Below are 70539 nucleotides of genomic sequence, written 5' to 3'. Positions count from 1 at the left end.
AAGAAACAGGGTTACCAGAACACAGCAGCTGGGATATGGAAATCGAACTCAAAGAAGGAACGCAACCCGGGTTCTATCCAATATACCCTATGAATCAAGAAGAACAAGACTATCTCGACGAGTACATCGACGAGAAGCTCGAAAAGGACATATTCGACCTTCGAAATCCCCGCAGGATTCCCTTATTCTTCGTACCAAAGAAAGGAGGAAAATCGAGACCAGTTATCGACTACAGGAAACTCAACGAAATCACGAAGAAGAATTGCTATCCTTACCCTCATCACTGAGCTCAGAGACCTACTTCACGGAGCCAACTGGTTCACCGCGATAGATCTCAAGGAAGCATTCAACCAGATTCGAATCAAGGAAGGAGACGAGTGGAAGACGGCATTTCGGACTCGCAGAGGACTCTTCGAGTACCTCGTCATGCCCTTCGGACTTACCAATGCTCCGGCAACCTTTCAAACGATGGTCAACCACGTACTCCGGGAGTTCGTTGACATCTTTGTTGTTGTCTACATTGATGATGTTCTCATCTTCTCTCCCGACCTCGAAACACACAAGGAGCATGTCCACATGGTATTTCAGAAACTCCAGGATGCCAAACTGTACGCCGAACCTCCAAGTGCGAGTTTCACGTACAGAAGGTAGACTTCCTCGGATACACCATCACGCCAGGACAAATCCACATGCAAGCATCAAAGGTGGAAGCAGTCAGGGACTGGCCTACACCGCAGAACGTCAAGGACGTACAAGGATTCTTGGGATTCGTCAACTTCTATCGACGATTTCTCAAGGACTATGCCAACATCGTCAGACCTCTCAACAACTTGACACGAAAGGATGCCCCATTCATTTGGGATCCCAAGTGCGAAGAAGCATTCACCAAGGTCAAAAATATGGTCGTCTCGGAACCAGTTACCAGAATTCCAGACCCCCGGAAGCCCTTTGAAGTCGAGACTGACGCCTCAGACTTCGCCATGGGAGCGGTCTTGGGACAACGAGACGAACAAGGAAAGCTTCACCCATGTTGTTTCTACTCCAAAGCATTTCACGGAGCAGAATTGAATTGGCAATCCACGACAAAGAACTGATGGCCATCATCGAAGCATTTCGAGAATGGAGACCACAGTTATCCGGAACCAAGCATGAAGTCACAGTCTACACAGACCACAAGAATCTCGCGAACTTCACGACAAACAAGAACCTGAACAAACGACAAGTCAGATGGAGCGAGTTCCTATCTGAATACAACTTCCGAATCATTTATCGGAAAGGTTCAGAAAACAGCAGAGCAGACGCTCTCAGCAGAAGACCCGACCACGAAGTCACGGTCCCCGAGGAGACACAGGTTATCCTCAAACAAGAAGAAGACGGTAGCCTTGTACCAACTACGAAGCTTCTTATGATAGCCAGAAGGATCAGTACCAGCCCGACTGGAAGGATGACCCCTGAGCTCATCATGGAAATTCACAGTGCACCTGCACACGGTCACCAAGGAGTTACCAAAACGTGGAAACGGATTCGCCAGCACTACGACAAATCCGCCACACGCGCAGAAATTGCGGAAGCAATTAAGGACTGTGCGACCTGCAAGAAAAGCAAGAACAGCCCGCACAAGCCCTATGGCGAGCTGCAACCATTGCAACCACCAACGGAAGCATGGCAATCAATCTCATGGGACTTTATCGTCAAACTACCAAAGTCCAAAGAACCACTCACGAACGTATGGTACGACAGCATCTTGGTTATAGTCGATCGACTCACCAAGTTCGCCCACTTTATACCTTACAAAGAGGCCAGCAGCGCAGAGGAGCGTACACGTTCCTCAAAATCGTTGTTGCCAACCACGGTACGCCGAAGGAAATTATCTCTGACAGAGGCTCTCTGTTTACTTCAAAGTTTGGAGATCCCTGATCTCGCAACTTGGTACAGATCACAAACTGTCAACCTCTTTCCACCCGCAGACCGATGGACAGACAGAAAGAATCAACCAGATTCTCGAGACATACCTCCGTTGTTATGTGAACTACGATCAGAACAACTGGGTAACATTACCAATGGCCCAATTCGCATACAACAGTGCAGTTGGCGAAAGCACAAGAGAATCCCCGTTCTACTTGAACTACGGATATCAGCCAACAGTGTACGGAGAAGCACGACAAGGACCACAAGCTGTTAAAGCAGTGGCCAGCGTGGCAAAACTCAAAGAAATCCAGAAGAAAGCATCTTTGGATCTCGAGCTTGTACGTCAACGCATGAAGAAAAACGCGAATAGATCAAGGATTGGAGGACCAACCTTGAAGAGGGAGATAGCGCCTACCTCCTTCGCCGCAACATCAAAACAAAACGACCAAGCGACAAACTGGACTACAAAAAGCTCGGACCTTTCGAAATCATTCAGAAAGTCTCAAACAACTACAAGTTGAGACTACCAGACACGATGAAGTGTCATCCAGTCTTTCACATTTCACTTCTCGAACCAGCACCTAAGGGCTCACACACAGAAGATTGCATCATCGTGGAACCCAATGAACCAGAATACGAAGTCGAAAAATCATCGACCATAGAGTCAGGAACGAAACAAAAGAATTCTTAATCAAATGGAAAACTACGGACACGAGGAAAACACATGGGAACCCGTCACGAACCTCCAGAACTCTCGACAGCTTCTCGAGGATTACCAGAAGACGACACCAACGGCCCCAGGGACGCGAACTCGTCGCCAATCCCGAAAGAAGGCCAGTCGGCATCATTAGAAACGCCAGCAGCCTGGAGATCGCTCACGACCCACCGCTCGTGAGCATCCAGCGCAGGAAGAACACCATCCTCTTCTTCCAACTCCTGCATACCACGAGCAAAAGTTTCCACATGCCTCTCCTTCACTTTCTTTCGGATCGCCCGGATACGAGCAAGACGGCCCGCTGCCTCAGCAACCTCTGACTGTATCCGAGCCAGTTTTTCATGAAGATCGAGCAAGGCGTCGCTAGCCTGCTCCTCCTTCTCTTCCCATTCTTGACGCTGGTCACTCAGCCGTTGCACTACGAAATAGTCAGCCTAAGAAACCGGAACAACGGCGGAAGCACGAACGACTCGATGCCACAACGAGACCATCGCAAGAACGCTTCAGGTTTTGCAGCCTTGGCACGTTTTGGCGCCATCAGCCATCCGACATGGACGTTTGGCGCGAAAACACCGAGTGCAGGGCATAACGTCGCTAGAACCAAACGATCAAACACGTCGTCACAAGCCGACCGAAGTTTCGAGATAGTGTTTTTCAAAGAACGTTTTTCAACACGACCTGACATCGTGTCAGCACATTGCGCTAGAAAGGCAAGCTTGATGATTCCCCAACCTGGGAACAAGGGACCTACTTATAGGCCTAGAGGACTAGACCTTTGAGGAGCTGATGTTACGACCCAACACGCATGACAAGGCCAGGGCCTGCCCCACAGGACCTACGGCGGCTACCACACCATATATGCGGGAACACGAACTCAGGGCGACTCTCGGGACGGAAGAACTATGGGACAAGTCACGTGACGATAAGAGATAAGGAACCCGTACGTTCGAGATACGGGGTCCGTCCTTTCACGATACGGAACCCGTATGTTCAGAACACGGGAACCGTTGGGTAAACATACGGACAAAGAATATGTTCAGGAACGAGACTTGTATATAGTGTGGACTTGAGCCGGGCACAAGGACAGACTTCCATAGCTTCTTCAGCAATCAACTTAGTATCAGATCTTACGATCGCTTTCAGCTATCTTCACTGAGAACCCCTTCTGACAAGACTACGATTGATCACCGAAGCCTTACCCACCTTACGATTTACAGACATAGCTTCAGGGAAGCTATCCACGACTACGACACTGTTTACTTAGTTATCGCAGCCTCAACTTCTGCTAACATACTCACTACGACTAGCTGGCCGTAACATTATATTACCCCTCGTTTATTTAATATAATATATCTTTTAATAATTAATAAAATAAAAAAGGAATAGTTAAGATTATTAAATTCGTTATTATTAATTTCTTTTATATATAGGGTTAAATTCTTATTATTTTTTTAATATTTTTTAAAATAACTTATTTTAGTAGTACTATTTGCTCCTTTTACTTATTACCCTTATAAATAACGAGGAAGTAGTTAAATTAACTACTATTTATTTTATTTTATGTTTTTTTATTTTTTATATTATTTATATAATTTAATATACTCTTTTTAATATAATTATTTAATTAATAGCTATCTTTTATATATAAAATACCTCCCTTTATTATTTTTATTTTAAATTAAATTAATAACTAATTAAAGAGTTTACCTCTAGCTTAGTAATTATTATATTTAGCTTCATTTTTTACTTTAATATATATAATTAACTTAATATTATTAATAAAGGCTATTATAAAATTAGAAATATACTTAGTAAAGTATTTAGACCTTAATGATCTTAATTTTAAATAAAGTATTTTATATTTTTTAATAATTAGTATAGAATTATCCTCGTTTCTAGGATTCTTTATATTATAATATAAAAATATCTAATTTTTATTTATTTATTTCCTTATTTAGTTATATTTTTATTAACTTATTAATATAGTTAATAAGCTTTTTAAAAATCTTAAGCTTTAATTTTTTTATCGTTTTAATTATAAATCTAAATAATAATACCCTTAGCTTAGATAAGAGTTTTAAATTTTTATTATAAATCTTAAAATAGTCTCGGATTATATTAATAATACTAAAAAGTTAGTTCGATTATATATATATATTATTTTATAATAATATTCTATAGCCTTATTAATTAATATAATATTAATTATTAAATAATACTATTACTTTTTAATATTAACTTTTTATAATAATTAAAAATATTATAAGGGTTTTTATAAAACCTTATACTTCCTCCCTAAGTATATTTCTTTTTAAAGAATATTTTTATAAGGTTTATAAATTATTATATACTTATAATTATTAAATTATCCTCTTAATAAACCTCTTATATATTAAAATAATTATATTAACTTTATATAATTAATTTTATACTTCGTTAGTTAATTAATAATAAGCTACGTATTAATAATATTACTAAGTTAGTTATAAAAATTAATAAGATTATTATTAATTACTTATTAAAAATAATTCCTTAACCTGTATTACGGCTAATATTAATATATTATTATTAATAATTTGTAATAAAAAGTTTAGTTAATTTACTTTTTATTAAACTTATCGTATTTTAATATTACTTTATTAACTTAGTACTAATCTTATAATATAAATTTATTAATAATAATTATTATAATAAGTATTTTATAAGATAAGCTTTTATATTACCCTTATATTAATAAAACGCTTTAATAATAAGGGAATTAATTAACCCTCTTTATAACGTTTAAATTAATATTAATAAACTACTTTTTTTAATTATTTAGGTTATTAATAATTTTATAAAATAGGGCTACCCCTTAAGACTTTTTAAATATAGATTTTTATAATATAAATTAGTATTATATTAATTTATTTACTATTAGGATTATTAAAACTTCTATATATTTACTTTTTAATACTCTAGGTTAATTTTTATTTAATTATATAAAATAAAGATCTTTTTTAAAATTATAAACTAACTCACCCTTATTATATTTTAACTTGTATTTTAATTTATTAACGCTAGTATATTTAATTTTAACGGGGTTATATTAAAACTACTTACTAATTATAATATTAATATATTATTATTACTTATTAAATTTATTAAAGTTTAAGAGCTTTTATTTTTTTATTTTTTTATACCTTATTTCGTTAATATTAGTTTTAATTAATATAATTATTTATTATTTCTTTTATAATTCTTTTTACCCTTAATTAATTAGTATTAAAAATAAATTTATAAGTAGCTTAATAATGTTTTAATTATATAGTATCTTTTTAAATTAAAATCTAAAAGCGTATATATACGTTAAATAAATTATTATTAATTAATAATTTATTTCTTATTTTAAAATTAGTAATTTTATATTATAAAATAGTAATATAAAAAAGCTTTTTAAAAACCCTTTAAAGAATTTTTTTTAATAACTATTATAGCTTTTTTAACTTTATTAAGAATTAAAAATGTTTAAAATATTAATATTAAAAGTTAATTAATTTATTTAAGTTTTATAATTAATAGGTTTTATAATTATTATAATTTTTAAATCCCCTTTTTTATTATAATATCTTTTATATAATATTTTATAATAATGCTTTAAGGGTAGTTAAGGGGTTATAAAGAGATTATTCAAATTATAAACCTTGAGGTTATATTTATAAAATTTTTACTATTTTATAATTTTTATATAAAGTTAAATATTAATAAAAATAAAAATAGATTTTAATTACTTTTTATATTTTAAAGATTTTTTTATTATTTATATAGTATTTTTTATATTATATAATAAGGCTTATTTATTACGTAAATTAATTAAATAATTAATTATTATATAAGTAATTTTTTTATTATAAGGGTTATTTTTTTAATTATGGGCTAGTTATAATAAAATTAAGTAATAAAAAGGTATATAAAATTAATAATAGTAATTTAGTTATTTTAATATTTCTATTACTTAATAAGAGTTATTTTAATATAATAAACATCGACTTTTATAAATAATTAAGGTTATAATCCCTTTATTTTATTTTATTATAAAGATTCGTATTTTATTATTTATTTTTATAAAACTAAATAATATAATTCTCTTATTATATTCTATTTAAAAGGTCGTCTTATTTATATATAAAATACTTTATTAATTTATAATAATAGAAATTAATTATTAATTAGTGTTAATATTTTTATTATAAGGATATTAATTAATTAATTCGAACTATAGGTTAACGTAATAATAAGTTAATTAACTATATAATTTTATTATATATATATAAAAAGGAGATTTTAATTATAAGTTAGATAGGTTGTAGTAATTAACTATATAATCGATAAGTGGCCCCTGCGCTGCCGCGAGGTCGAATTGGACTTCTAATCCGACAGGTAAAACAAAAAGGGGTTTATATTTCGCATGGCCGGCATGCGGTTGGACTACCGCCTACGCCGCTATTCAACGGACCTGGAGACTGCCTGCTTTGCTTCCCCCATCACTATAACGCCGTCACTCAAGCGTATGTTGGCAAAGAAGATTCTCCTTTTCCCCGGTTATACCCTGCCCTTTCCCTTCTCTCAAAGACGTTTATTAGATGTTTGTGTCACACGCCGCCTGTGAGTATCATGGTAATCAAACAGCGACCAGTCTGATTGAAGGGCTTCTACCACCATTCAGGCTATGGTTTCATTGCAAATTGTCCATCCGACATCAAGGAGTCTGAGGGTGGTAAGTACTTTAATTGCCTGGGGTGGTCTAAGTGGAACTGGTGATTCGGAGGTCAATTAAAACGCAATTCGGCAATTGGCCAAAAAAAGAAAAGGTGGACCCTGAAGTTTGGAGCAAGGTACCGACTTCTTCATCTCCTTTCTCGTTCTTGGGGCTTTGTATTGCGAACCTCACTTTTCAAGAATCCCATCGCCGACTTGAAAAGACATTCACTCTCATGGGCAAGCGCATTATCTTCACGGGCGGTTCCGGCATCGCTGGCCGCTGGGTCATCCAAGAGCTTCTACGCGAAGGCCACGAGGTGATGAATCTCGACATTGCCCCTCTCGACAACCCCGCAGTTCATACGATGAGGTGCGACGTCAGCGATGCCGGCCAAGTGTACAGCGCGCTTCACTCCCAATTACGGCTCAGCCAGCCTCTTGAGAAGTCTTCAGTTCCTGATGCTGTCATCCACTTTGCTGGATACGCCCGACCTCTGCTCGCCCCAGACAGCGAAGTCTTCAAGACAAACGTGAACAGCATCCACAATGTAATCGAAGCTGCATGCAAGTTAGGCGTCAAGAAAATAATCTTGGCGAGTAGTGTCTGCGTCTACGGAGTCACGTTCGCAGAAGAGCGTCGGAAATTCATCTCGTTCCCGATCGACGAGGAGGTCGACTGCAATCCCACCGACCCTTACGCACTTTCCAAGGTCGTTGGAGAAACTATTGCGAGGAGCTTTGCAAATCGGTTCGGGGTTGACATCTACTGCTTCCGTATCGGAGCTGTCATTGAGCCTGAGAAGTATGCTGAAAACTTTTCTGGTTACATCAACCAGCCAGAGTCTTGGGATGTCCACGGATGGTCCTACATAGATGCCAGAGATCTTGGCCAGATGTGCCATCTTGGTATTGAGAGAGACGGCCTGGGCTGGCAGGTCTTCAATGCGACGAATAACAACATCACAAACACCGAGGTCACAACAGCATTCTTGAGTCGCATTAGTCCATCAACGCCTTTCACTCGGGAGATGGGTGAGCGCGAGGCCCCGATGTCGAACAAGAAAATTCAAGCCTTGTTGGGATTTAGGGAGGAACACCCGTGGACGAGATACATTCCCATCATCAAAAAGACTGTGTGAGACAAGCAAAGGGGATCGTGAAAACGACGTTCATTAGCCAGCGGCGATCATGTTACACGTTGCGCTGATTTCTATTTCGCTTCTCTTAGGTAAAAGACATCTTTTGACCGTCTATAACAAGATACCATCCGAGTTACTTCGCGACGTCGCTACCGTATTATCCCGTAGGCGTCCGTTTCTCGGAATCAAGAACCCGCAAAATGTGCCGGACTTATGCCCGAGTTGGTGCGGGGTTCGCCCCAACACTTATCAGCGTGGCTTGCTCCACTGCACCGCCTTCTGAAGTTCCAACAAATCGAATTCGACCTATTTCAATTAGTCGTTACTTTTCTGTGGAGAGGCTCCATCAAAAACCCAGCTTTCTCTTCGTAAACCAACACTGCGTTCATATTCTTTGATTAGGGGCACACTGATATCGTGAGGAAATCGGTCGGGTTCTACCCAGACTACCCCGCACCCCACGTTGTGTGGATGTTTGTCTGTAGCCGGACCGACCAGGAAATCTTGAAACTACTGGTCATACCTGAGTAACTTCTCTTTTTTGAGATTCTGGCCATTCTTCATCTGTAAAATAACTTTTGAGTTGAATGCCCTGACCTCTCATCCTCGTCGAGTCGTTACAAATCATTCAAGATGAATTCAAATTTCGATGCGGTTCATCCGGCTGCCGGAGAGGATCAAGGACACCACGACCCTCGATATGTCGAGTTCCCCATTGCGCCTAATGATGCCACCTGGGAAGATGGACAACCGGTCCTTAACAAGTACTCCACATTTCTCACTCGCGAACATGACTTCCCTGGTGCTAAGGAAAGCCATCGCCCCGACTAGGATCTTCTGTGCATTCAGACTAACATCGTTGACTCTTGCAGGCCATGCTGTATGCTGCAGGAGTTCCTAACGAGGAGATGATGCAGAGGAGTCCTCAGGTTGGTGTTGCTTCAGTATGGTGGGAAGGTAACCCTTGCAATATGCACCTCCTCGACTTGGGAAAGACCATCAAAGATGCCATCAAGAAGAAGGGGTACATTGCCTGGCAATACAGCACTTTGGGCGTATCAGATGGTATTGCCCAAGGCAATGAAGGCATGAGGTTCTCTCTGCAGTCACGCGAGCTCATTGCAGACAACATCGAAACCATAACCTGCGCGCAGGCACACGACGCCACTATAGCCATACCCGGGTGCGATAAAAACATGCCAGGCTGCGTCATGGCAGTTGCAAGGCACAATCGTCCATCTGTCATTGTCTATGGAGGCACTGTTGCTGGTGGGTACTGCGAGGTGTTGAAGAAGCCCATTGACATTGTGACTTGCTACGAAGCTCAGGGGGCCTACCTGTTCGGCACGCTGGGCTCTTGGTCCGACGACAAGTCTGTCACGCCAGAGGAAATTCTGACATCCATCGAAAAGGGGGCTGTTCCAGGTCCAGGTGCGTGCGGTGGCATGTACACTGCGAATAGCTTGGCTACAATCATTGAAACTCTGGGTCTATCGGTCACTGGCTCATCGAGTACTCCGGCAGCTTCTCCAATCAAGATGAGAGAAGCAGTCAAGGTTGCTGATGCTATTGAAGTTTGCTTGCGTCGCAACATCCGGCCGAGGGACATACTCACCAAAGAGTCATTTGAAAATGCCCTCGTCATTACGATGGCACTAGGAGGATCCACCAACTCCGTTCTACATACTCTCGCAATGGCCAGAGCAGCTGAGGTGCCCCTCAGTCTTGAGGACTTCCAACGAGTCTCTCGCAAGACACCCTTCATCGCTAATCTGAAACCGAGCGGTAAATACGTCATTGAAGACCTCTTTCTTATCGGTGGAGTACCGTCGGTCACCAAGCTTCTCATTGCAGGGGGTCTCCTCAACGGAAAGACGCTCACGGTCACTGGGAAGACTCTTGAGGAGAATGTTGCCTCGTGGCCATCTTTGCCACTTGAACAGGACATTATTCGGCCGCTCTCCGACCCCATAAAACCAGCTGGGCACCTCGTCGTGCTCCATGGAAATATCGCTCCCGGCGGTGCAGTGGCCAAGATCACAGGCAAGGAGGGACTTCGCTTCGAGGGCGAGGCACGCTGCTTCAACAAGGAGTCCGAGCTTGTCACGGAGCTCAACGCCGGCAACATTCCGAGGGACAGGAACATTGTCCTTGTCGTCCGCTACGAAGGGCCGAAGGGCGGTCCCGGCATGCCTGAACAGCTCAAGGCATCCGCGACTCTGATTGGAGCCAACCTCAAAAACGTGGCGCTCATCACCGACGGCAGATATTCTGGCGCCAGTCACGGTTTCATCGTGGGCCATATTGTCCCTGAGGCAGCTGTCGGCGGGCCCATCGCCGCTATCGAGGACGGGGATATAATCTCAATCGATGCTGAGACGTGTACAATCAGTATGAATGTAGCTGACGCTGACGTCAAGGAGAGACTGCGTCACTGGAAGGCTCCCAGGCCTCCCGTGACAAGAGGCACTCTGGCCAAGTATGCTCATTTAGTATCCAGCGCCTCAGATGGGGCCGTGACCGACTTGTTCTAGACTAGGTGGTCTGTAATGCACAAGCTATCGTATGCATTGAGCTTTTGTCGGCTTTCTGTCTGACCGTGGTTATTGTTTCTCTTCCCAGACCGTAAGCGAAACCGTCTTCAGCTTTCCCACCTCGGGCAACTTGACGCGGATTACAGCGCGATCACGGGCTTCCCGCCGACTTGACCCCCACGATCGCCTCCACGTAGCAGGGTAATGTCACGACGCGGGGTTGGACATCCACTGGGAGATTTACCCCATCCAGCAGCATATTCTTCGGAGTCGACATTGGTTCAGCTCAGTGAATACTATCTAGGTAGTCGGTAAGATTGAGTCAAGTATATATGGCTTGAGTGACATTAATGTCCCATTCTGAAGTCGCGAGATTATGTGAACGCGGGTTGAAAAAGTTTCTGATCACGGAAAAGTGCCGCCTCAAGTCGTAAAGGTAGCTGGTCCATGTTCTGAACGTAAAGCCAGCCCTTTCCCGCCTAGAGCTCTTCTTTTAGAATTTTCCACTCCGTACCTATCGCCCGAATAATTTCAACTCCAAATAACGAGCAGGCAGATATGCCACAGCGGTAACAACAAGTGTCATTTCGTTGGCAATATCACCCCCAGATTCGCCAATCAAGCCGCCAAGGGGTCCCACAAACCAAGTCTCGACCATGCCCATGCACCATGCGACCACCCCGACCAAAAAGGCGACACTAGCTCCAATGCCAAGAGGCAAGCGGCTCGGGTCGTTCCAGCCATCGAGATCGTAATTGGCAAAGTCTCCACGTCGAAAGATGGAATGCTCTATAAGCAAGATGACAAAGTAGCTCGTGCACCAATAGCCTAGCAAGCTGAGGAAGTTCTGCAAATAGGTGTTTAGCTGGCTGCGACCACCGAGAGCCAGACCAATCACAATGGCAAAGCAGAGGAAAGTCCAAAGAAACCGAGGTATTTGGGCGAAAGGACGAGCCATTTGCTGGAATGAGATGGCCGCAGAGTAGAGGGAGATGATGTTGGTGTTGATGCCACTGAAGGAGAAGATGGCGAGTAGAAACTTGGCGAATCCGCGCGGGTGTAGCATGTCTCGGATCAGGAATCCAAGACCCTGGTTCTCATATGCGTCTTTCCAGGCCGTCTGGTTGTTCAGGGAGCTGGCCACCACGGCGCCAGCAGTCATGCCAATAGAGGTAGGAATGGCAATGCCGAGTGTCGTGAGTGCAAAGACTTTGAACCTGGATACATTGGTCGGGTACTGGACGTAGTAGTCGGACACCATGGTGGCCCATGAGGCAGAACTTCCATAAACGACGGCAAGAAGTGAGAGGGCGCTGGCAGAAAGGTCGGCGCCCGTGACCTGGGCCGGCGTGACGTCGTCAGCATACGGGCCAACCATGCCAAAGATGATCATGAAGATGATGAAGTAGATGAGCCACGCGTACCGCTCATAGATCAAGATGTAGCGCAGACCGAGAAAGCTGACCAAAAGAGATACGACGGCGATGATGATGACACCGACGACTAGCGAAATGCGACCATCAGCCACGGCGGTCAGAGCTAATCCGCCACTGATGGAGCCGACCGATGCCCATCCAAGCTGTTCCAGGCCATTTAGGAAGGCAATGAGTTTGTTTGGCCACCAGCCAAAGCTGAATCGTGAGACGGAGATTTGACGCAGACCAGTTGCTGCACCGAACGTGGCACAGTATCCAGACACGGCGCCGCCGAGGATGGAACCAAAGATGTAGATAGGAATGGCACGCTGCAAATCAAGACCAAACTCCCAGCCGAGAAATCCAGTGGCAAAACAGCTGATGCCCATCGTACCACTTGCCCACAGGAGAGCCATGGTCAGCTCCTCGTGCCACTTGACGGGCTTCTTGTCTGCGTCCGTCTTGCGGTCAATGGCATGCGACTCGACCCCTAGAGCTTTATCCATTCTGCCCTCAAAGCGTCGCAAAGCGGCCAAGATGCCACCCTCCCTCGGACGGTCGCTGCTGCCCGCCTCGAGCGAAGCCTGAGGCGACGTCTTTTCGCCCATGCCTTTCTCTTCGAAGCGTTCCATGGCAAAAGGCCGTCGTCGTGACCGGGATTTTCGTTCTCAGCGTCGATTCGGTGTAAAGTCGCAAAAGGACCGGAGTCGACAAAAGCAACAACGGTCTAGATTAGACCTAGTCAACGAGGCTGCAAGTCTCTTGGCACAAAAACGTCGCCAAGGCGGGGATCTGACATTATATTGAATCGTCTGGTCGCCGCCCAGGTGGAGCACTCGTGCGCATACAATTTTTCACCACTATCTTGGTGGGCTCATCTTCAATGCTACCCACCATCCCGGGTGGACGCCCTAACGCCTGGCGGAAGGTGATTTGCGGGTTTTCAGATTGTCGCGTGCCACACCCCACACCTCCTCACGTCGCGCATTCTTCGTTGAGTCCAGTCTGCTTGGAGCAAGGCACTCTACGGTATCGATTTGAGGCGTATCCGTCCGCTACCTTATTAGATACTCGAAATTCAATTCTCATCTTTCTTTGGTCTTTGCGTCTTTTGGTATCTTCCTGTCAAGTCCAATCCCTGTTGAATCTTAATCAGAAGGGCTCAAGCTGCGGTTGTGTGACTCTCGACTAAAACTCTTCGGGTTATCCGGCATCAGCCCAGAAATTGACGATTGAGGGCTGAGCGCCACTCATTCTCCAATATGTATATGAATGTTCAAAAGACACTTGATCGTCAGTCGGGTTGCAGTCGCACCGGCGAAGGCCCAGCTAGGTAATCCCGAAAGCTTACCCCGTAATTATCAAAGGGGGGTGGGGTAAGAGGTAAGGAGCTATGGGAAACCACTATCTTGATCCACTGATGGCTGATAGCAGAACGGCACAATGGCATGCCAGCTCGGGAGAATAGTCATCTAGTGTGCGGTAAGTTGTAACTTGGCACCTCGGAATATGAGGACGGCGCTTATCTGTGAGATGCCGCGCGGACAAGGCCGATTGTGGGGGCAATCCGGCTCTTATCTCGGCTATCACGGCAAATAATAGTTCCACTTCACGGAACTTTTGTAGCGTGTCCTGCCAAACATGTTGCGCATACTATGCTCTGTGATAGGCTGTGCGGTACGGATATGCCGGGCTCTGTGTATGCCGTTAAGAGATTCACTTACGCTGAGATTCAAGGGAGGCTGGCTGGCTCGAGGCGTGAGCAGAGGACTATGAATAACCAAGCTGTTCGTTTCAAACCACGTACGACCAAACCCATTGGAGAACTCGGGATCCCGTCCGCTCTCCCATAGATAAGCTAATGAGGGCCGGATTAGTAGTTGGGTCGGTGACGACCAGCGAATACCTGGTGTTGTATGTCTTTAGTGAATATTTTTGATGGACCTATGGAGTGGCTTTTCCCCGTCTTTTGTTTTAGGGATATACATTGATGGGTACGTCGCTTAATGAGTATACATATCCTACAAATCCTTCTTACAGTGCCTTACCAGATAGAGACCATAAATATCTAAGTGCGATTATAATGTTGTTGGGCATCGGTAGGCATAAGAACACTGCGACGAGGAATGAGAGTCATAAACGCATGATCCCTTCTTTGTCAAGTGTCAGCCTTCAGCAAGGTAGCATTCTGTCTGGCACGACGTCTTGTATACACATCGATGTGTTGTAGATCTAAATAGGGAAACATACAGGGGAAGCTCATCGATTTCATTGAAGCAGAGGTAAGCAAGGAACTGTTTCCTGTTCCTCATTCCTCAATCCCGTTTCTTCTTCCAAGAGTAAGTAGTGCCCCGCCCTTAAAACAACCCTGTAATCTTCGAACCCCGTAAATTACTATCTTCTGCTTATCTATAACAGTAACCCAGAAACTATAAACTCTAGCTTTTCGTCGACCTTAGTAGACTAACGATAGTCTTCTCACTATCGAGGTTAACGATAGTAGTATTTAAACGCGTATCTAACAAACAGTGGCTTGCTAATCCCTGATCCCTACACAACTCACAACTGCCTCCACCATGAACAACATCCCAACATCAATCCTGGCACTTGGTGATTTTCTTCGAGTCAACTTCACTATACACCCAAAGCCGGATGGCCAGATTTGTGGTACTGCTATAGTCGTCACGCCACCATGAAGCAGCGGGATGCGATGTGCGTCGGTACGAAAGGCCAGGTCTTCATTTTCCAATGACCCAACTGGGTTTTCGGGATTCCTAATGTCTATTACCCAGCAACCTCCGTCTAGAGGACAGCCTCAAGTGGACTTCAATCGACCGCAACGTGTACTTGGGTTCTCCATTTCTCCGAAAACGGCGATGATATTACGGGTCCGATCCTAGCACAGCACGGATGCGGGATACCACCATCAAAGCAGCCAAACACTCAACGGCGCAATGCTAAGGGCGAAGCCATACAGAGGTCATTTCTAGAATACTATTATCCCTCCAAATGATCTCATTGTATGGAATTTTGTTTGGGCACGATCAGTTGCTTACTTTCGCCATTAGCTTAGAAGGAAGGCGAGAGCATGCATTGGCTAGGATATGCTCATTGACCACGAAGCACACAATCAGACTGAGGTACCAGCTAATTGAGGTTCACCAGCGACATTGACGTGCCGGGCTTGGCATGATTACTCGGTAAGGACAAAGGTAAGTAGTGCCCGCCCTTAAAAGGTGTTTCGGCAACCCTGTTAGATTTCAGAACCCCGTAAATTACTCTCTTCTGCCTGTCCACAGCAGTAACCCAGAAAGTGGCGTCTAATTATAACAGCCTACAAAAGTAACAAAGTGGTCAGACTCTCCTCTCCAGGTCCTGTGTATCTGAGTTTGTACTAAGTTCAGTCTACTAAGGCTGTCTAGCTCCTTAACGCCCCACAACGCCACGTGAAGTGTCCTGGACCGTGCACAGCCTTATGTCATCACGATCTATCGGCTGTCGTTAACAAAGGCGTTGGCGAAAGCCGCCAAACAAGAAAAAAGAGAACAAAAAAGCAAGAAATTGGTACGGCTAACGCCAATCGACGAAACTGCTCACGCGATTATGCCGACAGAGAGACAAGTCTGTGCTGACCCAAAGACCTACCACAGAGATTTCGTCTTGCTAGGATGAGTGGTGTGGCCACTGGTCCGTCTACCCCTCAGCGCCCATCGTCTCTCGCCAACGACGACGCCGTTGATATAGTCTCGAACACCCCTACCCGCCTCGGCCTACTGCAGACCCCTCCAAGAAGATTTTCGCGGCATCTGAAACGCTCTGTGAATGCCATAGAGCATGGGGACGACGCCGTAGCTGATTCAGAACAGGGGTCGGCAGGCTCTGTTCGACTGTTGGCGACACCTCCACGGCGACCACCTTGCCGGGCAAGGTTCTCTACCGGACCCGCTGAGCCAACCGGCTTTGATGTAGGAAAGCCTGCTATCACTACAGACCGCGAATCATCGCCTCTCTTTTGTGAGACGACGCCAAAGGGGACTTTGGGAGGTGAAGAGCAACCGATCGCTGAAGTGCAACAGAGAGTCGAAGTGCAGCGGGGAAGAGAAGATGAACAGGAGCTGGGCGAGCTTAGGCAGCTACGAGATTGGGAGAGGTTGCACCTGAGCGAGGATCGACAACCGCGTGAGGGTGACGAAAACGGACACTGTGATAATCTTCAGCAACACAACTTCAATGAACCCGAAAGTGCGAGCGCAAATTTCTACGGCAGTGAGCGTGACGGCAAGCTTGGGATGGAAACCAACTTATTAGACGAATCGGTGTCTTGATTCATCGATTCTCGATTTGGATCGAGAGTGGGCTGATTCATCTGGCGGTGCTGTGGTGATCTGGCAGGCGCCCGTAACAGACTTTCGACATAGCAACATACGTATGCACGATTATCAAATTTTGGATCTTAAGAGTTTAGAGCGAACTATAGCCTGACGCGAGCGTTGGCAAGAGTAGCTGCTAGGAATTATTACAATGAAACTCTCCTTGTTGGGAGGAAAGAGTGCCTCCGACCAGTCACCATGGGTTTGAAACGTTCCAGTCCATTACTCAGTCCCAATATCGCGGCCTGAAACTGCCCTCAAAGCAAACGAGAAATCAATCTTTACTCACTTCCAAAGGCCATGGCATGCTCTCAGAGTTGACTGGCATATAGGCATGTGAGGTAGAGAGGCTCCGACTACTTCCCAGACACTATATTGCATTTCGTGGTTGTGTGGTCCGGGAAGCTATAGGATCTCGCAAGCGTTGCAGATGAGTTATACTATCCAGGAGGTGCCTTTTAGTTACCCAGGAGGTATATCCACTTGATATCGCTCTTTTTTGATACAATTACTAGATCTACTACGCCTATATCTACGACCGCTCTAGATTTCTACTTCTAGACCATGATTATTAAACCTTTATTATCAATTATTTCAATATTGACTACGACTTTATATTAGTGAATACTAACTAAGTAATTACTATTATAAATAAGTCTAAATAATTATAAATATTCGGATAGTTATCTATAAAAGCTGATTTAAAGTACAGCTTTCACTAGCTGAGATCGTTAATAAGTAGAGACCTCCCGGATAGTGGAATTTTTATAAATACACATGAAAATCTTCATCTCTACGTGAACCGTACAGGTAAAAAGGGTAATATCAAAACTGGTCATTCGGGCCCACAGTATACACCGACCATCAGCAATCATGGGTGATAGCTTTGCCGCCATACCATCATCATTCATCACCGGCTGTGCGCATGCCCGTCCAAGACAAGATGAAACCCAACGGTATAGCCGACCTGAACCGCACTATATCAGTCGCCCTTAACATGCACCTTGTAGCAGAAATGACCCAATGTGTTAGTCTGGATATTCTGCGGTGCATCACGCTACCTGCATCATTTTCTGACGAACTTGCACATCTTCTGATTGATATTAGGCTAGTCGTATGAGTCGCATTGTCCTCCATCCTTTACAAGCAACTTACGAAAACAGGTAACTACTGTGTTGATGCCCTCAATATAAAAAGCTTCTTCTTATGCGCCACTAATGGGGAAGCAAGGCATGCGGACATGAATCCAGTAATCGACACCTGAGTGAGCTAAATGAGAGAAACAGGTAAGAGACACGAGTAGGATGATGAAATTTCCAGGTTCCCTAAACGCTCGTGCCTACGTGCCGTTGAGACTCATGTTAGGGGTCTCTGATGATCTGGAGGATCCAGCGGCCCAAGAGCCCCATGAGCCAAGATGACGCCGCTGCATGTCCTTCTTGGCACTTTGGAACCACAAAAGAACGTTGCGTCGAATGTTTGTAGGATAGACTCATTCACGGTTAGGATATGAATGACACTCCGGGAACTGTTGCCCAGTCGGATCTCAAGCCGACTTAGATCAAATGCTTTGGCCGGGGATTAGTGCAGATTTGGTTTGGAATGTTCTTAGCAAGATATGATGTTAGCTGGCACTGTCTTTAGTCCTGCCTTCAAGAAATCACTCTTGTTCGATCAAGATCTTCCTCGTCTATCCTTGCGGATATTGCTTCAATTTGGGCGCTGGACATGTATTTTTTCGGTCTTTGCCGGCCCGTGCATAATTGATGAAGATTGCGCCCTCGACCCAATCAATGATGAAACCATTGCCAGTAAGAAAGCGGATGTTGTACTGTAAGCTCTTGTGCATAGTTTCTTGATTTAAAAACTTATCACAGCAAACCTTACCGGTCTCTTTCTCTCTTGGAGCCTTTGTTCTCTTTTTTTCTTTTTGCTCATTTTCTTGTTTTTAGTGTCTCTTCTTACAATGTGACTGCTAGTCAACTGGCCTCGATAGCTTCTTAACAATTTGGTAATGTAAGCTAGATGCTAGCTTGGTAGACCCCTTCTTACCCATCAGTACCACGAGTCTTGCTATCTCAAAAATAGTGATGAACATGCCAGGACACTCCAGCGATATTTCGTATTGGTTACCCTGGCGGTGAGTAGATCTTCAAGCTGTAGGAGGAGCGCTTGGCGCCTTATGTACCCGCTCCTTCAGGCCTGTGCTATTCTCAAACATGGTATGCCTCAAGGGAGACATCAGGGTGATACTCTGCTGCTGACTGAGTATACCTCATTGTCAAAGTGGTCCGCGAGTGTATTTGGCGGCTGGATTACGGCTACCAAGGCCCATAAAAAAGCACTGGGCGTGAGCAACTTCGGCAACTTCATGCACCTACTCTCCAGTTCTATAGGCGATGTGATACATCCTGTGGGTCGATGCCAAGCCAAACACGACCCAATCTGTTGAGACTCCCACCGGAAGCAGTACGACTAATGGTCTGTGATACGAAGCTCGGCAGTACCACCTTCTAGAATTGTAAGTCCTTCCGAATGATGCATGATAATAGTAATCCCCTCATTGTCAAATACTACCTTCCTCGTTATGTTGAGCTGACTTCTCGATAGATCTAACCACATATCAGTTGAATATAAATGAGAGACACTCTGCACATTATTAGCTGAGAGACTGCATTACTCTTATGTGTACACCCCTTTGAAATATTCCTTATCTACTATGTGGCTGGCGCGACTTCTCACTTTCCTAGTTTGGGCATTGTCCTCATGGGAATCGGATGGATATGTCTGGCCTTCGCGATACGACTTCTTGGAAGACTTTCTCGCAGTTCAATCCGGAGCCACTATTTTTGGCTTCAGCAGCAGTACAAATTGACCCCATGTGTGAAGCCCTTGCTTGTGATCTTTGCTGACTTGATATTAGTTGTCGCCTCTTGCGGTAATGGTCAAAACAATGTCGGCCGTCAAAACTCTGCTGAATGGATCCGAGCCGCGTTCCATGATGTTGCCACCCATGACAAGGGAGCCGGCACTGGTGGCCTCGATGCATCTCTCATGTACGAGCTAGACCGCGATGAGAACCTTGGAAAGGCATTCAATCGTACGTTTGCAGACATGTCTAGCTTTATGAACCCAAGAGCTAGCGCCGCCGATCTGCTCGCGCTCAGTGTAGTGACCGCCGCGGCTGGGTGTGGTGGCCAGAAAATCCCTTTCCGAGCTGGCCGTATTGACGCGATCATGGCTGGGCCTCCTGGAGTCCCGAAGCCTGAACAATCTCTGGAAAGTCATAGGACGACTTTCCACCGAGCCGGATTCAACGATAGCGATATGATCGCGCTCGTAGCCTGTTGCCACACACTCGGCCGAGTTCACGGAGACGAAAATCAACATGTGACGGGCGGCGAGATGTCCGATACGAATGTGGTTAGCTTTGACAATACTCCTGCCGCCTTCGACACCGCCGTGGTCCGTGGATATCTCCAGAACGACGGTGTCAATCCCTTGGTGTTCAACCATAACGACACCCTAAATTCGGATAAGAGGATCTTCGGCGTTGACGGCAACATCACTATGCAGGCTATGGTAGACAGTGCCACGTTTCAAACCACCTGCGCAAGTGTATTCGAGCGAATGATCAACACGGTTCCTGATTCCGTCACCCTGAGCGACCCGCTAGAGCTAGTCGACATCAAGCCGTATATAGACACTCTAGGGCTTAGCAATGACGGCACAGCAATCATCTTTAAAGGGCGAATCCGCGTGCGTACAACAAATCGCGACCCGGAGGGATTCAGCGTTGCTGTTGACATCTCTCAACACTACGGACAACGAACACTAATCCAAACCTCACGAGATCGTTTCCAGGGTGGGCTTTCCACGGGTTTCTTTGGAGAGTCTTTTGCCTGGTTTCGCTTTGACACTCAATTGGATCCAGCTACTGGAATCTCGGGCTTCAACGTACAATTAACGGACTTCTCTACTGGCCAAGTCGAGGCTTTTGACAACAGCGGTACAGGCGGATTCCCAGTGACTGACGGTTTGATTTATGCGGCAGATAGGTCTTGCTTGGATATTTCCCCCAGAGCCGATGGAAACATGACCTTGAATGTTGTAGCTATGGTCCGAGAGGATCTGCTGTTGGCTGGCGGCGATGTCTATCTCGAGCTCACGCACCGAGTTCATCAGCAGAACATAATGTTACCCAGGCTGCAAACCGAGAGCACACCGATGGTTATGGGTAGCGCGCATATCAGAGGTTTTGTGGAATTCACTAGAACGATTCCTCTGGCGGCAAACGGATGGAATACAGTCTTTGACATTGTGCTGGTGACGGGGGATGGAGAACTGAGGTCTGATTTTCATAGTTCCGGCGCATTAACAAGTGCATCGTGCTCTTGAAATATCCCTTCTTCATCTTCATATTTACCACAGGTGGCCACATAGTTTCAACATTCTCCCGTCAGCATCTTCACCACAACTTTTGGAACCAGGCACAATTTCTACCTTGTCCTACCATTCTCGTCCTACCATTCTCGTCCTATACCTACATCATGCCACTAGCCCAACGCAAGAAGGGGAAGTCAGAAATTAGCTAGGGTCTCCTGAAAGCGATCTCTCAATGGAGATTTTGCCTTTATGAGAAGCATTATGCAACCACCGACAAGTCCCTTCGAGCGTAATATCAAGGGGCAAATCATTAGGGCTTTCTTCGATGTACAGCGCAGATTTTGCGGTCAACGGCAGTGTCTATGACGAGAGTCTCGGTATACTTTGAGGTAACCCTGGTCTAATAAAATGTCTGCAGTCGAGGAATCTCGAGACATTCCCATGTTCGTTAATGACGAGGATAGAGGGTGTTGAGATAAGTAAACTAGCCGTCCAAGGTATGAGAACGACGCTATAGGTCATTGAATACACTCCTCATCATTGGTTGTGTTTATCCGCTCAGTGGAAGGCATTGTCCTTGTATAAGCCGGAAAATTTCGGAGTGCTTACTGGCGATATTACCGAGTCCTTTTAAATCTAGCTCCTGTATGATATCACGTAGCCCTCCGCCACGATTCGTCTAAATCTACTCTACTCCCAAGTTTCAGCCAAGCCACTGCTAACTCATGTCTCTGCCCAGGCCCAGGAGGGAGGGTATGGTCAAGTCCATTGTCGCCACAGTTCACTATCTCGATTCTCCGTGCACAGACTGGACGGTTATCCACATGTATCTCATCGAGAGTGTATTCAATCGTTCAGCTAGCCTTCCCGAACGTGACTACTAGAATCCCAGACTCCAACCATGCAGACCTTCTCCCCAGCCAGTACCGCCGCAAAAGCCTGACGACGAAGGGCATTCCTCTAATTTCAAAGTTGTCAATTTATTTCGCCTGACTTCATCGCGGAAGGGCCGACAAGACCTCAATTTGCGAGTCCCTTTGCCGGTGGGAAGAAGGCGTCCCAGAACGCCGGACTTGCCAGACTGTTCATCCCAGAAGCCTCACTGAAACAACATGCATAAGGCAGTCAACATGGATGCTTAAGCCCAAGTTTCAGCGCTAGATCTCACTGTGAAGGATCACTACTTCAACCGTTCATTCCTCCAAAGAATATCGACGAGCTGACTCTCTCGTTAGCTGCGAATAGATAACTGGAGATTGGGATGGATATCGAAGTTACCTAATTATCTGACCTAGCGAGGTAGCATTTCGAATATCGTCAATCTACTCCCATCTAGGTACTCCACCAGAGCTCAAGCAACATGAAGATCCATACCAGTGGTATGTCGCAGCGGATCACCCCGCAACGCGATGTCTCCCTTTACTCGCTCTGTTGAGACTTCATCTCATGCAGCTTGTGAGCCAAGTCTTGAGCATATCCACACATGGTCATAGTGGGGTTCCAACTGCCTGTAGTCGGGAAAAGGGCAGCTCCAGTGACGTGAACATTCTCAATCACATGAGGACTATAAAGCTCATCCACGGAGCCACTAATCTCCTTGGGTCCCATGAAGCAAGTGCTTGACTCGTGGAAAAGACCAGGGATGCGGATACTGTCGACTTCTGGCCTCGTCTTGATCCAGCCATGAGTTGTCTCATCCCACCATTCAATGCTCGGCTCGTGTTCATTGCCACCTGCCCTTTGTATAACAGTATTGAAGGTCGCCTCATTCATCACATCCCAAGAGGCACGATCGTCGTCGCTCAAGGTGTATTGCAGGGTGACGTTGCAAGTCGGGTCAGTGCCTTTGTTGAGAGCAACATGATTCTTGGTGTTCTATTCGCTGAACTCTGCAAAAGCCGAGCAGACTAAACAGTACCGGGTTAGCTTCGATCGTCTTCATTGCAAAAGAAAGCTCCGTACCAAACACAACGTAGTCTTCAGAGCCAGTGAGCTGATCAAGGGTCGCCGCAGCAGCATAATCTGGACGCTCGCGAGCCGCATCCTCTGCATCGTCCTTGGGCTTGGGACTATGAATTGCCGTAATCGAGACGTGATATTGTAGGCCAGTCTTGGGGTCTTTGCCGGCAAGGTATGCAGCAGCGATCTTGAGTGTCTCTTTTTTCTTCCAGTCCTTGACGTTCTTGACGGGGCATCTTGCAGAAACGTGTGTGTCGTAGTGGCCAGTAAGTCTCTGACCGACGGTATCGGGGCAACTCTCAAAAGAATTAAGCAACATGGTGGCGTTGGGAACCGTTCCAGCACAGAGAATAATCTTAGTCTTGTTACTAGTCCATGATAAAGTGCCCCTACTAGTTTCGATCACGCGGACAAAATCGTCGTCGTCACCTTTCTCCATGCTTTTCACCGCACAGTCAACCTTTATTTCCAAAGGCGCTCCCTTGTTAGCTTTGGCTAGTTGTCTCTGTCGTTCTAAGATGCCAAGAAGAGGCCCAGGGACAGAAAACTTGTCAAACCGCAGACGAGAAGTCGGGCTGCGTCACCCGACGGCAAGCGGGGCTGACTCAACATAGTCCGCAGTGGGGATGTTGCTAATTGAGTCTTTGAGAATGCGATCAATGGCAGCCGACAGGCTTCCAAAGACGTCATCATTGATCTGAGATGCAGGTGTGATATTCAAGAGCCTCTTGGCCTCTTCCCGGAACCATTCGTGTTCAGCATTCTTTTTCATAGCCTCGGGAAAGTCGCGCATGAGGTCTAGACTCGGTCTCGGGCTCCAAGCCGACCAAAGTGTGGATCGGCCACCGAAAATGGGCAGGAGCCGTGGCAAAACCCAAGCTCCTTTGTTTTAAAGGTCTTGCGTGAGAGGGTCCAGGGAAATGTCTCAGAGGGTCCTCCCAGAATCATTTTGAAAGGAATTGGTAGATTTTGGAAGTGAGGGGGGGGGGGGGGAGCAAAAGCCTGTTGGAAATTAAATGTGAGACGATGGCACTCATGTAAAGATGCACAGCAGTTCAAGAAGGAGTACTTACCTCCACGCTGTAAACAAAGGATCTTGACATAGGGGTTGACTTCGTCAGCCTTCTGGATGAAGGCGAGAGCAGTAAAGCCCGAACCGATAACGATGTAATCAAAGCCTCCATGGGTCCATGGGCCAGTATGCTCTCCCAAGTCTGGTCACTAAGCATTACTAAGGTCAGTGCTGGTTTATCGTACAGGATCTAAGTGGAATTGCTTCGTACCTCGCAATGTAGTCGCGGGCCATAACCGACGTAGGAGTAGGCTCCTGCACGCCAGGCACAGGATACCCGTAGGTATTGACTGGTAGAGGCTGACGATCATTGTGCTTCCTACCAACACGGCAGTGAAAGCTGGGGATTGTCTTCCCTGGGATGGTCAGATAGTCTGGGAGGCTTTCGGTGTGCATGGTGGAGGGAGTAGTGGCAGGACTAAACCTGGCTGTATATTGTAGCAAGCAAAGGGTTTGATTCGTTTCTTTGCAGCCTGGTTGTCTGATATCTATTGGAGAGCTTTCCAATAGTATTCGTTTTCTCGTCACAGATAACACCTTGATGAGCTCAAGGAAAAAGAACTGATTTGGGAAGGCTACAAGAAGATCCACGGGAATTTTGCCGACGTTTCGTTTGCCCCCAGCTTATTTGATCCATTTGATTCCGGATCGGCTCATTTGCCGTATCCCTACGTAGCTTACATGACCACACTTGCATGTGTGGCTAACGGCGCGTCAAGCATTACAGCCTAATACGGCGGTACAACCCTCTGGGGTCGTTGGCGTTGTAGCGTTCTAGCGCTGTCAACTGGCTTTTACAATTAGCCAATCAGGGTTATCTATGGTGGCCGGAATGTAACAAAAGACTGGGACTGTTTTCATCAAGATGGCTAAGACATCCGAGGCGAGCTGAACCAGAACTTTGCTAACATGAACCACGTTCTGGACAGAGGCCAAGACTAAAATTTCCTTAGTACCCTAACAAGTATCAATATTACCGAGAACCCGCTCCATACAACAGATCACCGTTTTCGAGAGCTCGCATTCAAACTTCGTAAAGCCACTTGATATTCATCCCCTATAAGTCAAACCCCCCACTTCCCGGCACCCCCCTGTTTCTGGCACCCACAAAAACGCGAAAATCCACCACAACGCAATGCCCACCCCCAACCTCCTTTTATCACAACATTTTCAATTCGAGTCCAAATGGGCTCATTTTTTGCACATACCTTCTTCTATATCTAATGCCTCAATATACCGAAGATCAGCTTCGTCAGGCTCTCGAGGACATCTCAAACGGCAAGAGTCAAAGAGCCTCATTGGAGTATGGGATACCACGATCAACCCTCCAACTACGTCTCCAAGGTGGTCAGACTAGGAAAGTGGCTTTTGCTGACTGGCAGAGGCTGTCTCCTGACCAGGAGAAAGCTGGCACAATGGGTTCGCATTCAGGCTTCGCTGGGCCTCGCACCAACGCACCAACAGGTGAAGGAATTCGCAGAGCGAGTTCTGGCTGCTGCTGGGGATACCAAACCATTAGGAAAAGGCTGGATCTATGCCTTCGTGAGAAGGAACCCTATCATTAAGGTTCAGAGAAGTCGTTCCATCGATTCTAGACGCGTTAATGGGGCATCTACTGAGGTCATTAGGAACTGGTTTAAGTTCCTTGTCCCTGAGATCAAGGACATCAAACCAGCCAACAGATATAATATGGATGAGACTGGCATCCTCGAGGGTCAGGAGCTAATGGGTTAGTGCTGGGCATGGCTGAGACGACGTCTGTTCGCAAGAAACAACCTGGGTCGAGGGCATGGGTCTCTATCATTGAGTGTATCTCAGCCTTGGGTAGGGCACTTCGTCCTCTTATCATTTTCAAGGGAAGACGGTCCAACAACAGTGGTTTCCATTACATCTGGTTCCATACGATGGGTGGGAGTTTACAGCAACAGATAATGGCTGGACTACAGACTTAACTGCCATTGAATGGTTAGAGAAGGTGTTTATCCCACAGACTATGCCCGAGGCTGAGGGCGAGGCTCGACTGTTGATTGTGGATGGGCATGGGAGTCATACGACGACAGACTTCATGTGGAATTGCTATATTAACAATATCCATTTACTGTTCTTACCACCACACTCCTCTCATGTCCTCCAGCCACTTGACCAGTCTGTCTTCAGCCCTGTTAAGTCAGCCTATCGGAAGGAGCTCGGTTACTTGTCTCAATGGAACGACTCTACCATTATAGGTAAAAGGAACTTCCTGGACTGTTACCAGAAGGCTCGACTTGCTGGTCTATCAGTCTCGAACATCAGAAGTGGTTGGAAGTGGACTGGTCTACACCCTGTAGCGATGGTTAAGCCCTGATGAACCCTATGGTATTACCTGAGCCTTCTGCTAAGCCCACCACACCCAAACCAACCAGTCGGGGCAAAAGCGATGCCATAATGGTCAACAAACTACCCTGTTGAGCCATGGGATTCTGCTTCCTCTGCAGTGGTCTGGTCGACACCCAGGAAGCTGGCAGAGCTCAGCGGTCAACTGCACTTATACACCCAACTCGACAATGATACCAGCACTCAACGGCTGCTGTTCAGGAAGGTGAAAAAAGGCTTCACAGAGCAGGCCTGGCAACTGGCAGCTGCCCAGCAGCAGCTGGCTCACCTGAGGCTCAAGTTACCAACGCTGCAGTTAGGAAGAGGAAGACTGTTCAGATCGATCCCAACACGAAGTTTGCGAACATCAGGGATATCCATCGGGCTCAAATCGAAGCGGGTGAAAAGGAGGTTATTACGGCTGAATCCAGCGACTCTGAATGCCCTAGTGAGGCTGGCAGTTGTATTGTAGTGGGTGTGGTTGAGGATCAATAGTTAATAGTAATGAGGAGGTTGGGTTGTGATCCCATCGTTTTTGTGGGTGCCAGAAACAGGGGGGTGCCAGGAAGTGGGGGGTTTGACTTACTACCAACAACTTTCCGCTCGCAAAATTAGGAATAGCCATCGCAATAAATTCCAGCAAACATTAAAAGCTGGGCAACATAGAGCTTTACTTAGACTAAGTTATTAACCATAGAAGTAGTAGACTTATGGCTAACTTCGAGTCGTCAGTCTTCAGTAGTGAGATCCCCTACTTCGTATCTCCTTGTGAATCACCCTGTTTCCATTTTGGCAGCACTTTCCCGAACTGCAGTGATTCTCATTGATGGATTTAGGCCCAAAAGTCCTTCCCATTCTTTCATTTAAGGGAGCATCATAAGGCGCGGAGAGAAACAGGCTGTCGACTCAACTTCGTCTCGAATACATAAGTTTTTTCCGTCCTTTAAACCAGTTTCGGTTGTTGAGGAGCCACGATGGTAGTAGGAAATGAGAAATCTTGGCTGACCTCAAATTCGCGGCAACTTAGTAGGTAGCGGATGCCCGGGAGACACGAGATTATGTTCCTCATGTGTGTTGGCTGGAATGTACCTAGACTGTTGAAGGGCCTGCTTCCTAGCTTAAACTTGATTCCACGCCCATCAAGCTTTTGGGCGATCGAGGCGGCACGGCACGCGATTAACCTTAGTGAGCCAACAGGCCTGGGCCGGATTCTAAGTCGCTGTGGATGGTGGATTGGGTTCTTCGTGGCTTGGGCCTCGACTAATGTCTCGTGCACGTGAGCTTCTGCCCCTAATGACTTGGTGTCACTCAACCCAACCCATCTCAGCTCGCCCTAAAAAAACAGCTCACTCACCTGCCGCTTGCGATAGTTGCGGACTCAGCCGCCGTAGCTAAAGGCCGCCAGCAAAACGTTGGCTCTCACGTTCAGCTCTAGGTCCCTGGGATCATTGCTGGCATCAGAGATGGCAATTGGTCGTTGGTACGTGAGATTCCATGACTAAACGGAGAGGTGGCTCTGATGCAGGAATCTGTGCCAGTTCCGGCCAGTTCCAGCCTGCTAGAGCAAAAATGCATCCCTTGACTTTGGCAAGAACAAGAGACCGAATTCGGCCGTCAAAATATAACCAAAAGATGTTTGATCATACAAGGAAGTGTGATCCGTCGTTTACACGCGCAGATAACGGATACAGCAGTCTGGCAATTGGCATTTGGCGATGAATGGGCAGAAGATCAGGGCACACCTTGTATGAAATATATAGAGTCACCATGTCCGCCTAACTTCCTGCCCCAGACACCTAAACAGTAAGATTTAAGAGAAACAATAACATCGATATAAAGAAACGAACGACATCAACCCAGCAATATGCATCGTCAAGCAGGCATAGCTTGCCATGCGCAACTTGCACTAGTGTTGACCCTGATCAGCCTGGTCACCGCGCAGTGGTGCTCCGGCAAGTCGGATGACTGCTCCTCCAACCCAATCCCGCTGCGACGCTTCAACGAGCTTAACTTCCACCCCAAAACGTGCGACCTCAAGTGGAAGAGCAAATGCGTCACCAAGGACAAACATGGCGGCCTGCAGCAGAAGCCACCACCATACTCGCTGTGCAATTCGTTGCGCCAGCCGGCGGGGCTCATTCCTATCGACGCCTACACGCTGGCGGTATAGAGGAACAACTTTGCCGAGCACGCAGCCGATATCACGCTACATGGACTGTGGCCTGGGTCGTCTGGCGGCACCGGTGCCAAGAACCAACCCTACAGCTGCCTGAATGGCGAGGAGTTTGACGAGACGATCCTCACGACCTTTTCTGGCCTGCTCAATTACTTCTGGCCGACCAACGCAAAGTTCAAGAATACCATGCAATGCTTCATCATGTCCGAATGGATGAAGCATGGCACTTGCGCAGTCATCCCTGGCGCTGATGGTTCGGCGTTCCGGATGCCACAGGAGGCCTACTTCCGCACAGCATTTGTGATGGCCAACGAGATCAACGAAAATGCCGCGCTACGTGATCGCCTGCCGATTAGAAAGGATAACGAGCCGCTTGTTAGCGCCGGCTGCGTGCAGTGCGCGTATTTGGCAACCGTGGGCTGGTCCGGCACCGACAGAGAGAGCATGCCGCGCATGTCGAGTGACTGTATCGACCAGTGCTTTGCGTGTGGTGACTCCTGGGACACATGTTCGCCGGCGCAGCTGAACAGCACCGTTCAGCTTGACCCCAACAACGCACCTCAGCAGGTGGAGAGCGACAGCGTGAACAGCGAAAGCATCGGAAACGGAAGTTTCCCGATGCTGCATTTGGACTTTGCTATGCCGGCCCTTACGAGCAGCGATAACATCTCCCCCTGGGAGGGCACCTGGCGCTCATTTGGCGCTGAGCAGCTCGGGTCCGGCAAGTTCGAGTTCGCGCAGAGCTTCACCGACATCGACAACCAGAACGTCATGACCGTTACCACAGACAGTCCATACCCCCAGACGTGCACCTACGAACGGCGCGACGCCGGTGAGCTGGTCCTGCGATGCGGCAGCGGCTCAAAGGCCCACGTGGAGGACTGCTTAGTGTCACGGCTGCCAGATATTGGCGAGCTCGAGGTGGCATTCCTGGCATGCAACCACCCTGGAGAGCCGGCGCCGGCCAGCTTCTATGCCGCTATGGATACACCCGGGTGCGGCAACTTTCTCATGTTCCGCTGTAAGACGTCAGCGGCAGGATGTTCCTTTTCTCCGGACGGCATATCGGCGGCTGGCAGCAAGCCTAAGGAGGAGACCAAGACCAACACCGAGCCCGAGGCTGACTCCAAGCCCATCAGCCCTGTTAGCCACTCTGAACATGGCATTGCCGGGGCACTTCCCTCGCTGCTGGGATCGTGGCGCACACTGCAGGTATCCAGCCACTATCAAGAAGGCCTCGCGCAATGGAACTTCACTACCGACGGTCAAGCGTCCTTGCAGTGGCCCAACTACCCCGTCCGCGGCGTGCATCACTATTCAGTCTCGCATTCGGACGAGGATCCCAGCGTAGTACTCCTTGCCAGCACCAATGGTGATATCACCACATGTCGTTTCCAGTTCCAGTTCCAGCCGGTAAGTCGACCCACCCCCTTTTGGCCACCCCCCCCATTTGGCCACCCTAACAAAACATGGTATCAAAACATCGCTACTAACTATACTTAATTAATTAACTACCTTTTACTACCATAATAATATAGTTATTATTCTCCCTAAGTAATTTAACCCCTATAAGTCAACTAGGATTAATAAGACAGTTACTAGAGTCCTCCTAAGCTTTCTATATATTCTAAATATTAATAAACCTAGTATTTAAGTTTTAAGTTTATTAGTATACTCTTTTTTTAAGCCTTAATTAGTTAATTTTAGCTTTAGAATTTAAATTTAGTACTAAAATATAGCTAAGTAGTGTTTATTCACAAATACTTTTTTATTTTTTAAATAGTAAGCGTTAAGTATTATAGTTTAGACTAAGCTTTATAAATAATTTTAATTAATTATAGAGCTCGCTAGTTTTTAGGAGTTAACTAGTTAATAATAGATATTACTAATACTTAATTAACTACTTTTCTAATATTATTAATTACTTATTTAGTATTTATAATCTTTTAGTTAATATAATTAATATTAGTAGGACTATAGAATTAGTAAGTAGTTTAGTTATATTAGGAGGATATAATCTAATTACTTTTTATTTATTTTGTATATTTAACGACGTTAAACTACTTAAACGAGCCCTTAAATAATAGTTTAAAAGTACTACTTTTTAATAATAGTAGAATTATTTATTATTTCTCTTTACTAAGCTCTTTTTATATTTAAATTTAATAAGTTTAAAAATAGCTATATTTAATAGCTAGAGGATATAAAAAGTATATAAAAATAAGAATAGTAAGTAGATATTATTTTTATAATACTCTATATAAATCTAGTTATTATATAACTCCTATATCTATTTAAAACTAATAGTCGAAACTTATTAAGTAAGTTAAGCTCCTAAGGGGTTTTAATTTATAATAAGAATACTATTTTTAATTACTTAAGAGTAGTATTATTAGTAATTTAGTTATTTTTATTACTATAAACTCCTAACTAATATATAGGTTAAGTTTAAATAAAAACTACTACTACTATACTAACTTTCTTTTATATATAATTAGTAGTTTAATAGCTCGATTATTAATAGAAATATATTTAATTATAGATACCTAAATACGCGAACTAAGCTCTTTTTATATTATTATAATCTTAGTTATACTTAAAACTAGGCTATTAAACCCTTTACCTTTTAAAATACTAATCTTATTTATATTATATTTATTAGCCTATTTAATATTATTAATTTTTAGTATATTAAGTAATCTAAACTACGATTTAATTATATTAATAATAGCCCTATTTAGATATTACGAATTAATAATACGATTTCTCTAGATTTTAATTAATAAGTTCTTCCTTAAGAAAGCGTCTATTTATTTTTTTAAAAGATTTATATCCCTTAGGATTTTAAAACTCGCTTAGTAAATTTTTAACCTATTTATAGGTTAATATAATACTTAGATTATACTAAATACGAACTTATTAAGCTAGCTAGTTTTTTATTATAGGAGAAGTTTTTAGAGGTTTATAAATATTATTATTCTCGTTTAGTAACTTTTTTTATAATTACGAAGTATTAACCTTAGAACTCTAAATTTAATCGAGGCCCTATTAATTAAGAAACCGTTTTTAATAGTTATAAAAGCTTAATTAACTTTATTTTTAGTATACGAGATTATAATATATTAATAAATAAGTATATAAAAAAGAATTGTATTTAGATAATTTTTATAATTATTGTGGTGGTTTATAAATTAAGGGTAGGGTTTTAATGCGGTGGCTGGGATGGAGAAATGGGGTGGCCAAATGGGGGGGGTGGCCAAAAGGGGGTGGGTCGACTTATACTCATATGCCGTGCTAGACTGCGGGGCGCCGAATCAGCCGGCAGCATTCGTAAACAAGAAGAAGAAGAATACGCTAAGCTTGGAAACTCAATGGGTCATGGGCCGGTGCAATCCGTGCAACACCCACTGCCGCTACTCGTGCGGCCCTCAGAATGACTTCTGCGGCGCCGGCTCGTGCGATCCGGCCGATTCGGTACAAGCAGAAACAGCATCATCCGCCGGTGCCCTATCCTCTTCGCCGCGTCTTGAAACACTGAACGATGGCCTTCGCCACGACTGGTGTACGCCTCAAGACTCTAGCTGCTGACCCACTAAGATAGCCATTCGTAAGTTGGAGCAGGCGCTGGATCCCACCGTGCCCCGGCTCGGCGTCCGGTGGAGCAAATACCCGCAGCCGCAGCCAGCGCCGGTCCCAACGGGATCCATCAACGACCAGTCCTTCTACGGCCTAGGTGATGCGCCTAAGGGTCTCAAAGCGCTGTACTACTACGAGGACGTTGCCGAGATGCAGCGCCCGTGCTTCGTTCTGGAGGATGGCTCTTCCGAATGGAACACGGCGTCTGACATGTGCAAGGCGGCGCTGCACCAGAACGAGTACCGTAACTGGAATCCCTTCATTGTCGTCTTTCCGCTCAACGAGCGTCATATTGCCGCCGCCCTCACGTTTGCCGCGCAGCACCGTCTGTGTATAGCCACTGCTGGTACCGGCCACGAGTACAACAGCCGCAACTCATGCCCAACTGGCGGCATTCTGGTCCGCACAATCTTGCTCAAGGATAAGTCCTTTTTTGGCGACTTGGGACGAGGACAAGGCCCTGGCCCCTGCCGGTGCATTCCGCTTCGGCGCCGGCTGCATCTTTGCCGAGATGCACGCCTTCTCAGCCAAACACAACCGCGTCGTTGCTTCGGGCTGGTGCTCCACCGTTGGTATGGTCGGCTTTCATCTCGGTGGCGGCCATGGGCCCTTTGCACCGTCTTTGGGCTTAGGCGTTGATAACCTACTCGAAATTGAGGTTCTGCAGGTTGGTCGCGATGCAAAAGGCCAGACCGTAGTGCACAAGAAGATTGCCAGTCGTCATCACAACCCGCAGCTCTTCTGGGCCATGCGCGGTGGCGGCGGTGGTGTCTGGGGCGTCATTCTCTCCATGACGATCCGCGCCCAGGCCGTTCCGGATGGAGGCCTCAGCCGCGTCTTCATGAACCAGAGTGGCACTTTTTGCCAGGACTCGCGCGACTTTGGCTACCAGTGGCTGCGCGACATGTGGACTCGCTTCACTGCATGGCAGCTGAGACTCAACTCCAAGGTCAGCACGCAGCCTGCCTTCTTTATTGACCCCAGCCAGTACAAGGCGACCGGAGACCTCTGCTCGGTCACCTGGACGTCCAACTTTGAGTACTTTTACGCCGGCGGTCAGACAGATCAGGACTACGTCCTGTTCCGCGACAGCCTCGTGGACGTGCTTCAGACCAAACCCGAGGTCACGCAGGAAAACAATTTCAAGTCGGCGTTTGAGTGCCTTCTGACCATGCCCCCCAACAAGTTCCTCCTCTCCGTGACGAATCCATTGCCGCCACCGCACCCGCCCTCCGACGCGGCCACAGGGCCTCAGAATTCCGTTCTTATCTCGCGACAGGCCATGGAGACAGAGTTCGTCTCGACCATGATGAATGTGCTGGATATTTGCTTCAAGACTCTGGAGCATAATGATAAGACGTCGCCAGATTCAAACGGTTATCGCTGCGGATTCCACTACCTCTACACGTCGCTGACGGGCAACCTCGGAAGCCCGCAGCCGGGCGGCACGGCCATCTCGCCGGGCTTCCGCTCGGCGCTCATGCTGTGGAACGCGCGCACCTTGACGACGCAGCAATCTGACGACACATTGTACAAGCTCGGTCCCAACAGCTATTTCTCCGAGAGCTCGTATGTGATGCATAACTGGACGGCGAGGTACTGGGGCCATGTCACGTAACAGGGATAGTAACCGCAGACCACGAAGTGCCCGTCACGTGCTGTATCACGTGTATATCATTTACATCTTGCATATAGACCTTTTTCTTTTGTCTATTTCCACTTTGATAGGTTAAGCCACTTTACCACACTCCGTATGCCCATTGCTGTGTGCCATAACTCGTGACAGGCCAAAAGACGTATGAGCAGTTGCTGGCTGTGAAGAAGGCGCACGACCCAGGTAGTTTGTTCTGGTGCCATCATTGCATCGGAGATAATCCGGATGATGCATATGGCGAGACTATGGGCGCAGCGGCGGATGAGAAGCCATCGGGTGCTGCTGCGACTGATGTTGTTGGAAAGGACGAGTTGCAGCGGCCCGGCCGCTCCGTGCGTGTCTGCTTGAGTGCTGGCCCCAATTTGACCCCTTGCCAGCCTTCGCAATTTTGGTTTCTCACTGTGTAAAAGGCTTAGTTAGCTATGTGTCTAGTTTCCTGATAATCAACTTGAAAGAGATTCCCCCAAAACCGAAGTGCCAGCGTTAGATGGTGTAATTGGCTGCGAGGCTAGTTGCTGTGACCTGGCTTTCACAGTGTTGAACACGCCGCCATAAGAGTCGCATTGCACTTTAGACGGTAACTGAAATAAGGCGGTGTTGACTAACACGGGCAAAACAAAGATGGATGGCAAGAGGAAGATGATGGATAAAGCGCTAATTGCAAGAGGGCAAAAGATTCGGTGGTGGTCATTTTCATGGGGTGCGAATTTCGTTCGGTGCCTCTTACCCCGTGCTCCGTACCTCCGTACTCTACGCACGTCCCAGTCACACCAAACACCTTAGGTAGCTAGCTATTAATTATAGCCTTGCTAATTCCTATTCATGATAGACTCTTCAGTCACGCCACACCCTCAGCACAACGCGGGTACAAATAAGCCTTCACAACTCATTAGGTAGTCCACCTCTAGGAAGTATTCTATCGACCGCTGGGTCATATAAAACTTGTAGCGACGTACTGGTTACGAAACTCCAAGCATGAATCGCGTGTTGATCCAATTTGTCTGGTATGGTAGCCGTGTTATTGCGAGTTGGTGCCCGTGTTATTGCGAGTTGGTGCACGCAATCAAAAGTCCCATGTCAGATAAGTATCAGAGAAGACCAAAGTAGATGTGTGTATCTTGACGTTATACAGCACCCGATGGGATATCTTTGTCCATGTTGGCTGCAACAACAGGTTGCGAGCCTAAAATGCTACTTTCCTTGTTTGTGTTCAATATACCTAGGAACGTGGGCTATCCTGGAAAAGTTCAACAACTGACGGCCCTCACCATATCATGTTTCTTTACCTTCAATTTTTATTTTTGACTTGATCACGAATCTTTTCCCACGTGGCCCTAGACCAGCCGTGTTTATGCTGAACGATGTCGTTCCAAACGAGGCGAGATTTCCTGATCAATGCCCTTCGGCACTTGCAGCACTCAGAGATGACAATATGATTGCGCAGTTGGTTTTGTTTCGTGTCATTGTCAAATGACTCGGTACGATTAAGCACTTGAACTTCTTACGCGTTATCTTATGAGACGGACGGATGTGGATATCAGAGAACCTAACTGGACTAAGTCCACCATGAAAGGAGAAATCAAACCTACTGTACAGTTTTTGAAACTTCTGTCCAGTGCCCACCCCCCAAGGATCTACACAATTTTATGCTTATTTGATTCAATAACCCCAGCCATAGGATCAGGCGGCATTGGGAGCCAGCAGATAGGCACTTTGCTTACGAGCTGGAGACCTATAAACAATGGGGCCAGTGAGAGTTTCATACAACGATAGCATGCATGACAGTTTCATGAAGATATATGACACACGTCTTTTGTGCAGCAACTGAGGTAAATCATTAACTCGGAGATGCTGAAATGCGCCATGGTCAAACCCGCTATGCCAATTACTTTCTTAGAGTTTTGCTCAGCAATTACTTTTAACGTTGCAACTCATCCTAGATAATGGAAAAACATAGATACTTTCGGGTGGCTTCTTAGCTATGTATGTCCTGTTTCACTCTATGCCTTGCTGAATAGTCTTTCTAGTTGATCTTAAGGGAAGAAAATGGGTCCTAAATCTTTGTAGTAAAACTCTAGAGGCGAGAGGGAAACGTCGCACCAGACTTAGAGCTTCGTATATCAGATTTCAGAAAGATGCTGTATAGCGACGATATAGGATCGAGATGCGTAATAGAGACCGATTATCCAGTCGAAGTATCCAGTCAAAGTCAATAATGAGAACGAAGGTTGAAATGCGATCTACTGGGGAAACAAAGATGGATCCCAGATAGAGCCGAGATCACGTATCGTGATTAGCGGTGAGGTCTCTTATATAGTTAAGCCTTTTTAGAAGATGGTAAATAGTATAAGAGGTATGCTATGAATAAGAGACTGTAATAAACTAGATAAATCTAGCGAGCGTAAGTCTTTGTTATGCTTCCTTGCATCTTGAACCTGGATGTAAAACTAAGAGCAAGAATTATGCTTATCCTTTATACTGGGATATGATCTCTTGGCGAAAAGATTTATGTCGAGTAGCAAGGAGCCAGAAACCTCTTGCCATCTGTACCTGCTAATGAATGCACTCCGGATATATTAATGTGCTGTTGGTCGTACAAGTACATACGACCATACCTATTGGAAAACTCGGGATCCCGTCCGCTCTCCCATAGATAAGCCAATGAGGGCCGGATTAGTAGTTGGGTCGGTGACGACCAGCGAATACCTGGTGTTGTATGTGATGTGTTTTTGGTTTGAATTCACGTATTAAGTCACCCCTATCCGAGTCTTTGAGCTGTGTTAGTGAGACGTGCGCACTTAGAAAAAATTTAGCTAGAGTAAAGTGTAGCTTAAAGTTAGTGTGGCTGGTATTATTTCCCCGGTATTTCCCTGGGTATATAGGCACGAGAACGTGCTAAAGACGCTATGCAGAAATCAAGAATATGCTACCTTTTGTTAAAGAACATTTGTTTTCTAAGAGGCGACCCACTTACATTTACGTAAATTAGTGATTGAAATGCTGGACACACACAACTGCACTACGCATTGCAACAGTGAAATTAAATAAACCTATTTAGTTGGTAATTAATGACCGGTCCCATTAGATGACGTCGTACGTATTCATTCATGGTTCCCATCCGCGAGCAGTCAGCAAGGTATGGCGCCGAAGCATATTTTAGGAAACGCACGTTCATTGGTCAGAGAGCGGAACACATGCGCTGCCTCTCGTTAGCAAAACTTAAAGACAAAAATGAGTGGATAGAAGTTATCCTGTCGTTACTTCCGGTAAACGACAGTCGGTCTTGATAACAAATCCAGTCGTCAGACAATGCATTTTGAGGGCCGTAGTTGGATAGATAACATAAGATCCCCAAAAAAGACGAAAAAAAAGAAGCCTTTTCCAAAGGCAATAGCTCGCATGTGACGTTTCATGGACAAGTCTCCATGCCCTATTAGGAAGTTAAGCTTGTGGTGAGGTAACATCACCACCGAGACAGAGTGGGGCATTGCATTTTAATCGGCTGAGCATAACCCATGTAGCCGTGCAAATGAGGGGAAACCACTTCTTAATATATTAAGGTCCCGACTATAAACAGCCAGTGATTCCAAAAAGTTGAGAGATCGACTAGAATATCATGCCACAAAAGTAGCCGGCCAGTCACTACTAAATTCATTCACCACCATGCTTCGACTTTTGGGGCGGCTAAGCAAAACAATGAGCTCTCTATATCGTGAGATGCTGCTCGTGATGGCCGCATGCCTCATGTTGGCCATCAGCAAGGTCAATGGCCAGGATATTGCTCCTCCAGCCGAATATTTGCAGTTCCCTGTCCAACGTCAGCTCGACTGGCACCGCATGGAGTACTACGCCTTCATCCACTTTGGGCCCAACACATTCACCGATGAGGAATGGGGTAGAAGCCAGCAGACTCCTGACGTATTCAGCCCGACGGCGCTCGACACCGACCAGTGGGCAAAGTCCTTTTCCGATGCGGGCATGTCCGGCATGATCTTAACGGCCAAACACCACGATGGCATGGCGCTGTGGAACACCTCAACTACTACTTACAAGATTGCCAACGGCGGCTGGGCCAAGAATCGCTCAGCATCCGGGCTGCAAGCGGATGTGGTCCGCATGGCAGCCGTCTCAGCCAAGAAATTTAATCTCAAGTTTGGCGTTTACTTGTCACCCTGGGATATTCACCGTGACCCAGCTATGCCCAAACCACTACTCAACGGCACTATCTACGATGAGCCCCAGATCTTTGGTGATGATACTGCGGGCGACTACAACGATCTCTACCGCCGTCAACTCACGGAACTCGTCAACATGACTCTTGAAGACGGCAGCCCCGTGTCGCTCTTTGAGATCTGGCTGGACGGCGCCAGCGGCTCCAGCACCGTTCAAAGCTTTGACTGGGCTGGGTTCCGGGACATCATCCGCTCTCACCAACCAGCGGCAGTCATGTGGGGTCACCAAGGCGTGGACGCTCGATGGGTGGGCAACGAAGACGGCGTCACGGTCTCCACCAATTGGCATACCATCAGCCGGACGCAGGACCAAGATCGCCTGAGCGAAACAGATCTCGAGACAGGGCTGCGAGATGGACTGTACTGGACCCCTGCCGAGGCCGACGCTCGGGTTCGCACCGGCTGGTTCTGGCACGCCAATGAACAGCCCAAGACGGGACAACAGCTCTTGGACATGTACCTGCAGTCTGTTGGGCGGAGCGTCAGTCTTCTGCTCGATGTGCCGCCGGATACAACGGGCCAAATTACCCAGGAGGACATCAATGCTCTCATGAAGTTTAAAAGTCTCAGGGACGCCTTCCTTGGTCGGAACTTGACCGGTCCCGAGTCAGTTGTCACAGCCAGTAGTGTTCGAGGCGGGATCAACTCTACCACGTTCGGCCCTGCAAACGTTCTGACCTCTTCACCTGATACTTATTGGACCATGGAAGATGGGGAACGTACCGGCTGGGTCGAGATTGATTTGGGTGGCACGGTGCTCGTCGATGCCTTCGTCGTCCAAGAGCACATTGCACTCGGCCAGCGAGTCGGCGGATATGCCATTGACTGCGTTGTTAACGGAGCTTTCAAGACCGTTGTTAACGGTACTTCACTTGGCTATAAACGGATTGACAGACTCGAAGCGGCCGTGGAGACCTCCCGTGTCCGCTTCCAGGTCACGCAAGCAAATGCTGTGCCTCTGATCCAGAGCATCCTAGTCCTCGGCACCAAGCCAGTATGAGGTAGAAGGAAGTCTAGATTAGTTTAGGGATCTCTTAGTTATTACCTCGGAGATTCAGTTGAAATATGGAATAGTGGCGGTCAAAGGGCCGAAGATTTTAATTGGCATGAGAGTGTTGTTGTGGAAGAATCACGTCTCTAGAGCGTCGATTCGCTTTCATTGAGACAATAGCACGTGACTGACAACAGACCGAATTCTGCCATGCTATGTGCGATGCGATATCTTGGTATAGGCAACTAAGAAGCGTCGTGTTCTATGGGGCTTGATAGAGATAAGTAGAATGATGCGAGAGAGTAGCTTTTCTAGAAGAGCTAGTCTGCTGTGCTGAGATTATTGAATTCAGTCTTTTGACGATAACGGTGACATGACTGATGGAAAGAAACACATACGGTCAACGACAAACGTCGTTGATGAGGAAAAGCTCATACATCTACCAGGTGGCCCCTATCGAAATTGAAAACCTGTCATCAACACATTCACCTCAGGAAAAGATACAATCACAATACCCTCAGCTTGTAAGGGCGTCTTGGTGAAGGGATGATTATGTATTATGAATACAAAATGGGGCGACGCTTAACTAAAGAAAGGATCATAGACATTTAGAAAGCATTTGTACCGAGAATGTAAAGCATTCTGCAGGCAGAAAAGCAGACAGTCAATGTTTGACATGGAACGCACCACATCGTCATTAATAGTATCTTCTGGAATACAATGCGTGCCCAACCGATAGCCACATGCTCTCCTTGTGGACTACTGTATGGCTACACCCGACGCCGCAAGTGTGACATAAAACAACTTCGTCTGTCCAGTGATAATCATTCGGCCATCTCCAGCGAACTGGAAATTGGCAGCTGTTGTGCCAGTGTAAATCTTACCAATGAGTTTACCGGAAGGATTGAAAACATGAACACCATCGCCACAACCAGCGTAGACACGGCCAACAGAGTCAGTGTGAACACCTATACAGAGTCAGATTTCGAAATCGGACTACTGAAGCAAAATACTAACCATCGGGGATGAAAGCGGCAGTGTAAGCAAAGGTCTTGCGATTTTCCCAGGTGCCGTCTTCATTCACGTCAAATGAGTAGACTGAGGCGGGAGACGAGAGATTGCGACCGTAAAATCCGAGGGCAATGCCTGTGTCAGTGACGTAGGCTTTCAGGCCATCAGGTGAGAAGGTGAGACCTAGTGGTTGTGAGACATGCATCATTTTCCCAATGACAAGTAACTTACCATTTGGCAAAGTGAAGTCATCGGCAACGACAGCAATAGAACCGGTCTCAAAATTGTAGCGATAGACCTGATTACGCAGGCCAGGCGGAGGGCGGAAATCCTGGAGGAAGCCGTACAGGGTGTCGGTGAAGTACAGCTCCCCGTTACGAGGGTTGATGACAACGTCGTTGAGTGAATTGAACTGACGACCAAAGTAGTTGTTCAGGAGGACTGCAGAAATCAGTTTCATGCGCTTATTCTTGGACCTGGGGCAAGCCGAGCTGACCTGTGGTGTTGAAAGGAGCCACTGGATTCATCAGATACAGTGCCGAAGTGATATTATCACCTTGTCCTTCACCAGCGAAGACGATGTTGCCCTTGTAGTTTGTGCCACCTGCTGATGTAAGCTTGATGTCATGTCGAGTTGAAGTTATGGAACGACCAACCGTTGGGATTGATGACCTGCGGGTGCGAAGGGACAACGGTGACGGTAGCATTAGCTCTGGAACCTGTTCGCACGGCCTCGGCTTCCGCAAGTGAGATCTTCTGGATGATGGATGACTTATTCAACCCAGTACCTGCAGCAGGAGCGCCAGCGTTCTGGACGAAGAAGACCTCCTCGGTAGGAGGATTCCAGACAACGGCCTCATGGAAAATGGGATCCGTGTCAGAGGTAGCAATCAGCGTCAGCGAGGGGTTTTGTCCAATGACATCGTAGAACTCGGGGTCGTAAATATGGAAGGGTTTGGCTTCAAGAGACTCTTTCGTCACGCCGGGCCATAGGAAAAGCTACGAAAAAGTTAGCAAAGAATAGCTCGCAAGAGTCCAATTGGGGGGTTAGGACCGTAGAGTCGTTGGCTTCTGCAGGAGGGAGCACTGTCGGAAGAACGTTGAAGCTCTTCCAGTCAATGATTTGAGCTGCAGCGGGAACTCCGGCTGCACAGCTGAGTCCTAGGGGCATGAGGAAACCAACAGCGACGACCGCCAGTGAGCGCGACATTTTTTTTATTTTTTGAGTTTCAAGGAGTGTGTTGTGGTTGGTTGTGGTGTGTAACGAGTGAGATGATGGTTCCAGAGGTTGGGTACCATGAGCTTTGTATGCTACTGTGCAAGTTCCCCGCGTTGATGAACCCTTGCAAGCGTGAAATTGCATAGTCACATTTGCAGTTACGTGGGGACACTAAACTAGCCCATTAATGACTACGATCTGGGAAGAAGAGTATGGAATGCGACCGTGCCAATGAAGCTGCCCCCAGAACACCCACTCCGAATTTTAGCTACTACGGAGTGGTTCCCCGGGTCTTGGCAGTGGTTCGACTTAATCGGATTTGGAAAAGTAGTATGGTTTCAATGACTCTGGTGCTACATTGGTCACGGCACCTCCAAAGCATATGCCAAGCTGCTGTTTCGCGACATGATCCTGATGGAGGGGTCTTGGTCGACCAACTCGTGTTCTCCCTGCCATATTCCGCCAAAAACACCCGATGATGATGAAGAACCTGAATCTGAACCGTGAGATCCTAGCTTATCTATAGACAGCACAACTTTGCTCTTCATAAATGTGTGATAATCACGTTCCTTGCCTCAATGATCCTTTTCTTCCTGTCAGACGTATTCCTCCATTGACCCGACCACCAGTTCTGATAACTCAAAGACAACTGGCAACCATGGCAGAGGCTGACGGCATCAACACAAAAGAAACCATCATCGTCATCGTCATTTGTGTCTTCATCAGCATTGCTTTCTACAATGTTCTCGAACTCACTATTTCGATCTTTACTTCTTTCAAGAGACGCTCCGGGTTGTATTTTTGGAGTATCTTAGTCGCAACATGGGGCATAGCTTTCAATGGCACCGGCTATCTGCTGAGACACCTGTCCCTGACGACGAAGCCCATCATCTACGCTACCCTCATTCTCATCGGCTGGTGCTCAATGATCACGGGACAATCAGTTGTATTATACTCACGACTACACATTGTCGTACATGACCGGAAACGCCTGCGATTAGTGCTCTACATGATAATCGCCGACGCAATCTGGCTGCATATACCCATCATCATCCTAGTTTATGGTGTAAACTCAGCGAATCCGGAACCATTCAATAAGCCTTACCAGATCTTTGAAAAGATCCAGCTCACTGTCTTCTTCGTGCAAGAAATCATCATTTCTGCACTATACGTTTGGGAAACAACCAAACGCGTTCGCCTTATGAACAGCATCGGCGATGGACGCGCCAAAAAGGTCATGAGCCACCTAATCTGGGTGAATATTCTGGTCATTCTCCTCGACGTTACCATCCTCGCTCTCGAGTTCACCAATCTGTACGATATTCAGACGGCTTGGAAGCCCCTAGCATATAGCATCAAACTCAAGCTAGAGTTCAGCATTCTCAACTTGCTCGTCGAAGTCACACGGGGGGCTTCGAATAACAGCGCCTACGTGCGTAGTCAAGGGAATGCACAAACCCATGATATCGCACTCGAGACATTCAACGGCGAGAGGTCAAAACACTTCGCCAACACTGAGGAGCCCGAGTACGAGGTTCGCATTGGGAAAGGAGACATAAACTATCCAACCAATAATGAATACCCGACAAGGACAACTGAGATTACAATACACACCCAATCGAAGCAACGGCGCAGTGGCCAAGATAGCGACAAGTTCAGCGACGGTCCAGATAAGGAAAGAGAAGGAGATGTCTGTTCAACCTCTTCTGAAGTACAGTTTGCGAGATATTAGCTTTTCGACTTTCTGCGTAATCAGATCAGAATCATATTGGACGTCGAGCAAGTGATATCCCTTTGAGTAACTTTGTTAATCTTTCATTTCTCACTTGGTTCTTGTACCTTTGTTCCGAGTACTCCTCGGCTTCTGCAGCCTAGATTTCAAACTTCAATCAATATGCCTGTGCCTTAGCCGAGTTTCGACGGTAACCTACCGAATACCATGCGCAGTGACATAGGGAAGATGGGAGACATTGCAGTTACTCCATAGGAAGTGACTACTCAATCATTACAGAACACTTTGCTTGTGTGGACGGGAGCTACTGGGCACAGGCTTGGGATACGGCGGAGGAACAGGCTGACAGTATACACAGCAAATCGACATTCTGGTTCACCAATGTACATTGCGCCTCATGCCCCGACTGTCGTACAGTTGAGCTGACGCATCAAATTCCGGTAACTAGATAGGTGTCGGTAGTTACCAGGGACCGTGTTAAACTTCATTGGACAGGATCTCCTAGGAGCCTTCAGCACTTCATGACGGATCGGCGGTCACATGTATTGTCCCCGCTTCCGCCTTGCTCATATTCGGAATGAGAAAGTAAGATTTCTCATTCTCACAATTGCCAGGATGAGGGTGAGAAGTGGACACGGGAGAATGGATGGTCGTTGAGCCCTTGACAAAAGCTCGTATCCGGATGGTTTCGTCGACTGAGCACTCCGAAAACTTACACCAAGCTTTCTTGTCTTCATTTTTATCTCTGTGCTATCTATTGTTTGAGTCAGAAACGCCATTGGCATACGGATACAATGCAAAGACGTTGCAAAATCCGGAACCGCGCTCTGCTTTTCTGGCTGCTTTCACCTATGCAGCGGCTGGGCGGGCATCTGGCTTGCATTAGAAACCGACAAAGTGAGAAATGCTGTCGGTACCTGAATGGTCAGCTAAGCTTCCTGGCCAGACTTCATGTCCCCGTGGATTAGGGATGAAATGTTGTTTTCAATTCTGGCACGTAACTAGACCCTGCAGACCATGTTCGATGTGCAGATTGGGTACTGCGGCTACGAAGTGGCCCGCTGTACCCCATGGGTCGTTGAAAAAGAGAAGCCATCTCATTTTCATAGTTCGAAATCGTGCTCTAGCGTTGACTTCAACTTAATGAATCGCTTCTTGGAACTACTCCGTTCTTTCCGTTTCTCAGAGTGGTCTTGACTCCCTGGTTGGTTGCGTTGGTTGTGTTGCGTTGCGTTGCGGTGTGCGTGACGGTTGTGGGATAAAGACACAGCCCCCATGCGCCTAGGATCCCGGCCTTAAAATGCCAAGCTCACTGCCCGATGTATCGGGTCTTATGTCGCGACCAAGGAGAAACTATTAAGAAATATCGCTCCATGAACTTTTCGCAGTGCCAGTGCATGGACCCATGAACTCGATTTCTGGTCATTCCCAGCGCTACACGATCCTGCGACTAGAGTAACAGAAGCCGGCCAAAGTGAAATCAGGAATTTCCAGAAGCATGGGTGACATCCCCGAACACTACCTAGACAGAACCTTTGGAAAACCCGAGATGATCCCAATTGGCTGCCTCTCGGCCCCCACGCCGAGAGTGTCCCAAACAGAAGAACAGACAAATAAGCTTCAAAGCTGCATAACACCATGAAGAGCCGGGTGGTAAGGACGGCATATCGCTTGCTGTATAACTGTTGTCAGCCAGGGAAAGGGGCTTCGGGCTTTGTGTGTCGCCGAAGGTTGCATGATACCCTCTTTGTGTTGTTATACGCGTGTACGGGTAGGAGCCCGGACAGGGAAAACTTCACCGGCTAGCCGTTCCTTGCTGCAGGGTAATATCCCTGGGTTGCATTGGGTCCCCGACTCCAAGTATCTAATCAAAGACAAAAGCCAAGACTAGATCGGAGTTCTAGCACAAAAAGGGATAACTACGACCAGGAACATTCATCTGGTCCGATCCGGATGATGCCGAGTTACATAGGCATTAGGATTGCAAGATCGCATTTGATCACATGAGTGTCACTTTGTCAGTATGATTTTCTGCCCGATTAGGAACAGTGAAGGACTTGGCCTTGTACGTAGCTACTATTGGCCCAGGAGAGATTCTCAAACCCTTGTTGCCCAAAGGGGTCATAAACAAGACGTCGCTTACACCGGCTCGTCCATATTCCACTTGCACATATTTGCCATTGTGTGCACCTTGGTGACCTCTCATCATAAACTTTACGTTCTAGGTAGCATTATTAACAGACTCAGGTACCTCGGATCGAAAGTCCTTTTGTCTAGATTGACTAATGTCACACAACTCGATAGTTTCGCGCTATCGACCATGGGTTGTTGGTGCCAAACCGGCCATCTGTTCATCCGGCTAAGGGAGGGAATAACGACTAATGCGTTTTTAAGGGAATCTGAAGTTTAAGTTGGCATTTGTCCCCACAGCTAGAGAAATGAAAGGTTTCTCGTCTGTACCCCAACCAAGCTAAAACTAGAAAGCGACTATGAAATCGCATTTGCCGAGTTGCAACATTGAGCGGCAGGATCGAAGTCGAAACTTTGAAGCCGGCACGGGCCATGAGATCTCTTTATCTATCTATTGTTATGTTGAGGGAAATTGAATCAGCCATATCAAGTCAGAAATTGCTCCACTTTCCTTGATCCGATATCTACATGGTCCAATGCATGATTAATGAACTTCGTGCTAGCTTGAAAGGTTTGCCGTGTGAATGAGTTAGCCTACCGCGAGCGTTGTTGAAGACAAGAAAGACATTTGATCGTTGGTAGGGTAAAGATACCTCGGATTAGGTGTAAATGTGACTGTAGACACTATCTTGTTTGCAATGGCCCCTGGTAATGCAATCCTAGATCAGACTACGGTCGCAAGGAGATATTTTATGATGGGTAAAGGAGCGCCTGGGTTGGCTGACGACACGCGACCCAAAGACCGCACTGACAGCGTGATGATTATGGAAAAAGGGACCTATTACTCAACAGATACTACCTGCTAGAACTGTCTGAGGTAGTCTGAAGTCTCCGGGAATACAGAATGATGGATGAATGATGAGAAAGTCCATATTGGTAGTAGGCGTGACGACGTCAGCTTCTAGGCTCAGAGACTCCCGAGTCGAAGTATTAGAGGAACTGTGAGGGCACAGTCGAGTAGCTTCGCCTTGGTCATGTATCTACAGCAGCCGCGTTCTACAAAACATGTGGCTAAGAGAGAAAGCCGCAGCAGGCATATGGTGTTTCATTATCACTTGCTGCGGTTGTCTGTGTTCGTAACTTTTGTCACAAGCGGGCGATTCCACAGCATGCCGGTCAACTTTTCGTGCCTCAAAAAGTCCCTTTCGTCAATTCTACTTTTACTAATATTCAGTGTTGAGCGCAGTTGAGAGTGTTATACGTTGTGAGTTATATTCAATTCGTAATGATCATCCGCGGCTTGAACGTTCTCTGTCAAGTATGCCCGGCTGCTTCTAGCCATATGCCTTGTGGAATCATCTTGTGGAATCATCTTACTCGCCACTAGGTGGATTGATCTCAGTGCCGACTGGCAGAGGGTCGCCCAGGTCAACTGTATTGTTAGTCCAGCTTACAGGCTGGATAAAAACCTTTCGAGTGGTGCCACATCCATCGCCAGGATTAAGGTTGGCATGGAACACCTGCCAATCCTGTGTCCCGTCGGGGCTCTTGAAAAAGGCATTATGGCCAGGTCCATATAGTCCGTTCTTGGTTTCGAAGATGGGCTGGGATAACTTGGTCCATGAGCTTCGGCTGAGCGGATCGCCGCCTTTAGCGAACTTCATGGCGCCGAGCTTGTACGCCGGCGTGCTGCAAGAGTCGGCTGAGTAGACTACGTAAATCGTGCCACAAGGCGAAATTACTCCGTACGGTCCCTCGAGAACGGCAGAGTCTTCCTTCTCCCATTCGTACTCGGGGGCTGCTATCATTGTGGCATTACCGCATTCTGTTGGCGATAGGAGTTCAGCGATCCAGAGTGATGCACCATCAGGACTGATAGGGCCCTTGACCGCAGAGAACTAGATAATTGTTAGTAAGTCAAACCCCCCACTTCCCGGCACCCCCCTGTTTCTGGCACCCACAAAAACGCGAAAATCCACCACAACGCAATGCCCACCCCCAACCTCCTTTTATCACAACATTTTCAATTCGAGTCCAAATGGGCTCATTTTTGCATACCTTCTTCTATATCTAATGCCTCAATATACTCAATATACCGAAGATCAGCTTCGTCAGGCTCTCGAGGACATCTCAAACGGCAAGAGTCAAAGAGCCTCATTGGATATGGGATACCACGATCAACCCTCCAACTACGTCTCCAAGGTGGTCAGACTAGGAAAGTGGCTTTGCTGACTGGCAGAGGCTGTCTCCTGACCAGGAGAGTAAGCTGGCACAATGGGTTCGCATTCAGGCTTCGCTGGGCCTCGCACCAACGCACCAACAGGTGAAGGAATTCGCAGAGCGAGTTCTGGCTGCTGCTGGGGATACCAAACCATTAGGAAAGGCTGGATCTATGCCTTCGTGAGAAGGAACCCTATCATTAAGGTTCAGAGAAGTCGTTCCATCGATTCTAGACGCGTTAATGGGGCATCTACTGAGGTCATTAGGAACTGGTTTAAGTTCCTTGCTATCCCTGAGATCAAGGACATCAAACCAGCCAACAGATATAATATGGATGAGACTGGCATCCTCGAGGGTCAGGAGCTAATGGGTTAGTGCTGGGCATGGCTGAGACGACGTCTGTTCGCAAGAAACAACCTGGGTCGAGGGCATGGGTCTCTATCATTGAGTGTATCTCAGCCTTGGGTAGGGCACTTCGTCCTCTTATCATTTTCAAGGGAAGACGGTCCAACAACAGTGGTTTCCATTACATCTGGTTCCATACGATGGGTGGGAGTTTACAGCAACAGATAATGGCTGGACTACAGACTTAACTGCCATTGAATGGTTAGAGAAGGTGTTTATCCCACAGACTATGCCCGAGGCTGAGGGCGAGGCTCGACTGTTGATTGTGGATGGGCATGGGAGTCATACGACGACAGACTTCATGTGGAATTGCTATATTAACAATATCCATTTACTGTTCTTACCACCACACCTCTCATGTCCTCCAGCCACTTGACCAGTCTGTCTTCAGCCCTGTTAAGTCAGCCTATCGGAAGGAGCTCGGTTACTTGTCTCAATGGAACGACTCTACCATTATAGGTAAAAGGAACTTCCTGGACTGTTACCAGAAGGCTCGACTTGCTGGTCTATCAGTCTCGAACATCAGAAGTGGTTGGAAGTGGACTGGTCTACACCCTGTAGCGATGGTTAAGCCCCTGATGAACCTATGGTATTACCTGAGCCTTCTGCTAACCCACCACACCCAAACCAACCAGTCGGGGCAAAAGCGATGCCATAATGGTCAACAAACTACCCCTGTTGAGCCATGGGATTCTGCTTCCTCTGCAGTGGTCTGGTCGACACCCAGGAAGCTGGCAGAGCTCAGCGGTCAACTGCACTTACACCCAACTCGACAATGATACCAGCACTCAACGGCTGCTGTTCAGGAAGGTGAAAAAAGGCTTCACAGAGCAGGCCTGGCAACTGGCAGCTGCCCAGCAGCAGCTGGCTCACCTGAGGGCTCAAGTTACCAACGCTGCAGTTAGGAAGAGGAAGACTGTTCAGATCGATCCCAACACGAAGTTTGCGAACATCAGGGATATCCATCGGGCTCAAATCGAAGCGGGTGAAAAGGAGGTTATTACGGCTGAATCCAGCGACTCTGAATGCCCTAGTGAGGCTGGCAGTTGTATTGTAGTGGGTGTGGTTGAGGATCAATAGTTAATAGTAATGAGGAGGTTGGGTTGTGATCCCATCGTTTTTGTGGGTGCCAGAAACAGGGGGGTGCCAGGAAGTGGGGGGTTTGACTTACTGTACCTGACAGGGTTGTAGAAAAATAGACATACCAGAAAGTATTTCGTATTATCAATCTCAAAAACAGTCTAGAGGCTATTGTGTCAGTCGTGTAATTGATATGAAATTGTCGTACAGCATACCGCATCAAGCATCCCTCCATCGTAGTTTGGAGGAACAATCGAGTCTAGCAATGTGTAATTTGCAGACAATGGGCTCTCCTCACCGCCTTCGAGAACAAACACTCTCAAAGACGGCAGCACGATACCCCAGTCGGAGTTGCATACACTTGCCGTAAAGTATGTGTACCACCGATCGCCAAGCTTGTGCATCTCAGGGGCCCAGAAATTGCAGGCTCTGGCCGGGTTCGTGGTATCGGACCAGATGACGCGAGGTTCTGCTGTCTTGAGACCTTCGATTGTGGAGGCGGCGGTGATGCGCACATCGGTCCACGTTGTGGAGGTCAAATAGTACCTGAGATGAATTATAAACACTGACAAAGAATCAATGCTAGCACGTGATACTCACATTCCATTCTCATACACCATGTGCGGGTCGCTCCCTGTCCTAATAGGATTAACGAAGCCATAAGTGAGGCATGGCCAGAGACCAGCGAGACACCTAATTGCTGAGAAGGCACGCATCTTCAAGATTCGGCGATATGATGGGACATAATACGTGCAAAGACTGGACTGAACTCACTATGATCACTATTCTCTGTCGCTCGAGGTTTTTATGTGTGTTTTGGAAATTCCGTGATTCTACACGACAAACATTGACTCCTCGCAAGAATGTCGCATCAGCATATCAGCTCGGGTTCCAAAATACCGAGTAGCGCTTTATGTTTAAAGGGACTTGCGACGCATTGCGACGCAAGATTGGGGCGGGTCGCTGTCTATATTCCCAAGTCACAATGAGCTACTCCGTATTCGTGCGGGGAAGAGAATCGGGGGCTCTCACGGGGAAGATAATCTGGGGTAAGAATGGATAACGTGGGATCGACAACATTTACGTGGATCCCATTGACGCGCTCCAATCACCAGTCCACTCTTGGTAAGCGGGTCCGGCGTGCCGGGTCATTTACCGGGTCGGCGTTTGTCACGTCCGGGGGAATCTAGAGTGAAGCCTGCGATTGGCGTTCCTGGCTTAAGGTTTAACTTCATGTCCTTATTAATTTAAACTGTTCTTTTTGTGAGGTGGCTAGCATACCTTGGTTAGCTACAGTACATAGGAACTACAAGAAAGCTTGGCCACTGACGAGCTATAAGCACAAATAGGTATTCTATTTACTCTCCCAGCTGAAATGGCGCTATGTACCTACCTAAACAGCGAGCGCCTAAGCTAACAGTAAGTAGTACGAAGATTGAACCAGGGTTTTCTTTTTTCTTTTCTCTGTTCTCTTTTTAAAAAACTTTTGCCAAGCTGGGTTTGCCAGTGGATCAAACAGGTATGATTACCTGCCAGGCTGCCGTGTCACGTATTCAAGAGTCGCTCGGGATGACAGAAGTGTCAACTCTGACACTCCTGATTAACGTGCCCACACAGACAGCCTCACTCTACTACCTTGGTGGCCTCTGATAATAGGCGGTGTGCAATAGGTTTTGATCACAATGTTTCTCAACTTTAGCCCAATGCGCGCCATCGGCACGTTAGCTTCTGTAGCTATACTCGCCGCGGGATCACCAACACACCTTGGCAGCGTTATAAGCCTATGGTACACAAAGCGCCAGATCGATTGCATCTCTCATTACGAGAGATGCACATTTCTATACTTCAGAAACCGCGACAAGAATATCCATCTGACTGCCAGTAACGGAAACGATGCCTTATTCTTCACAGAGCTAAACAATGGGCATTTGATCCTGAAATCGACTGATGGGCATGGTGGAGTTCGTGACACTCTCATTACCTTATGCGTTCCCGCGCAGGCAACAAGTTCTATTTCATATCCAAGGACTTTTGCATCGCCTGCGGCACGTCTTAGGGCGAGGCCTAGAGTCTTCGTAGTCGTCATCTCGAGGTCTGGGAGTCGGAGGACCTTATTATATTCAGTGCTCAACACCATGTCCTAGTATCACCGGATAACTCTGGCAATACTTGCGCACCTGAGGCGTACTATGACGAGGAGCTACAGACCTACGTTATGTACTGGGCGTCCAGCATCTACAATAGCACGGCCAATCCTAAGCGCGATCCTCTCTAGTGCCAGAGAATGGTCTAGGCTACCACGCAAGACTTTCAAACTTCTAGTGAGCAAAAGATCTGGCAATACGAGCCTCCCAAAGGCCGGATCGACTCCACATTGATCAGGGAGAATAAAACTTACTATCGCTTCATCAAAGCCACTATAGATGGCTGCGCAGACATTGTACAGGAGAAGAGCTCCAACCTAATTGTTGGACTGTCAGACTAGGCTAGGGTAGCCAGTTGCCTTGATAAAAGCGCGGGGACCAAGGTGGAGTGCCCTTCTATCTTCAAGGCAAACTGTCAAGATATCAATGGGCCGAGGTACATCATGCTGACTGACGAATTTGGCGGCAATGGCTATGTTCCACTTGAGTCATCCGAACTTGCCAACGGGAGATAGAAATCGCGAAAGACTATAAGTACCCTGCCTCTCCTCGCCACGGTACTATCATTTCCCTTACTGCGGAAGAGTTAAGTAATATCAAGGCAGCTTACAACTCCACAAGTTGAATTATATGAGTTGTAGGATGATTGTATTCAATTTCTATGGATTCGAAACGAAGAGGGGAAAGACTGATAGACAGACTTTCACAAATACGTAGGATTCTTGACGGGTAAAAGGGTCAAGTCTATCCACTTACCATCATATCTCCAGTGCTTCTCCACACTAGCCAAGTCAGTGATTTCGTAGGCTTGTCGTACAAAAATTGCTTCTTCTTGTAACCTCCCTCCTCTTAGGGTTTCACAGATCTCACAATTTCTTCGTGCTTGCGGACTATGTAGATAGTGTATATCTAGTAATTTGGCACACCGCCATATCATGGCGAGTGCAGCCGCATGTTCATAGAGATCAAACTCTGATTGGAGGACCATAATCATGTCGAAAATTGGACATGAATGCTGGCCAGTCCAGAACGCGGAGCATGAACATCTACTAGTTTACGTGCCCTGAATGTGTAAGCCAGTCGAAATCTACCAACGTGCATGGTGCGTGCCCTGGAAATCTCTGCAATGCGATGTTCTGTTCAGATACGTTGGCATCTGCAAGGCCTAGCTGAATAAAAGCATGTCAAACGAAGCGGAGTCCGTAAGTAGACATATGAGTCAGTTTGGCTTTCTTCTGCCGGCTGTGGTTCCGTTTTGTACGTGGCGGGCCAGGGTAGAGTTTGTGAGGGTACGACTTAGGCTGAACACACCTCGGATCCAGCCAGCGAATCTGGCTCCTACTGCGGTATCAGGCCAAAGTTTAACCTCCCTGTCAGGTATCTTCGCCTGTGCTTTTGGAGATTACATCAGCAGCATTACTTTCGAGATTCTTGTGCACGTCGAACACAAATTTGGCCATTGAGAGTCACTGCTCTACCCTGGCCAGACCCACGCTACCTGGTAGGGAGTTTAAACATACCCCTATAGACCAAGTAGGTCTATTATTTCTGAGTTCTTCGCACTAAAACCACAACGATTCCTTGTACTTAGGTCTTGAGATGCTTTTCAAGGATAACTCGGAACATTGTCTTAATCTTTCTTGATCTTTCTTAAACTGGAATTGCTCCTTCTTTCCTTTCCTCCCGTAAAGAGTACATGCTTTCACTAGTCTCCTCTTTTACAGTGGTGAAGTAAGGTACAAGATAATTGAACAGTGCCCGTAATGCCGCCAAGCTGCCGCAAACCACGGCCACATTCACCTCGACGCCACTCCAACTGACAACATCAGCGTTGTCCCCTAGTATCAAGAATGTTAGTGGCCATCGAACTTTTCGACATAATGATGTGGGTTAATAACATACATGTTGGGTCAAAGCTATTTGCAAAGGAGACTAGGTATTTGAGTCGAACCACGCTGGCGATGCATCCGCTGAATATCTGATTAGTTTTCTCAATTAACTCGGGAAGATTCATTGCTTCTTACAATGAGCCAAGACAGAACATGAAGATCAGACCGAGCTTCTTCTTGAGCCCCAACTGCAGGTGCAGAAGCTCGGGGATCGGCATGATGAGAAGTACCACATCCTCAACAATGCCGGAGATGGCGCCCGCGTAGCCGATCGCCGTGAGGTTAAGACATTGCCCCTTGGCCGACTTATCCCAGATTGCGGTAAGTGGGACACATTGGAAAGCGATTAAGAAGACCACGACGAGCCCACGAATAATAAGCACCACAATGGCAGCCTTTGCAGCTATCTGTGATCGCTTGCTAGGGAAGACTCGGTGGTAGAAACAACAGATGGTGATCTTTGCAGTAATCCTACTGAGATTCAGCTTCAAATAGTCCAATATAGTGCTCCAGAGCAAGACTCACGTTACAAGGACATATATGATTTGCATCGCGTAAAACATCTATGTATAAAAAGTGATTAGCTGATTAGAAGTGAAAAGATAGGCATGGAGGGGGGCCAAATTACCTGCAAAATTGGCTTGGCATTGTTGGGGTCAATGACCCAGTAATGCTTCCCAAATCCCAAGGAACAAACTGTAAATTGAAGTCAGTTCCTCCACCCCCATGCTGTTGTAAAGCTGTTGGTAACTTACTCGCTACACCACATGCCGATAGAACAATAAGCAAACCCTTTTGATCATCAGTTCCTAAATTCGCATGACGGACTTGAATAGCGATAGGCATACCAAGGCGAGTAGTGTAACGTAGTCATCCCACCACAGCTTGCGAGCAACAGTCCAGCGGGCGAAGCATCTCAGAAACACGATGAAAGTCGTGATGACTGGTAGGGTGATGGCGAATATAGCATAGCTTCCTTTCCGTTGTTGATTCGGGTAGTCGTGGCACAAGACTTGGGATTTTCGTGTGGCATCTGGATAGGACAAGCTTTAGAATGGGGATCAAAGGTCGCGGGCATAAGCAATATTTACTCACCGACTTGATCAGCAAAGTCACAGGACAGTTGCACGCATGTTGAGACCCTTAGTTGAATGTCATCGTTCGTGCAGGCGCATTTCGCAAGCCCCTTGAGCTGACAGCTCCCGGATGAGAGAACCTCAGCGAAGCATGACAACTGAATTCAAAGGAGTGTGAGTAAATGTTCGAGTAGAACGTGGGTTCAGATGGCGTTGCAAAATCCACAACAAGAAATAATCACGTAGCCAAAGGGGCTTATGACCTACCGAGCATTGTGGTACTGCACCAAGCCACTGTGCAACCGCCGTCGCATTTGTGTCGAATATTGACTCTGCTCCTGCCACCAGCGCCAATGCCGCCAGGATGCCTGTCCTCAGAAGCATGAACTTCATCATCATCGCGATAAAGTTGCAGAAACTAGTTGTGTCTTTTGGCAATGGTGAACGCGGAAGGCCCTGCCAACGCAAACCTTGTCGCCAATGATAGGAGACTCCCGGGGGGAAACGCAAAAGAGAGGAAAGTAGCAACACCGCTACCCTTGCGCAACGGGTCTGGCAAGCTCATATGAGATTTGATCTGCCCAAGGGGGGTTTCCGCACTGCGGGTCCCGTTGTCCGCATGCCGCCGTAGGGGCCGGTCGTTTTTGCCAGAACAGTTTAGAAGCGGAACTTGACAATGCTTTGAGTATGGATGCCGGTGGGCCATAGCGCTAGTCTCAAGGTACAAGTTGACTCGTCGCGCGACTGATGCACCTACTCCGGCCGACTAACAGCTTAGGCCGGCGCTACGCCCTTGACCCTAAGCCAGATAGTAGTGTTGGCTGTGTCGCGGTCCCATCACTGACCCAACAGCACGAAGTTTGACGCTGGAGGATCGACTTGCCCCATGTGTCTGAGCCGTGCTGCTTGCTGAATGCGGAGGGCGAGACAAGCTGCGGCTAGTCCCTGTTGGAGATGTCTCGCACGTGGACTCCGACGCTAGTAGCTCCTAGTCGCCACTACGGACGACTAGAACAAAAAAAGGGCGGAATTGCCTGTCTTTCGGCAACGGCAACAGAGTTTTTCAAAATACGCTTGTTTCACTCATGAATCGGGGAGTCCATGGGGGCAAAGTGGGCAAATCCTCTCGTATTCACGTAAGCAGTGGGCTTCCAGACGGTATTGAGATCAAAATGATGCAAGCCACCCGAACATGACTACCGCTTTTATCTCCCGATAGCTGTGAAGTATGAGGCACGGTCACCGCATTCGTCTAGGTCGAAGACGAAATGGTGGTTCACGCTACCGAAAGTTGAAACTCAATGTCTGTTCATACCACCAAACTCGGCTAACACAAGGAATAAACATCAGAGGGTGTCACAACATCTCGTTGTTGAAAGAAACAAAGAGAGAGAGGCGGAGAAGCTTCAAGGAGATTGACTGAGGCGGAATCTCCTTGTCAAAGTCTGTTCTGGTTAGGTCATCGAAGGGGGTAAAATGAATGAGGGCTACACCTGTTTCTTATTGTTGGCTGATTCTCTTCAATTTACTACGCCTCAGTCTGCCCTACCCCGCACTTTACCCCTGGATCAGCCTCGTTGTCTATCCTATGCATGGCTCAGGTGGGCTTTACTGTATTGCTGTCGAAGAATGAGCGGGACGGGGAAAGGGGGAGTGGAGTTAGCTGTCAATCAACATACCTAGGCAAGGCCAAGGGTGATAAGAATGAAGGCAGGATTCTGAATTAGAGTAATTGGCATCTATAGAAACATTCCAGAGTGTCACTATCAAGTAATAACTTGTTCTTCTCAAAGCTCCAAGAGGAGTGCAGAGGTATTCCCAGACACCAGGGAAAAGTATCCTTAGAAATGGCTCGAAGAAGGTGAGAGAGAAGTGGTTTAAGACACCTGGAAGCGATGCTTTATTGTGTGCCTGGTGCCATAGGCCACTCTCCTATAGGCTCAATTCAAGAAGTGCAATCTGAAGCGCTCTAGACGGGGTTAATTGGACTTATCTCTATACCCACCAACTTTACCCCAGCCTGCTTTGAAGCCGCTTCCAACATATCCAGTTATGAGCAGAACGCCATGGGAATCGAGTCCCAAATGTGACTTCTTGGATGAACTAACAGTCAAGAGGTTCGTGCCCGTCTATCAAGATCTAATGGACGTTTGATGATGAAAGAGCCGCCTGTATGGGACTTTCCAAAGCCAGAATACTTTAGCTGCCTGTCACACGAAAAGAAAAGTGTCTTTATTGCTAGCTTTCGGCATTGTCATATTCAATTGGCATTCCCGGCCCATTTTCATCTTTACGGACCTTGCTCCTCAACTTGTCCCCTCCAATTTCTGATGCTCGCCAATTGCGATTGAGAGAAGTTTTGATGTGTATAATCCTATGTCACAACAAACGACACTAGGGAAGGAACGCGCGAGAATCGCAAGTGCTCCACACTCTCCAGCTTGGTACCAAGAACGCCGGCCGCCTAGCCGCATGTTTTGTACTATGTAACAGGGCCAATGAGGATAACAAGCATTTCAGGATAGTATGCCAATATAAGAGTGTTGTGGCTCTTGTAAATAAAGCACCCAAAGAGTGTACATTGTTGGTGAAATGAAAACGCATCAGTTCATGACCCAGCTGATACTCAGAGATGCCACTCTTACTGAAAATGCTGTCGATGAGCAGCGCTGGGGTTTGGAGAGTCGAGTCTGTCGAGACTCTCACAACGCATGCGCTGTTGAGTCTTTGCGAGAGAGAGAGAGAGAGAGCAGGTATGATGGTAGATGATTTCCGGGTTGTGGCTGGGAAACGATGGTGGTGGAAGGTGAAGTGGCTGCAACGATGTCTCACAGCCAGGCGGACACAATGTGGTTCTGGCACCCAAGATAGATAGGAGAAGAACAAGCTGGGAACATAAGAATGGACAAAATTAAGTAGTGCCCCGCCCTTAAAAGGTGTTTGGGCAACCCCTTAGTCTTCGAACCCCGTATATTACTCTCTTCTGCCTGTCCACAGCAGTAACCCAGAAACTACATAAGAATGGACGGCTTGGCAAGCAGCGAAGCAATCCGCCAGATGACCACGCAGGTTGGCTCGCGAGATGTCAACGAGATACACAACACGACATATCCAAACCGTGTGAGATTAGACTAGAAATTAGTGACGGAAGCAGCATCGTCTGCTTGACGCGTTGGGTAGTCGCAGGTGAGACTTTACAGGGCTGACATAATCATGTATCGCAGTCTGACAATTTCTGCGTTCATTGGGCAGCGGGATGCCAAAGGTCTTTGTTAGTGACACGTGACCCGGGTGTACGGTGTGTTCCGATAGCGGGACTTTAGAATAACAAAATCAACTCGGATAATACTAAGCCACAACAGCCCTAGCAATATCAACGCCGCGGCCGGCCCTCCTTTACCATCACTAATAAAGGTAAGTAGCAATGTAATAACTAGATAGACTTCAGCTCAAGTCCGCTGCTATGACCCGACTATTATTCTAGTTGGGGCTCACTGGCAAACTTAACTCGAAAAATTCCTTTGTCTTATTGTGACAACTTTGCTTAAGTGTACGGGAGGCCCTAAGATCACCGCAGCCCAAGTACATAGACCACTATCGTTACCTACAATCTTGCCAGGATCGAAAAAACTTCAGTCAAAAAAGGACATGCAACACCGGGTATTCGCTGGTCGTCACTGACCCAACTACTAATCCGGCCCTCATTGGCTTATCTATGGGAGAGCGGACGGGATCCCGAGTTTTCCAATAGGTATGGTCGTATGTACCATCGACAGTCGCCAAGCCTTCTCATAGAGCATGTCAGGACGAAGCAAGTCTTTACTAGTAATAGTAGTATGTGAGATGAGCATTTCTATGTTCATAAGTCTTGTAGTGAAAAGGTCTAGTTTCATTAATGAAATCTACTATTTGTGAAGTATATTAGTTTGCTAGCTATGAGGTAACTATATAATCAACGGCCTTTCTTTACAAGGTAGCATACCGTATCTAACGCTCGTTCGGATTACTTGGCTAGTAATCGAATACTATACAATTTATATACTAAGTCGAGGGCTATACTGCTGGACAACAAGGGGTGCCAAAGTAGAAAGCTTTTGGGCAGCCTGGTAGAACCTTAGCCTTAAGTTTCTAATATGTTATCTGACTACGATAGCGTAGTAGGTATGGGTAGAAGTAGTGGAGACTTTCCTGAGCTAAGCGGTAGCGCGTTCAATATAGGTATCGATGTCTTTACGTTTACTAGTAGTTGAGGCGCTATTCCTATGGCATCTCCCTTGAAGAAAAATGAAATAGGGATAGAGTTGGGTTGGATGTCGTTCGCAATCTTAGCGCTATTAATAGTGTCGTCGAACGCAGTCAGACACACGAAAAGGATGCGGTGTGAAAATAAGATACAAGTCAAGCTAATTGTATTGTAAGAATGTGGTGATGATGCCGAGAAGTCCGGTTTAAGATATGACTGGAGTGATTCCGGGAGGGAGGCGTCTGTGCAACTGGTAGTCAGAGTCACACCATCCGTTCAGGCAGGAAATGGTACTGTCAATCTGAACTAACAACTGTGTGTGTTGGTCATCAACACGCTTTACGAGAACGTGAAGAAATTTCTGAAGGCTTTTCTGTCTTATAGTGCATTGATATCTGACCCAAGTCGTAGGCCTTCTTGAATCCATTGCAGGAATCGGCTTGCCGGCCTGCATGCACCTAAGTCTCGAGCGTTCAAATAAACTATGCCGCAGCAGTGTGGCCCTAGGAACTCCCTAGTTCTAAGACTTCGATAGCCTATTGATATTAAACAAATGGCACATGAAGCTAACAAGCATTTGAATTTTGGTAGAAAGCTGTCGTATTTAAAATACCTTAAAGAAGTAGTGGTTAAGATGTTTGGCTGTATTCTGCGTGTTCTGCGTACAGGCTTGAGTGCAGCTGACTAATGCCCGCCAGAGGGAAGCTAGCAAGCTGCTACCTTAGTCACATGAGCGTCCGTATAATGCCACCTCAGACCCCACCCATTGAGCTCCCAGGTGCAGGTCGACATTCATGCTTACTAAGATACGGAAAATTATTTCGTCGACCCCGACGGACCCGGGCAGCCTGGCACCCAATCCACCCAGCCACGCGGTGGTTAACACAACGTCGCCATCACCATGCGAATTCCCGTGGGGTCGCTCCATCGTTTCCATCTTCCACCTCATCTTTCGCACGCGCGCTTTTCGATGAAGCAGACCTGCTCTAGTCACTTCGACCATTTGACTACTCCTGAATGCTTGCCTGACTCTCTGTACGAGTAGGAACAGAATCCCGTCGGAACCCGTTCAACCTGTGAATCTTGCTTTGCAACATCACCCTTGGATCTGTCCCCCGTCGCTCTGTTCATTCTACTGCTTGTACAGGAGCCCCCAACGCATTCCGGGCAGGGCTTTGGCCGTGTTGGAACTAGTCTTGTCTACGAAAAACCTCGCGACGTATATGCACTTGTAGCGAAGAGAGGAAAAGGAATGGTCATGACTTTACCGCGGTAAGTATCCACCTAGTTTGTCACTGGCTGCTACCAGACATTGTGCACATATAGAAGATCAAATACCGAGCGAATTTAATATGTCGTCCGGCGGAGGTATACGCTTTGTCCATACTGTTTTTGTGGTGCGTGAAGATAAAGAAAATGGACGACAGCCCGAATTCCTTGACCAACCCTTCAAACTGAACGCCCTCTATCACCCGTCGTCATCAGTTCTTTTCCGCCTCAGCGTAGCCATCGCCCACGGCACCTCGAACAAAACCACTCTCTATCTGCACATCACCCCCGACCGCATTGCTTCGCTGCGCCACACGACCTGCGATACGATTAATACGAATGACGAAAGCCCGCCGTGCCTCGAACGTGTCCGCCAGCGACTAGGTGCCAAGCGCCTCGTCACTCGCCTTCAGCTCCGGTTGCACAGTGGCTTCCATTGCCAACTTATCGCGCCCACTGGCTTAACTCGCGATGAGGTCCAAGCCTCCGACAACCCGGCGCGGTACACATTTGCCTTGGCCACGTCACTCGCGACGGCCTCAACATTTTCCCTCTATTTCCCGCACAACGTCTTGCGGATGGCCACATTCCAAGCTTTCGCCGAGGGCGTTCGACAATTTCCGAATCTGACAGCCGCCCAGCGTCAATCATATGAGCGTGTGTTGGATCTGCGCCGGCTGTATCATGGCAAAGGTGGTACTGTGGTGACGCTTGAGGAGTTCACCGCGAAGGTCCAAAGTAGCCCCCCGCGCGACGGAGAAGACAATAGAGCTTCCACGCCAGTCACATCCGAGTCGTGCGGTTCCACTGTTGCTTTTGACATTGTGCCGCGCGACCAAGAGTCACCGCCGCCGCAGTATGATGAACATGAAAATACTGGAAGGCAGCCAAGGGAGCAGGCGAGCGCCAAATCGACCGCCACGGCTTTCGTTGGTGGGGGTCTTGGCGGTGACGATGCCCTCCCTCCATACGGAGATAGCAAAGGGCAGTACAACAATACGTCAAATACTTCTAAACGAGGGCTGCACTTTGGTAGCGAAGAGACGGACATACATCCTTGCTCGAAGAGAGTCTATTGTAAGCGTGCATTCACCACTATTTACACAACTACGACGGACGAAGAACGCCCTGGAGAGAACTCGAAATCTCCACTTGCAGACCTGGAAAGGTCACAGAGTAGGTTGACGATTCTGCTTGAGCAGCAACGCCGGCAGATCCTACAGCTACAGGCAGATGTCGAGGAACTCAAGAGGCGCAATAGTGAACTCGAGGCACGGCATGACGATGTAGAGGACAACTGTTGCGACTTGGGCAACCGACAGACCGAAACTCAGGAGACTGTCGAGTCATTGCTCATTCATACCGGCGAGCTTGACGATGAGTGCGAGAAGCTCGGGAAACAAATGCCGGACATTTGCGATGATGTGGAGGAGTGGGTCAGGGACAATTTGGGAGACGCAATGCAGGAGCACATGAGCAAATGGTTTGAAGAGAACATGGCAGAAACCGTGAATGGGTACATCAACGATAAAGTTGCGGCCAAGATGGCCGTCACTAAGGCAAGAATGCGTAGAGCACTCCAAGACTAGGGTATGCTGCTTCTTTGAATGATTACCCCTCTTAATGCCATTCTTGCTGTCTGGGATATTTAATGTGACGGGAAACGAAGCTGACTCGGAAACAAAGGTGCCGTTAAACTTTGCTAAGCTCATGGGAAGAGGTTTGCATTGAACCATGGTGCCTTGATATTCTCTGAATGAGGCGGTTGAATCGTTGGGACACGCGCTGGGCAAACTTGCGAGCTTTCTAGCCGGAGTTAGCGTCCGGACGCGACTAGTATTCGGTAAAAGGCAATATGTCAAAATCAAGGAGCCAAACTCTTGTATCTGTTGTCCCAGGCATTCATCGTGTCTCAAAGCTGTTCACTATTACAAAGCTTTCGGGCCAGCCAAGAAGCAATGCTTCACTGCCTAATCCTCTAAAGACTAGCTTTAGTATAAAAGAATGGAGGAAGAAGAAATACGACTTCACTGATGTTTGTAGACTAGCTTTGGAAAAAAATTAGTCTCGTGCATTTACTATTAGGCCCGTAGAAAGATAAGGTAGGGAGTACGTTAGGCACAGCAATAAGTATCTTAACTAAGGTAAGCGACTAAGTAACTGACTGTGAATTTATACTAACTACTTATGTAGGATCTACGTGGGCAAACCTAAGATAATCAAAATCGGGCATAACTATTTGTCCAAACGGCAAATTACAGCTTACTGCAACTATATTGTGTGTGTTGCGTTACACGACAAAATGTACTGAGGAGCCTGATTGCAAGAAGACTACTACTGCTTAATAGCGTTGAGGTAAACAGCGACCTCACGATTGAAATCTTGCTGTCTCGGACAAGGAAACCGGCTGACTCTATAATCCATCTCTGACAATTCCTTTGATGAACATTCATGCCTGCACTGGTCTCGCCGGCCGGTTGTTGATAGTATTGGCCGTCGGTTAGTTATGGTACTGGGGATGATAAAACTAGAGAGGAAGTTGATTGTAGCGAAACTACTTCAAGGTAACTGCGATAGAGCAGTCACAGAAAAGTCTTTTTACCATGAAGTATTGTGGATATGAGAAGAAAGAAGGGAAATCTCTCACCATGTCCTCGACCGAGTTCAAAGTCTTCTCAGGAGCCTTCGCTTTGTGCATGCTGGCCTCAAAACCGCAAACAGGTAAGGTATCAACTTTATATATTCCATTGTTGAACATTTTTGTCTCGTTCAAGTAACAAGAATCCACCTATTGTAGCGCAACTCTACTCGAAGGAGTGCGTCCGCTTGCGCTAAGATCATAACTTCGCTGAATCTCAAATCTAAAGCCATGTCTTACGTCGCCAGCCGCGTGTATCAAAACACCGACTTTACTGTTTGATTGCGAGCACGCGAAATATGCCCAATGGTCTTTGAATGGATGACCGTTATAGACCAGCAATTCGACCAAGTAGGCTCCTTGGGGGCCTTCCGAATCCACGATTGGCTTTGGGACCGGAGGTAGACCAGGGTCTTTGTTATCAATTAGTAGAGGTGGAATCAGAGGTGGAAGAGGCGCCGGAGCGCCAGTGGTCTTGGAATAGCTGGGAAAAGAAGAAGACATAGTGATTAATATTTGAGATTTCTTATAAACTATAATACTATATTTGTGATATACTTAACTCCCAATCGAAGATATATAGCCCTTCCTCTATTATTATATACGTACGTTTCGCTCTCTAAACGGCTCTTAAAAAAAGTATTAAGTAATACTAAAAACCTAACGTAGCGAACACGACGAACTATAGTAAAGTTAGTAGAAAATACTAAATAAAATAAATATAGGGTATAAAAGTAGGGGGGTAAAGTTAATAGAGATTATATAAAGTAGAGTTAATAAATATTATTTAGAATAAACTAATTAAAAATAAAATATATTAATTTATCTTAATCTGCTTATAACGCTTATAACTTTATAATTATTTAATTTTTAAATTATTATTATAAAGTAATAATTAAGATTTTAATAACTTTATAATAAGGTACGGTTAAATTAATTACGGCTAAATAGCGCTTATTATCGTACTTAAAAAGGGAATAGTTTTAATATTTAATATAACGCTATAATAAAAATAATTACTTATTAAAAATAATTACTTATTAAAAATAATTACTTATTTAATAATATTTTAATTTAATTATAATTAATATAGCTTATTACTTTTTAAGACTTTTATTATTTATTATACCCTTATTATAGTAACTACTTAATATAAAAATAAATTACTTTTTTTAATTATTATTTTATAACTAAAAGATCTATTATTATAAAATATAACTTACCTAGCTATAATAACTACTTAATATAATATAAAAATCGCTTTTTCTTTTATTATTATTTTATAACTAAATAATCTCTTATTATAAAACGTAATTTACCTAGTTATAGTAGTTATATATTATTATATAATAACTACTTTTTTTATTCTTATTTAGTAATTAAAAATATCGTATTATAAAATATAACTTACCTAGCTATAATAGTTACCTAACTTAATAAATATATTAATATAATACTAAAAATAAAATAGTTACCTATTTAATAGTATCTAATTCTAACTATAATTAATATAGCTTATTATTTATAAAAACCTATACTACTTATTATAAAATAATCTTATAATTATTATATTATAAACTATATACTTTTATAAAATTTTTAAATATAATAGAAAATAAGAAGTACTTAGTTATTATTTATAAACTATATTAATTTGCTATAATATATAATAAAATAGTAACGTACTTACGAATAAAATACTATAATATAGTAATATCTAACTATATTAATATTATAATTACTATTTCTAATATACTAAGTATATATAAGAACTAAGTAAGTTTTAAGTAGCTATACTATCCCGAACCTATAATAAACCCTATTAATTATCTTATTATACCGCAAATAGATAATATTTAATATTATTAATACCTATATATTAATTACTAAATTTAATAAATATAAGATTATTATTAATAATATTATAACTAAGTAAATAATTAAAAAAATAGTAATATTAGTACGAGGTTAAAAAATTACGTATTATATTATAAATAACTAGTATATAGTACTAGTAGTTCTTTTTAATTTAAGCTAGAAGCTAGTAATTTAAAATATATCGTAACTAATTACTAAGTTTAACGCCGGGTATAATAACTAAAAAATAACGTTATAATAAGCTATAAAGACTTTTTATTAATTATAATAAAAATATACTAAATAGGTTAGGTAAGCTATAATAATTTTATTTATATAGTTAATAATAAACTAGAACCGAACTTATAACTCTAATAAATTAATTAAGTAGAGTATTTATATAAATTACGTATTAACTAGTTCTATAAAGTTATAACCCCGATTTAAGAGGTTAAAAAAATATTATAAATAATATAAACCTTAGTTTATGAAGTCTTAGAGCAGGCTAGGGCAATATTAATATTAAATAAAGTTAAATACGTAATACTATTTAAAGTATAATAAAAAGAAGTATATATTAAACCTACTTAGCCGTTTAATAACTATATAAAAAAATATATATAAATATAATATAAAAACGTTTGAAAAATCTTATTATATTAATATAGGCCCAAAGGTTAGGCTTAAAAGGATTTTTAAATTTATAAATTTTAAATACGTACCTAATTAGCCTTTACTTATTAATAATAAGTAAAAAAATCGTTTAATTTTTTTAAATTTATAAATTTTAAATATATACCTAGCTAGCCTTTTACTTATTAGTAATAAGTAAAAGAATTATTTAATATTTTTTTAAATTTATAAATTTTAAATATATACTTAGTTAGCCTTTTACTTATTAATAATAAGTAAAAAATTATTTAATTTTTTTTTAAATTTATAAATCTTAAATACGTACCTAGCTAGCTTTTTATTAATATGAGTAAAAGAATTATTTAATTTTTTTAAATTTATAAATTTTAAATACGTACTTAGCTAGCTTTTATTTATTAATAATAAAAAAATCGTTTAATTTTTTTAAATTTATAAATTTTAAATACGTACTTAGCTAGCTTTTTACTTACTAGTAGTAAATAAAAAATTATTTAATTTTTTTAAATTTATAAATTTTAAATACGTACTTAGCTAGCTTTTTTTATTAATAATAAGTAAAAAATTATTTAATTTTTTTAAATTTATAAATTTTAAATATATACCTAGTTAGCTTTTTACTTATTAGTAATAAATAAAAGAATTATTTAATTTTTTTAAATTTATAAATTTTAAATATATACTTAGCTAGCTTTTTATTTATTAATAATAAGTAAAGAATTATTTAATTTTTTTAAATTTATAAATCTTAAATACGTACTTAGCTAGCTTTTCTTATTAATAGTAAATAAAAAATTATTTAATTTTTTTAAATTTATAAATTTTAAATATATACTTAGTTAGCTTTTTACTTATTAATAATAAATAAAAAATAATTAACCCTATACTCTACTTAATTTTAATTATATTTCCTATTTTAATCCCTTAATAAATAAAAATAATAATAAACCTATTACCTTTTATTTCGACTTTCTTTTTAAATCTATTATAAAGCTTTTATTATTTCCGGGTTCTTATTTACTAAAATCTTATTTATAATACTAACTTTTATTATATTATATAGATCTTATATAAATAGTACCCTCTTTATTAATAAACTATAAACTAACTCTATTTTCTTTTTTAATAAACTAATATTCCCTTATTCTTTCTTAGCTTATAATTACTTATACTATAAATTATTTTTTAATAAAAATATTAAAATACTTAATTTTAATATATTAACTAAGATCCCTATGGCTATAAATTAATAAATTATATTTAAAAACCTCGCTCTTTTTTTAAGCTTAACTCTTTTATAAAATAGCTTATTAAATAATTATTAATACCCTTTCCTAGCTAGTTATAAAACTATATTTTTATAAAAACCTTATAATTATAATACTTTGGGCCCTTTTTATAATAAAAGCTCTTAAATTAATCTATTTTTTTAAAGTTTATATTATTATATATATATACGGATTTAAATAAAAACTATTTTTATTTTAATAAATATATTTATAATATTCCCTTACTATTTTATTAAAGAGGCTAATTATAAGTATTTTAATTTAATAAGCTTATTTATTAGTTTTTAATCTTTTAATTACGTTACTTATTAAAAAAGACTACTTTGTACTTAGTTAATAAATAATATAATTAATCCTTAAAAGCTTCCTAAATATTTAATAAAAAATAAGCTCGTTAATATAATAATAATTATTTTCTTATAGTTTAATATCCTCCTCCTTATCTCTCTCTTTATATCTTAAAATACTATTTAAAATTTTAATATTCTTTTAAAACATTTTTTTAATCTTTTTTTAATATTTAAGTATTTTAAGTACTTATATAGTTATATTAATAATATTAAGTATTTTAAATAATAAACTAGCTTATTTATAATTCCGCTTTTTTTATTTATAATAATTATAAATATTTTTATATCCTTATTAACCCTAGTACTCTTAATTTCTTAATTAATATTTATATTTTTAGTTTTTAAAGGTTATAAATTTAAAAAAATTCGTACTTCTATTATTATAAAAATTACTATCTAGCTATATTTTTAATATTTTTTTATATTATTTAATTATTTTCTTTATTTAGCTTTTTATTCTTAATTATTAAGCTCTTTCTTATACTAAAAGTTATAAGTATTTATAAATAATATTCTAATTATAACTTAGATTATTTAAAAATATTACTAATTTTATAATATAACTTACGTACTCGTTTATTTTTATATTAGTTTAGATCTTTTTAAACTTAGAAATTAATTTTTAAACTAATTAGTATTTTATAATAGTTTTAAAAATATTAACTTAGTTAATAAAAATATTAATAAACTAAATAAAAATATAGTACTTAAGTTCGTATTATTTTATAATATTAAATACTACTACTTAATAAAACTATTTAGTAGTTTTTAAAAACGATTTTATTAAAATATACTATTTTCGTTTTAAAGGCCTTATTATAAAACTTAGAATATTTAATAATAAGAGAAAGGTAAAGAGGGGAGGGTAAAAAAAGATAAAGATATTAAACCTTTTATTTAATATTAGCTTATTTATTTAAATTATATTTTAATATATACCTTTTCCTTATTTATTATTATACTATTTTTATAAAAATATACTTTATATAACTAATAATACTATACTAAACTAAGAACTAATATATAGCCTATTTAAGATTTATATAAACTAAATTATAATATATTCGTTTTTATAAATTTTAAATAAGTAAGGCTTCTTTTACTATATACTTAAGATATTTATAAAATAAATTATAATAATATTACTTTTTTAATTTTAAATTTAATTCTTTTATATTACCTTATTTTAATAATATTATTATAATATAAGCTTATAAGGGGACTTAAGCTAACTTTAAATATATATATACCCTTTTTAAGATATTTAAAAATACATATTAACTATATACATATATATATCCCTTATATTTTTAAAACTACTTATTTTTATATAGCTAAAAATCGTTATTAATAATTTAATATAAAGAGAGGATAAATAGCTTAGAAATACTATTTTATTTTTATTATTATAAAGAAGTTAGATTATTTTATTTTAAGTTTTAAAATTAGCCTTAGGGTTTAAAAAAAGATTATAAGGAGGTAAATCTAATTATTTACTTTTATAAACTAAATATTTCTATTATAAACCCTTTTAAAACGTATTTATTATATAAAATAGTATAATATATAAAAGCTTAATAATATTTTTAAATTTAAATAATTATAAGCTATAAATTTCTATTTTTATATTTTTATTAAAAAGTTTTTAATTTAAAGCTATTTTAAGTTTTTAACTAAGAGTACTTTATTTCTAATTACTTACTATTTTACTTAATTAAGCTATATATATATTATATTCTTATTATAACTAGCTTTATAAATAGTATAAGCTAAGGCCTAGTTTAAAATTAGGTTATTACTTTAAATAAGAACCTCCTTATACTTTATAATAACTAATTTTAATACTATTTTTTTAATACTTTTAATACTAATTTTATATTTAATAATAATTAGGCCCCTAATAATAACTCTAATAAGAGCCCTAGCTAAAAAACTCGACCCCTAAAATTAAAAACTAAAATCCTAAATATATATTATATTATAAGAGGTCCTTAATAATAATATAAATAATAACGATATACTTTTATTATTATATTTTTAATTATTTTATCCTAAGCTATAGGACTTACTTAGTTATATTAATAAAGACTTTATTACTTAATAAGTTAAAAATAAAGTTATTATTTTATAATCTAAACTAGCTTAGAAAATTATTACTATTACTTATTTTAGCCTTATCTTATATTATTTATATCCCTATTATACTTTATAATTTAAAATACGACCTCGTTATTAAATATTTTTTAAAATTTTAAATAAAACTAGCCCTATAGCTTAGTAAAACTTATTAAGTATATAATAAAAAAAACGTATTTTTAAAAAAAATTAAGGGTATTAAAGCTAGATTATTAAGAACTATTATTTTACTTCTAATAATAGTTCTTTAATTAAAATATACTTCTTAATAAAAATATACTTAAAACTATTATTTATAAAATACTTTCCGAACCCTTATCCTTAGAACTTAACGTATTTTTAAAAATTAATTATAAAACTAATACCTATGTAGTGGTTTTTTTTTAGCTTTATAAGTATAAAAAATCGACTTTAACGGGATTATACTTTTAAAAGAAATTATATAATATAGTATACTTTTTAACTATATAATATACGTAATATACCCTAAGTACGCGCTTAACGCAATATAATAATTTTAATACGAAAACTACTATTTAATTCGGGATAAGTAAGCTATACCCTTTAATAGCGGCGCTAGCCAAAAAGGTTAATAATAGAGGTTGGTTATAAAGGTTAGAGGTAGCCCTTAATTATAAAGGTTCTAAATTTTAATAGTAACGTAAAGGTTTTTAAAAAAAGGGCTAAAAGGGCTAATATTTACTGCTCTTCAGAGCTCGCAAAGATTCTTTCCATCCTCATTACTTCTAACATCACCTAAAGCTCTATTTAAACTAAACAAATCCACTAAACAAACCCACTAAACAAACCCACTAAATAAACCCATCAATACATACAAACCACCACCTGGATAACTAGTCAGACAACCAGTCAAGAGGTTAGCTAATCAAAATACCACCTCGATAAGAACCTACTCTACTAAAGATGCCCCTCGACAGGTCCCCCCCTCTTAGGGTTAGGGTTAGGGTTAGGGTTAGGGTTAGGGTTAGGGTTAGGGTTAGGGTTAGGGTTAGGGTTAGGGTTAGGGTTGGCACTAGCCAAATGAGGAACGTCCTGACAGAAACCCATCGGGTGCAGGAAGTGAACAGGCGACAGGAAAGGCCCCTCGTTCGCCAGCCACCCCTCCATCGCCACGCTTTTGGGTAGTATGTGTCCATGTCCGACGATGACATGCCGCATGGAACGGGCAACCTTCAAGAAGAGAGGCTCCGTCCAGGGTCCAATATGCGCCGCGGGGAAGATCGGGGGTACCAATGGGAACATCAAGATAATGTGACGGGGTGGTGACAGGTAATGAAAAGCGTCGATGACATATGAGGAGATAGGGTCTCGAACACCCACCAAGCCTAGCTAGCGAGTGATGGAGACAGGAAACGGTATTTTCCATGGTTACGCAACTCCAGCTTTGAAGAAGCAACCAGGCGAGAGGCAGGCAGGCCGGGGTGAAGTCCCATGTGTAAAGGGGAATAAAGGAAGGATATCAAGCGAATAGGAAAGGCGTCACAACGCAAGCCGAATAGAGTGAGAAAGCAAGCAAGCTAGCGCCACAGCTTTGACCGAGCACGCGGTGAAGCGGTTCAATCAACTGGCCAGTGCAGGATTCAATAGAAGGGCACAGAGACAATATGAAATCGGTGTAAAAAGGGGTCCGAATAGGAGCAAAAGGTAGCAGGCAAAGAGGGTGCAAAGGGTGCAGAGCAGGGCAGAGAGGCATAACAAAAAATTGCACATACCTAGAAGTCGAGCCTGACATCATCATGGCCTGTGTCGCGCGCTTCAACAGGTCGAAGCCGCCTGTGTTTGTGTTTGCATGTGCACCCTCGGAGCCGGACATGGTTGCTGGCTGGCGTCTTTGTGTGACGGACGGTGAAGGTGAAGGCCTAGTCGAGGCAGAGGCCTGAATCCTTGGTTGACGTCAAAA

The 70539-nt window shown here is 44.1% G+C and overlaps 13 protein-coding genes and 2 further genes across 13 annotated transcripts; 10 read left to right on the top strand and 5 right to left on the bottom strand.

The window, feature by feature from the left end:
- Window positions 1-7596: 7596 nt before the first annotated feature.
- HER10_EVM0009678 (NAD dependent epimerase/dehydratase) lies at window positions 7597-8502 on the top strand (the record flags this gene model as incomplete). The annotated part of the gene is made up of 1 exon (XM_035479158.1): window positions 7597-8502. The coding sequence occupies one exon, from the start codon at window positions 7597-7599 to the stop codon at window positions 8500-8502; it is 906 nt and encodes a 301-aa protein (XP_035337559.1).
- Window positions 8503-9135: 633 nt separating this feature from the next.
- Window positions 9136-11036, top strand: HER10_EVM0000239 (dihydroxy-acid dehydratase; the record flags this gene model as incomplete). The annotated part of the gene is made up of 2 exons (XM_035470031.1): window positions 9136-9304; window positions 9394-11036. The coding sequence occupies 2 exons, from the start codon at window positions 9136-9138 to the stop codon at window positions 11034-11036; spliced, it is 1812 nt and encodes a 603-aa protein (XP_035336788.1).
- A 309-nt stretch (window positions 11037-11345) lies between these two features.
- Window positions 11346-13307, bottom strand: HER10_EVM0004683 (uncharacterized protein). The gene has a single exon (XM_035474319.1). The coding sequence runs from the start codon at window positions 13081-13083 to the stop codon at window positions 11551-11553; it is 1533 nt and encodes a 510-aa protein (XP_035337143.1). The 5' UTR covers window positions 13084-13307; the 3' UTR covers window positions 11346-11550.
- A 2481-nt stretch (window positions 13308-15788) lies between these two features.
- HER10_EVM0013435 (uncharacterized protein) lies at window positions 15789-16873 on the top strand. The gene has a single exon (XM_035482792.1). It carries the CDS (start codon window positions 16120-16122, stop codon window positions 16774-16776), a length of 657 nt encoding a protein of 218 aa, XP_035337875.1. The 5' UTR covers window positions 15789-16119; the 3' UTR covers window positions 16777-16873.
- A 2667-nt stretch (window positions 16874-19540) lies between these two features.
- HER10_EVM0005837 (WSC domain-containing protein) lies at window positions 19541-21219 on the top strand (the record flags this gene model as incomplete). The annotated part of the gene is made up of 2 exons (XM_035475441.1): window positions 19541-19685; window positions 19745-21219. 2 exons carry the CDS (start codon window positions 19541-19543, stop codon window positions 21217-21219), a joined length of 1620 nt encoding a protein of 539 aa, XP_035337237.1.
- Window positions 21220-22626: 1407 nt separating this feature from the next.
- HER10_EVM0005448 lies at window positions 22627-23959 on the bottom strand.
- A 4495-nt stretch (window positions 23960-28454) lies between these two features.
- On the top strand, window positions 28455-30269 carry HER10_EVM0013401.
- A 2038-nt stretch (window positions 30270-32307) lies between these two features.
- Window positions 32308-34020, top strand: HER10_EVM0011755 (uncharacterized protein; the record flags this gene model as incomplete). Its single annotated transcript, XM_035481177.1, has 3 exons — window positions 32308-32328; window positions 32388-32801; window positions 32854-34020. 3 exons carry the CDS (start codon window positions 32308-32310, stop codon window positions 34018-34020), a joined length of 1602 nt encoding a protein of 533 aa, XP_035337737.1.
- A 3732-nt stretch (window positions 34021-37752) lies between these two features.
- Window positions 37753-39288, top strand: HER10_EVM0012244 (alpha-L-fucosidase 1; the record flags this gene model as incomplete). The annotated part of the gene is made up of 1 exon (XM_035481642.1): window positions 37753-39288. One exon carries the CDS (start codon window positions 37753-37755, stop codon window positions 39286-39288), a length of 1536 nt encoding a protein of 511 aa, XP_035337777.1.
- Window positions 39289-40038: 750 nt separating this feature from the next.
- On the bottom strand, window positions 40039-41500 carry HER10_EVM0003185 (lactonohydrolase; the record flags this gene model as incomplete). The annotated part of the gene is made up of 6 exons (XM_035472869.1): window positions 40039-40247; window positions 40297-40473; window positions 40522-40731; window positions 40787-40894; window positions 40947-41289; window positions 41345-41500. 6 exons carry the CDS (start codon window positions 41498-41500, stop codon window positions 40039-40041), a joined length of 1203 nt encoding a protein of 400 aa, XP_035337029.1.
- A 667-nt stretch (window positions 41501-42167) lies between these two features.
- On the top strand, window positions 42168-43662 carry HER10_EVM0011058 (uncharacterized protein; the record flags this gene model as incomplete). The annotated part of the gene is made up of 2 exons (XM_035480500.1): window positions 42168-43199; window positions 43591-43662. The coding sequence occupies 2 exons, from the start codon at window positions 42168-42170 to the stop codon at window positions 43660-43662; spliced, it is 1104 nt and encodes a 367-aa protein (XP_035337677.1).
- Window positions 43663-46744: 3082 nt separating this feature from the next.
- HER10_EVM0009635 (uncharacterized protein) lies at window positions 46745-47179 on the bottom strand (the record flags this gene model as incomplete). Its single annotated transcript, XM_035479118.1, has 2 exons — window positions 46745-46803; window positions 46858-47179. 2 exons carry the CDS (start codon window positions 47177-47179, stop codon window positions 46745-46747), a joined length of 381 nt encoding a protein of 126 aa, XP_035337554.1.
- A 1502-nt stretch (window positions 47180-48681) lies between these two features.
- HER10_EVM0000530 (uncharacterized protein) lies at window positions 48682-49076 on the top strand (the record flags this gene model as incomplete). The annotated part of the gene is made up of 2 exons (XM_035470307.1): window positions 48682-48706; window positions 48742-49076. The coding sequence occupies 2 exons, from the start codon at window positions 48682-48684 to the stop codon at window positions 49074-49076; spliced, it is 360 nt and encodes a 119-aa protein (XP_035336818.1).
- A 3794-nt stretch (window positions 49077-52870) lies between these two features.
- HER10_EVM0009609 (uncharacterized protein) lies at window positions 52871-54707 on the bottom strand (the record flags this gene model as incomplete). Its single annotated transcript, XM_035479094.1, has 9 exons — window positions 54453-54707; window positions 54205-54343; window positions 53958-54142; window positions 53865-53901; window positions 53738-53805; window positions 53635-53672; window positions 53245-53580; window positions 53123-53190; window positions 52871-53058 (listed from the first exon to the last, which is right to left on the bottom strand). Exons 1-9 carry the CDS (start codon window positions 54582-54584, stop codon window positions 52871-52873), a joined length of 1191 nt encoding a protein of 396 aa, XP_035337550.1. The 5' UTR covers window positions 54585-54707.
- Window positions 54708-59329: 4622 nt separating this feature from the next.
- Window positions 59330-61709, top strand: HER10_EVM0005037 (uncharacterized protein). The gene has a single exon (XM_035474663.1). It carries the CDS (start codon window positions 59781-59783, stop codon window positions 61284-61286), a length of 1506 nt encoding a protein of 501 aa, XP_035337173.1. The 5' UTR covers window positions 59330-59780; the 3' UTR covers window positions 61287-61709.
- The last annotated feature ends 8830 nt before the right edge of the window (window positions 61710-70539 follow it).

Source organism: Colletotrichum scovillei (genome assembly GCF_011075155.1).
Source record: "Colletotrichum scovillei strain TJNH1 chromosome Unknown Contig00002, whole genome shotgun sequence".
Lineage (NCBI taxonomy): Eukaryota > Fungi > Ascomycota > Sordariomycetes > Glomerellales > Glomerellaceae > Colletotrichum > Colletotrichum scovillei.
Note: the sequence above shows the minus strand (reverse complement) of the source record. Positions and strands in the feature narration are given on the sequence as shown.

Coding starts and splice junctions, on each gene's coding strand:
- HER10_EVM0013435 (XM_035482792.1), top strand. CDS start 16,120: ATGAGTGGTGTGGCCACTGGTCCGTCTACCCCTCAGCGCCCATCGTCT.
- HER10_EVM0005037 (XM_035474663.1), top strand. CDS start 59,781: ATGTCGTCCGGCGGAGGTATACGCTTTGTCCATACTGTTTTTGTGGTG.
- HER10_EVM0004683 (XM_035474319.1), bottom strand. CDS start 13,083: ATGGAACGCTTCGAAGAGAAAGGCATGGGCGAAAAGACGTCGCCTCAG.